The following is a 72,089-nucleotide window of genomic DNA, read 5'->3' on the forward strand; positions in this document are numbered from 1 at the left end:
TAAAGGGGGTAGCTTAGTATTTACTCCAATTTACTCTACGTGTTACCAGTAGTAGTCATGGACATGGCTTGGTGTAGCACCAGTTGGTTCAGGGACAGATTCAGTTGCAAAACTGAGACATTAACTTGCTTCTCCCCAGACTGAGCTTCAAAAATATGAGAGGCAATGCAGAAAGCTGGATTCTTTCCTACCATAGTACCCCAGGTTAGAAAATCCACAGTTCTTTTGGATTTGGAAATGGCAAAATCAGAAAGCAGAAGAAGGCCAGAAATCCATCTTGTCATAGCAGAGAACCCAAAGGTAATGGGAGGGAGGGAAGGAGGTTGCTTGGAGGGAACACAGAAGAATCCTGGTTACTTTTTTGGTAGGGAAAAATAAAACATTAACTGAAAGCACATGAAGCTTGCCAGTAACCTTTATTGAGTCTGAGAAAAAACCCTCAGTGGTTGAACTTGTAAGTATGTCTGTGCCAGATGTTCATCTCTGCTATGCTAACTCCTAGAGCTTAGAGTAAATGAGGTAGGAAGATAAATGACTTGGAATATACATTAGTCAGGAGTCCCAAGCATCTGAAGATCAAAGGAGAGCCTAGATATTACCTTGGAAGCTGAGACACAGAAAGAGAACTGGCTAGGGGAGGAGAGCGCTGTTTTCATTATTACCATTGATAGTAAATGAAAAAATGAAAATTTTTTAAATTTTAATTTTAAATAATTTTAAAATAATTTTGCTATTCTGTATTTAAACACCAATTAACAAGAGCTTTTTTTCTGCCTGCAAAGAATAGAACAAAGGGGATTATATATTAAACTGAATCTCTACCAAAACAACTGACTTCCTTTTTAAAAAATATAATGGATTTAACAAATTAGTTTCAAAACTGTCCTGCCTGTTTGTTTCCTTAGGAAGCTATCTCTATGCTGATTCACAAATCTACAATTGTAGCATCTCTCCTAACCTCTGGGCATATCTCCAACTGCCTATTAGACATCTCAAACTGGATATTCCATAGATATCTTAAACTCAATATGTGTAAACAACTTATTATCTTCCATCCATCCCTAACTCAATTCCTCACCATATTATAGTCAATGACATTACCATTCTCCCAGTCACCCAGGCTCACAACCTTGGTGTCATAACTCACACACGCCCCATGTCCAATCTGTTGGAAAGTCTTGTCAATTTTACCTTTGTAACATATTTAGTACTATTCTCTCCTCTGACGCTGCCATCACTTTAGGTCAGGCCCTCATCACCCTATGTCTGGACTGCTGCAGTGGACTGCTAGTTGGTGTTTCTGACTCAAGTGTCTAACCCTTCCGATTCTACTTCCACTCTGCTGTCAGATCAGTTTCTTGAAGTACAGTTCTGACTGCATAACCCTCTTTCTCATTCGGTAAATCCCAGCCCCTCTGTATCACTTCCAGGATCAAATATAAAATCTTCTGGCACTCAAAGCCCTTCACAACCTGGCCCCCTCCTACATTTCCTATCTTCTTCTAAACCTTATTAGTCCCTCCTACTTCATCCCACTGTGATCCAGAGACACTAGCCTCTTTGCTTTTCCTCCTACAAGACATGCTACTTTCCAACTCCCAGTTGTATGTACTTTTGTTGGTCGTCTCCATGTCTGGCGTACTCTCCCTCTCATCTCCATCTCCTGGTTCCCAGAAGTCTCAGACAAAATCACATCTGCTGTGAAAAGCCCTTCTAGGTTCCCCTTAATTAGTACTTTTCCTCAGTTTCTTATCTCCAATTTGTTTTATTTGTACATGGTTGTTTGCATATTGTCTCCTCTATTAGACTTGGAGCTCCTTGGACCAGATTGTCTTTTTTTCTTTAATCTCCTCTGCTTAGCACAGAGCCTAGCACATAGTAGGTGCTTTATAAATGTTTATGGACTGACTCTACTTTCAATATGTCTTTCCTAACCCCACCCTGCATACCTACCCTCAAATTACCTTCTACTTACTTTGTCTATATTGCCTTTATATTTACATATGAACATGCTATCTTCTCCAATAGAATGTAAGCTCCTTGGGTTTCACTTTTCTACAGCTAAATCCCAATTCATATGAATAATGGATACGATGAAGTGGTTATATTATTCAAATTAGCACTATATTACATTAAGATTGTATATAAAATATAGTCATTGATTCTAGCCCAATGGAAATATGCAATAGAAATTTTTATGTTTTAAAATGTGTTTATCATGTTGGTTGGTTGGTTGTTGTCCTTCATCTTCAAAGAGGACCAAAATGACATCACCATGATAAAGTGAAATTTCAGTGTGTCTGACTGTGGCTGATCAGACTAATACAAGCTCAGAATGCTCTACCACAGGTTGGGCACAAGATAATCTGGGTGAATATTTGGGGTGGATATCACAAATTTACTAATCCTGCATTTACTTTGTGCTGTCTCAATTCTGCTTTGCTGAAAGAGTACTGATGTGGGCACCGAGTGGTCCTGTGCCAATGTCTCCCATGTTGCACAGTCAAATCCAAAGTTCTTGAGAGAGACCTTGAGAGTGTCCTTGTATCTCTTCTTCTGGACACGATGTGATCCCCTGCCCCATACGAGTTCTCCATGAAATAGTCTTTTGGCAAGTGCGCATTTTGCGTTCAAACAATATGACCAAAGTATGGATCAATTCTCTGTTGCCTGTGCTTATTTTGGCCTAAAAATTAACACCAAGAAAACACAGCTACCACCACACCATTCGTACGTGGAACCATCAGTTACAACAAATGGAGAAGTTTGGAATGCTGTGGATAAGTGCACTTACCTTGGTAATGTACTTTCCAGGGATGTATACATTGACAATGAGGTTGATGCATGCATTGCCAGAGCTAACTTAGTGTTTGGGAGGCTCTGAAGAAAAGTTTGGGAGAGAAGAGGTATTAGATTGACTACCAAACTGAAGGTCTACAGAGCTGTTGTGCTGACCTCATTGTTATATGCTTGTGAAACATGTACAGTTAATCAGCCCCATGCCAGGAAACCGAATTGTTCCATTTGAACTGTTTTAGGAAGATTCTGAGGATCACCTAGCAGGATAAGGTACCAGACACTGAAATCCTTGTTTGAGCTGAACTGCCAAGTATTCAAACTGTGTTTCAGAGAGCGCAACTGTTTATCATATAATAAAACAGCAAAAGATAAGAAAATGTATTTCCGATTCAAGTTTATTATAAAGTAATAAAGAAAAAAATTTTGAATGAAAAATTACTGAATAACATACCTAAAGATAAACCTGCACCATTATAACTAAATCATCATTATTGTTGGATAAAATATTTTACTGGCCCATGTCGACTGAATTATCTTCTCTTTCTTTAAATCTTTGTACATACTCTCAGAGGGGTAGAGATCTTTTATCCATATCTCATAATATTTATATGCTCAGATTCTCACACAATAAAGCAAGTGTAGTAGGCATTATCTTAAATCAGTAATGCTTTAAAAGTGTCATTGTTGTCCTCGAAATATTTTTCAATAGCTGGTCTAAAATAACTTCAAAAACCAGTCTTTGAAGAGAGCCTTACTGATCTTGGCTTTCATATCCTGACCAGCAAAGAACTGCTGAAGACTATAGTTTCTCGGAGCATGAAGATTTTGAGATTTTTTTTCTTTCTCTTTGCTTTTTGTTTTTTCCAATTACATGGAAACATAGTTTTCAATAATGACTTTTCATAAAATTTTGAGTTCCAAATTGTTTCTTTCTCCCTTCCTCCCATCCCCATTATCCAAGACAGCAAGCAATCTGATATAGGTTATACATGTGCAATCATGTATACATATTTCCACATTGCTCATGTTGTGAAAGAAACAAAAGGAAAAGCCACTAAAAACAAAAACCAAGAACATAAAAGAATTGAAAATAGTATGCTTCGATCTGCATTTAAACACCACAGTTCTCTCTCTGGATGTGGATAACATTTTTCCATTGTGAGTTTTTTGGAATTATCTTGGATTATCGTGTTGCTGAGAAAAGCTAAGTCAGTCTTTGCTACAATAATCTCCTGATTTGGCTTGCTTCACTCAGCCTCAGTTCACGTACATCTTTTTAGGTTTTTCTGGAATCTACCTTCCCATCATTTCTTATAGCAAAATATTATTCCATTACCCTCATATACCACAACTTGCTCAGCCATTCTACAACTGATGGGCATCCCCTCAATTTCTAATTCTTTGCCACCACACAAAAAGGGGTATAAATATTTTTGTACATGTAGAGACCCTTTTCCCTTTTCTATGATATCTTTGGGTTACAGACCTAGAAGTGGTGCTGCTAGATCAAAGGGCATGCACAGTTTGATACCCTTTGGGCATAGTTCCAAATTGCTCTCCAGAATGCTTGGATCAGTCCACAACTCTACCAATAATACATTACTGTTTCACTTTTTCCAAATCTTCTCCAACATTTATCATTTTTCCTTTCTTTCGAATTAGCCACTCTGATAGGTGTGAGGTGCCACCTCAGAGTTGCTTTAATTGTATTTTTCTAATCAATAGTGATTTAGAGCATTTTTATATGACTGTAGATAGCTTTAATTTCTTTATTTGAAAACTGTCTGTTCATATCCTTTGACCATTCATCAGTTAGGGAATTCATTGTATTCTTATAAATTTGACTTTGTTTTCTACATATTTGAGAAATGAGGCCTTTATCAGAAACATCTGCTGTAAAAGTTGTTTCCCATCTTTCTGTTTTCCTTCTAATCTTGGTTGCATTAGTTTTGTTTGTATAAAAACTTTTAATTTAATGTACCAAAATGATCCATTTTGCATTTCATAATGTCCTTTATCTCTTGTTTGGTCATAAATTCTTCCATTCTCCATAGATCTAACAGGTAAATTGTTCCATGCTCTCCCTAATGTGCTTGTGTTATCACTCTTTATGTCTAAATTATGTAGCCATTTTGACTTATCTTCATATATGGTGTAAGATGTTGGTCTATACCTAGTTTCTGTCATACCATTTTCTAGTTTTCCTAGGATTTTTTGTTAAATATCGTATTCCAAGCCCTTCTATCCCTTAGTCTAGAAGCTGATAAATTCTGTGTTATCCTGATTGTATTTCCACAAAACTTGAATTGTTTCTTTCTGGCTGCTTGTAATATTTTCTCCTTAACCTGAGAACTCTGGGATTTGGCTACAAATATTCCTAGGAGTTTTCCTTTTGGGATCTCTTTCAGGAGGTGAGCAGTGAATTATTTCCATTTCTATTTTACCCTCTGGTTCTGGAATATCAGGGCAGTTTTCCTTGATATTTCTTGGAAGATGATGTTTAGGCTCTTGTTTTGATAATGGTTTTCAGGTAGACCAATACTTTTTAAATGATCTCTCCTGGATGTATTTTCCAGGTTGGTTGTTTTTCCTGTGCTACATTTCACATTGTCTTCTATTTTTCCATTCTTTTGACTTTGTTTTATAATTTCTTGGTTTCTCATAAAGTCATTACCTTCTATCTGCTCCATTCTAATTTTTAAAGAACTATTTTCTTCAGTGAGTTCTTGAACCTCCTTTTCCATTTGGCCAATTCTCCTTTTTAAAGCATTTTTCTTCTTATTGACTTTTTGGATCTCTTTTGCCATTTGGGTTAGTATATTTTTAAAGGGGTTATTTGCTACAGCATTTTTCAGGTCTCCTTCAGCAAGCTATTGACTTGCTTTTCAAGATTTTCTTGCATTGCTCTCATTTCTCTTCCCAATTTTTCCTCCATCTCTCTTACTTGATTTTCAAAATCCTTTTTGAACTCTTCCATGACCTGAGACCATTGCATACTGTTTTTGGAGGTATTGGATGTAGAAGCCTTGACTTTAATAACTTCCTCTGATGGTGTGCTTTGTTCTTCCTCATCTGAAAGGATGGAAGAAAATAGCTTTTCACCAAGAAAGTAACCTTCTATAGTCTTATTTTTTCTCCTTTTTTGGGGGCATTTTCCTGCCAGGTACTTGACTTTTGAGTCCTTTGTCAAAAAGTGGAGGGTGTACTACCCTAGGCTTCAGAGATTTTGTACAGTTGTTCTCTGAGATATCTCTAGGTACCTGTATGTTCTCAGTTTCTCCAAGGTGGCACAATCAAGGGAGAAGAATTTACTCCTCTCCTGGCCTGTGCTCTGGTCTGTGATTGACCACAAGCACTTCTTTCTGCCCTAGAACTATAAGCAGGGTTCCCTCTCCACAGCCATCACCAGCTTCACCATGCCAGCACTCCTCCTCATCCTAGGACTGCCTCTCAGGGCTGAGACCCAGATCAGCTGCTTCATTCCCTCAGGGTCTTCAGGCTGAGGGCTCCAAAATTGGAAGATGGTGCCTCAGTGGCTGCCACTGCCCTGGGGCCAGGGCTGGGACTGGACCTCGTTCCCCTTTCATCCAAGTGAAGGAGCTGTCTTACTGACCTTTGAAGCTATCTTTGTTGTTTGTGGGTTGAGAAATCTGGGAACAGCAGATGCTACCCTAATTCCATGCCCTGGAGCCTGCTCCAGTCCTGTCCTGGGCTGGACTGGGCTCTGCTCTGCACCCGATGTGATAGACCTTTCCTGTTGGCCTTCCAGGCTGTCTTGGGCTGGAAATCTGTTTCACTCCTTCACTTTGTGGCTTCTGCTGCTCTAAAATTTGTTTAGAGTCATTATTACAGGTATTTTATGGGCTCTGGGGGGAGATCTTCTACAGGTCCATCCTTCTACTACCAAGAATTCTTTTATAGGCTTGATTTAATGTTGTTTCTGATGGAATTCTTTCCACCATCTTGGCCCTGGCCTCCAACAAGCAATGATTTTAATTTTAAATTTTCCTTTGCATTATTTTTTAAAAAATTAGTGGAGGGAGGGGGAAAACAAAGTAAAAAGTGCTCAGTAGAGAACAAAAGAAAGTTTTTTCTTTTTTTATTTTATATATGTTTTAATATTTAATTTTATAATATATTTCTTTTTATTTTTTTATTGTGTATTTAAGTTTTAGTATTTAAGTCTAAAATTTAAAAAAGATAAAAAATGATAGTGCCTTGTATATAGTTAAATACTAAGTTAATGTTTATTGATTGTCTGATCACAAATATTGTTATTTTCATTGTACAGATAAGAACACTGAGACTTAACCAAAGTTACAGTTCATATCAGAGGTTATATTTGAACCTACATCATAACTTATTCCAAACACCAATACCCACTTCATTGAGGAATCAAGTCAGCAGGTCCAGATGAACTATATTTTAGGATACTCCAAGAACTTGGTGGATGAGGCACTGGAATTTGAATCCTGCTTCAGATATTCCCTAGTAAGACCCTTCACCTCTCAGCCCTTTACCTAGTCTGCAAAATGGGGATAAAATAACAGCACTTCACAGAATTGTTGTGAGAATCAAATAAGACAATATATGTAAAATATTTGTAAACCTTAAAGCACCGTATAAATGTTAACTATTCTAATGCTGATGATGTGATTGCTATTCCTTTTTGAAGGAACTTCGAGAAATATTACAAGAATGGAGAAAGGCAAACATTGTCCCAAATGTTTTAAGGGAAAAAATAATGGAGATTGGACACTGTAGTCCTATGAGCTTGACTTCAGTTACTAACAAAATTCAAGATTGCATAAGAGAGATAGAGGACATCTAGAAAGTGATGTAATGATTTTAGGAATTGGCGTTGCTTTATAAGAATCTCATTTCCTTTTTTGATAGTTGTAGTAGATAGGTAGATTAGGAGAATATAAAGAAGGTTGACCTAGATATTGGAAAAGCATTTGACAAATGTTTCTCTTACTATTCTGCTTGACAAGATGGCAGTGTGTAAGCTAAACAGCAATAGTAGCATTGTGGTTGTATTCAAGCTACATACTTGAAAAACTGGGCTCAAAAAATAGTTAACTTTTGATTTGACGTGAGTTTGGAAGAAGTGCTCCAGGAATATTTGCTTAGCTTTGTACTGTTCAGCACTTTATCAGTGAATTGAATAAAAGTATAGATGGTATAATAATTAAATGTGCAAATGGCACACATGCTACTACATACTGAATAATAGCCACTGAATGATGCAGAAAGATGTTGAACTGAACTGAGTAAATGAAATTTAATAGCAATGAAAGTAGTCTTACATTTGCATTAAAAAATCAGCTTCATAAGAACAAGATAACAGCAATTAATCTGAAAAAATAATTGCGGGGCATTGAGTAGATGGTGAGCTATCAGTATAATATGGAAACAAAAAAGATAATGCAATATTAGGATGAGAAGAAGCACAGAGTTCAGGGATAGGGATATAGTTCCTCTGTATTTTTACCTCAATCAGACCACACGGGCAGTATCACATTCAGTTCTGGATATCACATGTTAATGATATTCATATGTTGGAAAGCATCCAGAAGAGGGCAAATGAAGTGAAAGTCTTTGAGGGATCTACCATATAGGAGAAGGTTGAAGGAATTGGGAATATTTTCTCTTTAAAATCACCTTTTTTTCCTATTACCTTCATTTCCCAATATATCCCTTCCTTTCCCCACCTCCTAGGGAGGCCATCCCTTATTTAAAAAAAAAAAATAAAAAGAGGTGCAAAAAAACATTACATTAAGACATCAAGTAAGTCCAACTAAGTATATGTCAGTCAACTAAGTATAATCAGTGTTCCACACCCATAGTCTACCATCTATTCAAAGAAAAGGAGGGAGGTGCATTCTTATATCTCTTTTTTGAGGCCAAGTTTAGCCATTATGTTAGTGTCTGGTTTGGAATTTGTGCATTTTTTCCATTTGCATTGTTGTAGACTTTGTCTGTAGTTTTTCTGGTTCTGCATATTTCACCTTATATCAGTTTATGTCTTCTGTTATTTTGATTCTTTATTGTCATCATATCTTACAGACAGTAATACTCCATTACATCCATATACCAAAATGTGTTAAGCAGTTCCTCACGCAATAAGCATCTAGCAACTGAATATATTTGGCCTGTAGAAGTTGAAGCTTGGAGGGTGGGGTGAAAAGGAGATAGTTTCATATGATAGATCTGTCCCTAGCCATGAAGAGGTTTCATGAAGAATAAGGACTTAAATTCTGTTTGATTAGACAAAAGAAATAGGAGCAATGGGTGTAAGTTAGAAGGAAATTTAGCTTAGAATTAATCTCTTTGGCCCCAACAGGCAGACCTATGAGCCAAGAATGGAGGGTGTGTATGTAAAGTACTTTATATGAATGAATGATACAGCATTTATTAAGCCCTGGGGATACAAATACAAAAGCAAAGACAGTTCTTGCCCTGGAATTCTAACAGGGGAAACAACCCACAGGTGAAGTAAAGGCTAGGATGAGTTTAGACCACTGAAAAGTAGATTCATGTATACCACCCAAGAACAATGGAAAAGAAGATTTGATCAAAAGAAGATTTGATCATGGTTTATAATATCAGGATTGGGTGGTGGTGGTGGAGCTGAGTAGAAGAGAAAGGATTCAGGGAGAGACGATTAGTGAAGAGGTTGGGGAGGTGTCTGGAGGGAGGGAAATGAAGTGAAGCATGGTTGGAGCTTTTCTGAAATGTTTAGGGACAGGCAGTGATTAATCAGTAGACTGATATTCTAGATTGTTCATAAGCCACATAGCACCATGACATCTATTATTATTATTAATTTAAAGAGTAGCATATTTTCACCCAATAATAGATTAAAAATAACAACAAATTACTAAGGATTAAAACTATTCAAAGACTGAATGAACTACCATAATGAGTTTCCTCATCACTAAAAATCTTTAAATGAAAGCTACGTGGCCTCTTGCTGAGGATATTATATAAGGCAGTCCTATTTAAGTATATATTGGACTAAATGATTTCTGAGGTTCTTTTCAATGCTTAAATACAAATGCTTTGAAATAATTTAACTAAACAATGTGCATGAAATGAGAGAAACCTACTGTCATGCTTAAACTTAAATCCAAGGGATACAAGATAGTTTTTAAACTATTCTTTTTTATCCAAGAATTGATCATTTCTAGAAAATCACTCTAGTGGTATTTTTAGAAACTTCAGAAAATTGAAACAGCAAACTATAGAGTCAATATAATTTGACATTACATTTCAGATCACATACAATTTAGTTTAGGATCCAAGACATTCCTCTAGTAAATGTTGAGTGCTATAGCACTATGTCAACTATTATTAAGTATTAATGGAAATTATGGGAGACAAACTGAATTATTCAAATTGAAAATGGTTAACTTATTTTTGATTTGTTAAAATATCAAAGGATCCAATGATTGAGTAGTCAAAATTCAATTTGCAAATTTTCTAAAAGACAGCATCATTACCAATGTGCTAGAGCACTAGGTTTAAACACAAAAAACTATGTGGATGCACCCTCACAGTAAATACTGGTATTTAATAAACTATGTCATTGTAAGAAGAAACTGATGGGATGTGAGAGTGACAAATAAAATGTGTGGTGCAGTGCTGGACTGATAAATAGACTTATCTTTTCCAAGCTAAACATTCCCATTTAAAAAAAGTGATGGCCCCAAGGAAAGACAACTACCAGAAGACTTAATGTCAACAGATTAGAGAATATTTCCATGGATGAACAGTTTGTTACTAACTTGGAGAAAAAGCTGAACCAAAACATGATTGGAAACAGTAGAGCAGAAAATGAACGGGCAGCTTTCTGTACAGAATTGCATTTACTCATCTGGGCCAGGACACTCATGAACATCAAGATTAATTTGATGAAAATGATGGGGAAATCCAGAAACTGCTAAATGAAAAATGAGAATTCCATACGATTTACTGGCAGGAGAGTTCATCTGTCTCTAAGAAGACAGTATTTAACTCCATAAAGAGTAAAGTACAAGTGAAACTTAGATGCAGGATTCTTGTTTTAAGCTAGTAACAATAATCCAAAGCATTTTACGATGTCCTGAAGGCTATTTATGGGATCAAACACCTATGATGCATCTTAACTACTCAACACTGATACAGCCACATTGTAAAGACATGATCCTGGAGAGATGGACTGAACACTTTCATAGTATTCTCAATAGACTATCATCAACCACTGCTGAAATCACTGAACATATACCTCAAGCTGAAGTCAATCCCGTTCAAAGTGAACTTCCAACTGAAGAGTTTTGAGTGCCATTTGGCTCTTCTTGTGTGATAAAGTACTTGGAATTGATTCTATTCCAACTGAGATTTATAAGGTCCACTGCTCATATAAAAGTTGACTAAAATCTTCCAGATTATATGGCAAGGGGAGGTTATTCCCCAGGAGTTCAAAGATGTCTCCATTTTCCATCACCAAGGAAAAGGAAATACACTGTCCAGTGTCAATCACAGCGAGGTTGGGGGGGGCAGGTGAGGGAAGTACTCTCAGTAATTCCAGTAAGATTCTTGCTCCACCAACTGGAACCAACATCATCCCTACATAAAACCATAGGTTACAGCAAATGGAGAAATTTCAAATACTGTAGATAAGTTTACTTACTTTGACAGTATACTTTCCAGTGATGTATCCATAGATGATGAGGTTGATGCATGCACTGCCAGTTATCTCAGAGTTTGGGAGTCTCTGAAGGAAAGTATGGAAGAGAAGAGGTACAGGCTGCCTACCAAACTTAAAAGTCTACAGAGCTGTTGTGCTGACCTCATTGTTGTATGCTTATAAAACCTGGAAATTATATCAGCACTATGTCAAGAAACTGAATTGTTTAATTTTGAATTGTTTTAGGAAATTCTGAAGATCACCTGGCAAGATAAATAATAACACTGAGGTCCTTTCTCAAACTGAACTGCCAAGCATTCAAACTCAAATCAGAGTGCAACTCGGATGAGCTGGCCACTGTTGAAATGCAAAATGCACATTTGCCTTAAAAGATTATTTACAAAAAAAAAAAAAAATCCACAAATCAAGTGCTCACATGGAAGTAAGAAGTGACATAAGGACTCTTGGGGTCTCTCTGAAGAACTTTAGAATTCATTATGTGACATGGAAAACACTTGGACAGAGCTGTCCAGCATGACATGCCTGAGTCAAAGAAAGTACTGTATTCCATGAGCAAAACAGAATTGCAGTGACTCAAAAGAAACATGAGATTCACAAATTTAGAGACATCTCCACTCCAAATGCACATATGGACTATTTGTGCCCATCCTGTGGTAGAGCCTTTTGAACTTATATTGGTCTGATCAGCCACAGTTGGATACATTGTATCGTGACCCCAAAATGGTGATGTCATTTTGGTCATCTTCGCGTATAAAGGACAACCTTTCCATCAATGTTATATACCACAACTTGTTTAGATATTCCCAGATTGATGGGCATCCCTTCAATTTCCAATTCTTTGCCACCACTAAAAGAGTTGTTATAAATATTTTTGTACATATATATGTCCTCTTCCTTCCTTCCTTCCTCTTTTCTTTCTTTCTTTCCTTTTTTCTTTCTTTCTTTCCTTCTTTCTTCTCTCTCTCTCTCTCACTCTGTCTCTGTCTCATTTTTTGGAACATGGGCCTAGTAGTGATATTATTGGGTTAAGGCGTATGCCAAGTTTTATAATCATTTAGGGCATAGTTCCAAATTGTTCTCCAGAATTGATCAATTCACAATTCCACTAACTGCATTGGTATGCCACTTTTTCCATATACCCTCAGGCATTTGTTATTTTTCTGTCATATTAGTAAATTTGTGAGATGTGAGGTGGTGCCTCAGAGTTGTTTTTAATTTGTATTTCTCAAACCAGTAATGATTTTGAGCATTTATTCTTAGGACTATAGATAGCTGTAATTTCTCCTTCTGAAAACTGCCTGTTCATATCCTTTGGCCATTCATCAATTGGGGAATGAGTTATATTCTTATAGATTTGAATCAGTCTTTGGCATACTTGAAAAATGAGGCCTTCATCAGAGAAACTTGCTGTCAATTTTCCCCCCAGTTTCCTGGTTTCCTTCTAATCTTGACTGCATTGGTTTATTTGGGCAAAGACATTTTTAACTTAACGTAATCAAAATTATCCATTTTGTTTCCCATGATAATCTCTGCTTCTTGTTTGGTCATAAACTCTTCTCTTATCCATAGATCTGACAGGTAACATTTTCCAAGTTCTTCTTATTTGTTTAGACCCTTTAGGTCTAAATCATGCACCATTTTGACTTTACCTTGGTAAATGATGTGAGAGATTAGTATATACCAAGTTCCTGCCAAACTGCTTTTCAATGTTCCAATTTTTATCAAATAAGTTCTTCTTCTAAAAGCATAGATCTTTGAATTCATCAAACATCAAGATTACTATGATCATTTACTACTGTGTATTGTGTACCTATACTACTTCACTGATCCACCACTCTATTTCTTAGCTAATACCAGATTATTTTCATGGTTACCACTTGATAATACAATTTGAGATCTGGTACTTGTAGGTCACTTTCCTTCACAATTTTTCCCCAATGATTCCCTTGATATTCTTGACCTTTTGTTCTTTCAGATAATTTTGTTATTTTTTTCAAGTTCTACAAAATAATTTTTGGCAGTTTGATTGTCATGGCACTGAATAAGTAAATAAATTTAGGTATAATTGTCATTTTTACCATATTGGCTTATTCTACTCATGAGCAGTTAATATCTCTCCAATTGTTTAGATCTGCCTTGATTTGTGTGAAAAAAATTTTGTAGGTGTGTTCATATAGTTCCTTGGTTTTTCTTGGCAAGTAGACTCCTAAGCACTTAATATTGTTATTTTAAATGGAATTTCTCTTTCATTTCTAACTACTGGACTTTTTTGTTAATATATAGAAATGCTGATGATGTATGTGGGTTTATTTTATATCCTGCAACTTTGCTGAAGTTATTTTAACAAATTTTTTAGTTGATTCTCTAGGATTCCTTAAGTATACCACTACCCTCCAAAAACCAGCCCTTAATTTTATTATAGTTGTTGGGTTTTTTTTTTTTTTAATTTTCAGTTTGTTAATCCTCCCTTTCATTTTCAGGATTTCCAATATGATGATTGAGGATTTTAAATATGCTCTTTTTAAAAAAAATACTGAAATTCCCAATTCATTAATCTGCTCTTTCTCTGTTTTACTGATATTTAAAGACATAAATTGTCCTTTAAGTACAGTTAGTTTTGGTATGTTGTTGCATTGTTATTATTATTCATCTGAAAACTGACCTGCTCACTTCACTCAGCATCTGTTCAGGTTTTCCTTTAGTCTGCCTGCTAGTTTCTTTTTTTAAACATCTATATATATTTTGGAAATGAGAAACACTGGTTGTAAAAATTCTTTTCCAGTTTTCTGCTACCCTCCTAATCTTGGTTGCATTGGCTTTATGTATGCACAATCTTTTCTATTTAATGTAATCAGAATTTTCCATTTTGCATTTCATAATGTTCTCTATGTCTTGTTTGGTCATAAATTCTTATATTCTCCATAAATCTGACAGGTAAACTATTCCTTGCTCTTCCACTTATAGTATCAGCCTTTATGTGTGTTATGTGTGTTAATTTGTCCTTCATTACCGAAGAAGAGCATGGCCTCAGAGAATGATGCATGACTTGCACTTGGCTTTGCTTTTTGAGTGAGGGAGGGCTGTGCGGGTCACCAGCCCCAATTCTCCTCGAGTCACCTGAATTCAGCGACCAGATATTCATCAGGATGACTGGAGATGACCTAGGATGAGGCAACTGGGGATAAGTGACTTGCCCAAGGTCACACAGCTAGTGAGTGTCAAGCGTCTGAGGTGAAATTTGAACTCAGGTCCTCCTGACTCCTGCACTGGTGCTCTATCTGCTGTACCACCGGGCTGCCCTATATCTAAATTGTGAACGCTTTTTGACTTTATTTTGGTATACAGTGTAAGATATTGATCTATGCTCAGTTTCAGCCATACTAATTTCCAGATTTCCCGGCAGTTTTTGTCAAATAGTGAGTTCTTATCCCAGAAGCTGGGCTCTTTGGGTTGAACAAACCAATTTTGTTTTTTAAGGTAATACTTTTTCCCCAATATTTCTGTACCTCTTTTATCAAGCAGTTAATTCTCTTTTCCTAATTTTCTAGCATCACATTTCTTTCCTCAATTTTCCCTCTACTCTTTTAAAAAAACATTTTTGAGCTCTTCCAGATGTTCTGGGTCCAGATGTTAGGGTGGTATCCAATTCACTTTTTTTTCCTTGAAGCTTTGCTTATAGCTGTTTTGACATTATTATCTTCTTCCTTTGTGTTAATCTTCCTTGTCACCACAGTAATAGATTTTATGGTCAGGTTCTTTTTTGTTGTTTGCTCATTTTCCAGTCTATTTCTCGATTTTTAACTTTATGTTAAAATAGGTTCTGCTCCTGGGGTGAAGAAGGCACTGTTTCAAGTTTCAGGTGTTTGTGCTGTTGTTTTCTCAACTAATTCTGGGAATGTGTCATGTTTTTCTGTGCTTCCAAGATTGCATGATTCCAAGGAGATGTGTGGTCACTGCTCTTGTGGACTACGTTTGGATCTTTAACCAGTAAGGGACCTTGCTCCCCTGCAGCTTCAAGTATTCACTCTTCTCTCGGTCCTGGAACTGACTAGAGCCTCTGTTCTCTTGCAGCCGTAAGTGCTAGTGCTCCTTTTTGCCTCAGAACTGAGACCAGCACCACTTACTCTCTTATCAATGACCATAAACACTCTTCTCTGTCCTGGAACTGTGAGCAGGGTGAACTGCAGTCACAAGTATCAGTGCTCCTTTTTTGCCCTGGGACTATGTATAGGCAGTGCACCAGGGTCCTTCACCAAAGGCCAACAAAGGGTTGGTCCCCTGTAATCTCTTTCTGACCAGTTGTCTGACCCCTTGTCTCTGGACTAAGAGTTCCCAAAGCAGCTGCTGCTCCTGCAATCACCCCCAAGGCCTGCTGCTGCCATTGCTGCTGTGTGTTGTTCTGGGCTGGCTTCCACCCTGGTGTCACGGACCTCTTCCGTGAACCTCCTGAGCTGCTTTTGGAAATGTCTCATTCCTCCTTTTATTGGCTCTTCCACTCCAGAATCCAACTTTTGGAGTTATTTTACAGTAGTTTGGAGGGGAATGTTGGGAGAGTTCAGTCGAGCTGCTTCTTATACTCTCTATTTTGGCTCTGCCTCCACACTGCTCACCCATTTAACAACCCTGCAATCCGCTAAAATCCCCAAGTCTTTGTCAGATGAATTACACTATCTAACCAAACCTCTTCCATTATTTTTTTAAGTACAAGTTTAAGACTTTAGGTTTATTATCCCTACTGAATTTTATTTTATTAGATTCAATCCAAATGCATATCCACCAGGCTCTTGTCAAAAGCCTATCAGTCAGCATGTTAATTATCCTTCCTAGCCTTTGTTCATGTGCAGCTTTGTTAAATATGCTATTTGTGCTTCTAACCAAATTATCAATAAAAGTGTTTAACAACACAAAGTTGAGCAAAGATCCTTGAGGCACTTCATTTTCTGCCACATCTAGTAAAGCTACATTTAGACCTTCCACTGTAACGTTGACTATATAGTATTGACTGTAACACTGTTAAAAGAGGAAATAAGGTTAGTCTGGTATGACCTATTCTTTATCAAGTCACACATATTCTTTGTAAACACTGCCTTTTCTGGGTTCACCAAGCCACATAAAGTCCACAAAAACCCAGAAAATTTCCATGTCAAAAGAAAAGCTAAATTAAACTTACATGTTTAGGTACTTAAGGACAAATGTTCTTAAATGTAGACTAACATCCCCCCATCCCTTTCTGTTCGATAAAAGACCAACTAAATATTATTGAGGGTCCATTATGTTATATAATGATAGCTCTGAATAAACTGCTTGGATACACAGACAGCCTCCCAACAGAAATTACTATGTATTTACATTTACACTAATTTGCAAGGTAAAGTGTTTATATATTTATATGCATAAATATATAGGCATAAATGGCTTAAACTGAATTTTTTTATATTTAGATATAAAAGAATAACAGTTATTTGAACATAAGATACTAACAAATGGTTAATCTTTTCAATATAAAATAACAAAATCAAGAAAAATAATTCAAGAAAAATAAATTTAATAATGAAATTGGATTCAGATTTTTTTCACATAATTGCTGAGTTATAGAAGACTAACAAAAAGTAAGAGCTATCAATAAGTTACAATACTTACCAAGGAGATGTTACACTGCTTACTAAACTAGAAAGCAAATGTCTAATGCATATCTGAGACAATGGAACAATCATTTAATTTTTGCAACATTGTGATGAAGGCAAATAAGCTATAGTAAAAAGCAACCAAAGGCAAAGAGAACAAACAGCTGTGCAGTTCAGTTCCTCATCGCCAACATGGCATTCATGTCCCAGATGAGACTCCGTAATTGGTCCATAATTTGTTTCAGCTGTTGGTTCTTCTGTTTGAGTTTCTGGAAGAAAGAAAGAGAAAGATGATCAGAAATGTGTGATGAAACATATAACTTACAATATGAATTTATGTGGAGTGACAAGGATGACTATGATAATGATACAATGAATGCTATATGACTTATGCAGCTAGATGAAATGACATTTAATTTTTTGTGGGAGAAAATGAAACATAGAACCTGATATAATTAATGAAACTACAAGCAACCAACTACAGCCCACAATACTCCTTAAAACTAAGCATCTACTGACAGAAACGTAAAGCTGAGACACCTAACATAATGGTCATCAATTAAGAATTACTGAATGCCCTCAGTGTATATATTATCTCTACTCACATGTTTTCTCTTCTAGAAAATGAGATAAAACTAGCAGCCTTGGCTTGTACTAGGCCAATAACTTATCTCTAGAGCACTAAAGTCACTGGGCTACCTAATCAATTAAGGATTAGCCCCAAGCAAACATTTATTAAGCTGGAGTATTATCATTATAATAGTCTAGTGATTCATTGCACTGCTGTCTGTGTAAGCTGTAAGTTTTTCATTGAGCAGAGTCAACTCCTGATGAGGACATTCTACCAACTGCAGATCAGCAATTATTTTACACCTCACAGTTCTGATTCACCTGTAACTACAAAGTGAAGGAGTTTATCTTTGCCCATGGAACCAGCCAGAGGTCTGACGTAGATCTGATATTCAGAGCTTCTTGACCTCAAAGTCAGTCCTCTCTTATGCCAAACTGACACTTACACTTTCCACATTTTAAAAAAGTTTTTACTACCAATTAATACTGGTTTAAACAGCACAGGATATGAGTGACACATCAATGTTTCTTAACACCTTACTTTTAAAATACTTAGATCTATGGTTTTATTAATGTGGGTATTCCCTGCACTGGTGCTTCTTCACCCTATGGGATTATCTATATTTTTCCAATTGTCTTCCTCTTTTCCTCCTCATCTTCCACCTTCCAAGCATTCACTCAACACTCTGGAAGCCTTCTTCTTGGTCTGGAGTATTGATGGTACACATAGGTGTAATGGTGATTTAAATGGGGAGATATTTCCCATTCATTAACAAGCCCATGTGACCTGACTGGGTCATGTAGAAGCCTGAGTCACATGGAGCCTGTGGTGGGAGGAGTTTGCTGAATAATGAGTGGAATAGGAAGGGTGGAACAGGAAAAGGTAGAGTTAGAGAAAAGCTGAGAGGAAACTGGTCAGTCTAGTCAGAGCTAGAAAGGATGCAGGCAAGCAGGCAGCTGGCTAGCATGAGTGAAAGAGCTTGTTTATGACGTTGTTAAAGGGAACCTGCTTGTGAATTGTTTAAGGGAGTTGCTTCGTGGGAAGTCTAGCAGAGGGAAGGCTTGGGAATGGTGTTGTTCTCTGCATTGCTACTGTGTATAGATTTTTGTTACTATGATGGATTTAGCTTTCTGGTGTCTGAATAAATGTTTTGGTTCTGTCCTCTGTGTGAAGTGCAATCCAGAATTGTGCCAGGATATTCATAGCCCTTATTTTTACCTCATAAGGGTTTCAGATCTGGAGGCCTATTTGCATATGAAAGTGTCAGAAAGCAAAATTAAGGAACTACGAGAAAAGAGACTTTCCTATGGGTGTGTCTTTTTGTAAAATATACTTTTTATTGATAATCTTTGCTATTTATATTGCCTAAATGTTTACCTGTATCCTGCCTCCCTCATTCTCCCCCCCAAAAAGAAAAAAAAATACACACACACACACAACACATATATCTAATTTAAAGAAAATGGATTGGGAGGATATTTATTGCAAATGTGACAGAAAAAAACTAGCTTGAAAACATTCAGTATCCCATCTCTGAGCATCTAGGTTCAGTGTCTGTGACTGAAATGCTTTCTCTCCTTACCTCTGCCTCTAGGAATCTGTGGTTTCCTTCAAGACTTAAGCTGGATAGTACTTGATCAGTTTTTTTCCCTAGTCCTCCTAGATAAAGTGTTCTTCTCTCCCCCAAAGAATACCATGTGCAATGCCGGCTTAGAGTTAACGTCAATAGTAACTGTTTCTGGTAGAAACAACAACCCTGAGACTCCTGCACCTCCCAGCTTGGTTTATTTATTTTTTTCTTTTTGTATGTAATGGGGCCATCCCCTGATTACTTTTTAAAGAGGCCTATTCACTGAATGGGCATTACTTAACTAAGTGAGTACCTGAAAAGGTCTTACCCTAAAAGGCCAAGGTCTCCCAGGGCATCCTGGGCCATCTCCAGTCATCCTGATGAATATCTGGTTACTGGATTCAGATGACTCAGAAGGAGAAAGTGAGGCTGATGACTTTGCAACAGCCCTCCCTCACTCAAAAGAAAGTCAAGTGCAAGTCATGTCAACATTTCTCTGATGTCATGGTCCTCTTCAAAAACGAAGAACAAACACAAGTGCTATGAATATCACATTAGTGCTACAGCAGGTTACTCATTTGCTATCCCTCATTCATCACATCAAATGATCAACTCATCCTCTTTTCTAACAAGATTTTTCCTCTATGATGTCCCTTACATACCTTTCTGAATATAGATTATCACTGGAACTTGGCTAAAGCTTAATCTATACCTACCATATGTCTCTTTGGGGCCATCTACAACTTTTAATTCCTGAAAGACTGAGTATCTCTGAAACTACAAAGGTCTATTTGGAGAATATTTAAAAATATACATATGCATACAACATAAAACATCTTAGAAGTATGAAAAACTCTAACAACAATTCAATCCACTCTCTTTCCCTCCGTCAATTCCAGCTCTAATTCACTATCCATTTTGCACTACCTACTTCTAATGGATACATACATTGAGATACAAACTCAGTGGACTGACCATTTACCAACATAATATAATCTGATCTGTTTTTCCTGTTTAAATGATTAGGCTGATTTTCTTTTAAATAATTATCAGTCTCACGGCAAAAGCCCTGTAAAATTCTGGAACTTGATGCCATCAACACATTATCACCTACAAACAGGATTAACATGGATGATCTCATGGTGATGAACACCTTTGGTAAAAATAGGCCTCCCTGTTTTAGGCTTCATTTGATAATAAGAAACAGAGAGTCAGTGAAGTTTTGCGATTACATTTGTTGAGGAATTAATATAAACATGAGGTACTTCTTGTGGGAGGAGACCTTTTAAGGTTAGTTGTTTGTATTGCCAAATGCTTTTTTGTCATCAGTAAATAATAAACTTAGAAGAATCTTATTTTTCTCTGGAAATGTGTGGTTAAAAACCTCATCTGCTGTAGACCCATTTACAAAATTCTTTCTCCATTTGCCTATTTTTATCAACCACATTCTTGGTACACTTATAGTTAATTCTCAGAAACAGCTGCATAAAGCTAAGTAGGCAGAAACATAATCCTGACAGAGTGGAGAAGTGGAAGAACTGGGTTCAAGTCCTGACTCTGACATGAGTATAAGAAGGGAGGTTCAGCACTCATGTTCTCTTGGGGAATCAGCACTGCCCACCTAATTTATATTATTTCAACTATTGGCTGGTATCTTCTAAGATATACCACCTTGGGCATAATTATGAAAATCTAAATGTGGTTCCCTCTTATAAGGAAATATTTTTACAACTCTTGAAACAAAATCATTTTTATAACCTGAACAAGAATTCAAGTTAGAGGCATCCAGATGTATAACGTTAAATGTATAAATCCATTATGTCAACCAACTACTAAGATATGTGTTTATCTCTATATTCCAAATGATTAAAATATTTAAGGTGCTAGCTTAAAAAGTTATCATTGCTCCCAACAAACATTTTTTGATAGAGTGATCACATCAGTAGTCATAGAAGAGGGCCAGTCAATTGCTAGAAAAGGGCTGCTTTCTAAGCAAAAGAAATACACACAGTGCTATAAATGTTAGTTTTGGCTTCAGTAAAACTTGCATTGTGCTCAGAATATGATTTATCACAAAGAATTACAGCCTGTATTATACTCTATTGACGTGTTTTTAAATAAGCATAATTAAAAACCATCTCCTACGAAGAGTAAAATTCTGTTCACTCCCAAAGAAAAAGGTATTTAGATTACATTTAGGAAGACACATTAATTTTTGGCTATCATTTGCGGTGAATGAGAGTGGAAAGAGCACTGGGAGTCAGGAACTTTAGGTATTAAACCTGGTTGTGCCACTTTAGACTGAGCAAGTCACTTAAGGACTTCAAGCTTCAGTTTCTTCATCTATGAGATGGGGATAAAAATGGCTTGACCTGGCTCAGAGTTGTTACAAGGATAAAAGTTGTGAACAATTTTTTTTTCATAGAATAAAAGCACTATACAGAGTAAAACATTATCATTACAAATTAAACAAAACTTTTCATACTTACTGTCAGTTATTTTATTATTAGTCACATGATATTGCCCCTGAATCACTGGAGTACACTTCATACCTCTCACATTATATCTTATAATTCTTTGTCTGCAGATTTTATCTCCCTCTTTGGACTGTAAGTTCCAAAAGAACAAAGACTGGCTTTTTTGTATCCCCCACTGCACGCAGATTACACACAGTAGAGGCTTAATAATAAATATACAGTGAATGAATTATTAATAACATCTGACTGTAAAAAAATGCTTTACAAACCTTACTTCATTTATTCTTGAGATAAATCCTGAGAAGTATTATTTACTAGCTCATGGTCCCACAATTATTAAATGTCATTGGTAGGAATCAAGCCCATTTCAATCTTGACTTCAGGTCCCTTACTTTTAAACATGAATCCAATTGCAACATTAGCAAAGAATATATTTATTGAGCAAATGGCTCAAATTATAACTATAAGATGAATTCCTTAATTTCTTTAAGGCTCTGTTTCCTCACCTATAAAATGGGAATAATATTTGCATTGCCTACTTCATAGAATTGTGAAGGAAGGCACTTGGAAAAATAATAAGTACTAAATAAATAGATATTATTATTACTGGCTACAGATACTGAAACATATCCTAACTGTCCTATTCATGGATGTCTAAATTTAATATCACCTAATGAAAAAGGATCAGAAGCACCTAATGATATGGAAAAAAAAAACCCAACAAAAAACCTGAAGACCATATTCTCAAATAGGTGAGGGACTGGACCTGTAATGTCACTGGTATAAGTAACTCCCTGGTGAGGAAGATCCCTGTACCAATTCAGGCAGTACCTTCTCTGTAACTTCCAGTCTTACATAGTTGTCTGGGGCACTTGGAATTTAAATGACTTGCTCAGGAACACACATTCAGTATGTGTCAGAGGCAGGACTTTGACACAAGTCTTTCCTAGCTTTGAGGCCAATGATGTGTCTACTACTTCAACCTGCCTCTTTATATATAAACATATAAAGCCAAGGCTTTAACACAAGTAAGGCAAAATGACACTATCACAGAAACATGTAAATTTATTCCTTAGTTATTGACATATTTTTAAGCATATATCTTGACAGTTTAGACTTGTCAGACACACTGTCAGAAATAAAACCAAAATACTAGCATGTAGAAAAATAAACCTTACAATGAGACAGAAAAATGTAAATTTAAAATCAGATAACATGAAAGGAATCCATGAGAAAATGGTGGAATATTTTTATATTACTGTAATATAATAGCTTCTAGTATTAAAGTGAGTTTGTCTTAAAAATATCTTTCTAAAGAGCTTATTTGACAAATATTGTACAACAGCTAAGAGTTTACATACTATCCACCTGTGCCTAATCTCAGAAGTGTGAAACCTCTTTCCCCCCTCTTAAATTAATCTTTACTGTTCCTATTTTGCTCCTGTACTTACATCTTAAAGGAAGCTCCCTCCAATAAGTAAGGTCTTCGATGGTGGGCAGAGATAGTGCCATTGTAAATTCACCTTCTTCCCTATGCCAAAGAGGGACTCAATGAATCAGAATCCCTGACATTTCCCTTTCACAAGCCCCTGGAGAAGGCTTCAGGGCACACAACTTCATGCTCTCCATACTTTTCAGCTTATCACCTTGGAAACTCTACTTCAGCACCTAACAAAGAGCCATACCCACTAAACTCTTCATAAACGTTTAAGAAATGAACAACAGAGGAAATCATTTTTCAAACCAAATAAGAAGACTGCTGTTTTTTTAAAGAGTTTTTTTAAAATGTGGGACCCATGTTGTTCCCTGAATATCAGGGCTGCTTATACTTGTGCAATTTCCAGGCAGATATTTCTTCAATAAATACACATCTCCTCAATTATATGAAGGATACTTCGAAGCAGCTGAAGTATAAGAGCAATTTTAAAAATTGTCTTGAAAATTTATCTACTCTAAACTAAGCATTATATTATCCTATGAGTAGTTTTTCTAAATTTGCAGTAAATCTGAAACTCTCCAGAACAATTCAAATATTCTTCACTGATAGTTCCATCAGATTGGCTTGAAATAACCTTTTGGAAACTATGAATGAAATGAACAAAACAACTTTCCCTGTAGCTTAGGGTATTCCAGAAAACAACAAGAATAACAACAAGAAGAAACATTAGCCTCTGAGGTAAATGAGGAGAAGATAACATACAGAATCTACACTAAAACATTATGCAAATTAATATATACATGCAATACTCATTTGTAACCCTAAAGGAAAATGAGCAGCAAGCTTCACAATCTTAACTACCGATCTTCCTCAATGTGGCTTTCATGGCAATTTAATTTTCATGAAAGAAAAAAAATCTAACCCCACAATCTGACTCAGAAAGATGCACGTATCTACTTTAGTCTACCAGTACAAAGAATAAAATAGAATACAGCTCATGACAACTGCAAACACAGAGAACATAAAAATATTTTGTGGGAAAACAAAATGCCTAGTTTGAATCTTTAATTATGCTAATATATAATATGTATTTCAATTACAAAGCATAAACGAACCAAGGAGAATTAGATAAAGCATTGTCATTTATATGGAGAACTCAATTATTAATGAAGGGTCATAACAATTTATCCCCACAGAGATCTAGACTATGGAGTGACATACATGAAACCATCTTTTTTAATAAGGATCTTTTCAGGTTTTGAAACATTTAAAACATTTCAAAAACTCTACTTTGTCTTGGAGTGTCAGAGTTTTAGAGTTGTAAGATATCCCAGTGACCTTCAAGCCATACTTGAAAAAAATTCTTAGCACAACATACATGACAAATGCTTATTCAGTTTCTGCTAAAAGACCTCCACTAAAGGACAACCCACTACTTCCCAGACTAGTCCTTTCCATCTATTGTTTAAAAGTTTGTGGGGTTTTTTTTTCGGACATCGAGTCTAAATTTGCCTTGCCACAGCTTTATACATTGCTCCTAATTCTGCCTTCTGGAATAACCTAATCCCTCTTTCACAAAATAGCCCTTTAATATTTTGTTGTATTTGGAAGACACTATATCCCCACCTCAGTCTTTTCTTCTCCAGGATTTTCTAGTCAAAAGACTACTGACTATATGTAAGCAGATCATCCTATGAGCAGGCCCCCTAAATCTGCAGTAAATTAAAGCAGAAACTCAGAAGAATGCAATTAATCATTATCACAGCTTGCATTTAAATAACACTTCACTAACATTCTTACATCATGCTGGTTGCAATGGGCACTCTTTGGCCCTCAGTTCTTCCATTTGTAAAACAAGGAGGCTGAAGGACCCTTTCAACTCAATCCTAGATCCAACCCTACTATACGTTTTTCTATAGTGAAAAGAAGTACAGTGAAATTTTGGCACACATATATCATACAGACGTTGTCATGTATTAACTGTATATAATGTAAGCTAAATGCATAAATTTCTGTCTATATTAGAATTTTTTATAAGAATGATGACTGGAAATTGAACCTCAAATCCATGAAGTCTCTATTATAACAGAAACCAATAAACCAACATATCCTACAGTTATTTAGCATGACAATAAACTTTTTGATGACTATAATATAACCCAGGTAAAAACCATCAGGAAGTGCTAGTCTTTCTATTTGCTTTTTTTTCTGGTATCAAACCAGTTCAGAGTTGGTTGCCCCTCCCCACAAATCCATAGTTTACTAGTGATACATCATTCCCTTAGAAATGGATCACTCCAACAATTGTTATTCCCCTTCTCATTTTTGTAATAATTTGTATAAATTGGTAGAGTTTAAGAAAAAGTGAAGGAAAGTAGATAAGGGAACATAGCAAAAGGAGAAGGAAAAAGGGGGTAGGGGGCTAGAGATAAATAAAGATTATAGATTTCTAGGTAGAAAGGACCTTGCAGTCCTCTTGTATAGTACAACTCCCCTCATCTTCCAGATGAGGAAGCTTGAAGCCTAGAGAGGTTAACTGAATTGTCCAAGGTTACAAAGATAAGTGACCAAGCTAGGATTTGGAAGTAGGCCAACTTCTATTCAAACAAGAATCCCATCTACAATATTCCTAAAGAATGGTCATCCATTTTTTCTTTAATAACCTCAAGTTCAGAGGACTTACTACCACTCAAAGCAGCCCTTTCTATCTGTAGAGAACTCTAATTGCTAGGGAAAAAAATTTATTATATTGAGCTTAAATTTATCCCTACAATTTGCACAAATCTATGGGATTTACAGGGAGAGGTAGATTCAGAGCTGTATAGAAGAAAAAAAATTATAGGTACTATATATATATATATATAGTACCTACTACGTGTCAGGTACTATGTATACTAAGTACCTTACAGACACCATCTTATTTAATCTTCACAAAAATCCTTCAGTATAGGTGCATTTATTATCTCATCTTACAGTTGAGGGAACTGAGGCAAACAGGTTAAATAACTTCTCCAGGGTCACACAGCTAGTAAGTATCTGAGGTGGAATGGTGGAATTTGAATTCAGATCTTCCTGAAAGGTTAAGTGCTCTATCAATTGTACCACCTAGCTACTGCTGAGTTAAAGGTAAAGATGGGTTGTGTTTTGAAAAAGAAAAAAATATATATCGGCTATACAGAAATTGTGAGCTTTGGGCCAAGTTGCAAAAGCTTAGCACTGAATGGAGAAAAACCATAAAATAAATTAACATTTTAAAGTTATCATTATGTTTCCCACTAAACCCTTCCTCCTACTTTTTCTACTATATTAGAAGGCAGCACCATCCTCTCAGTCCCTGAGGTCTCCAAACTAGGAGTCATCTTGGATTTTTCACTATTTCTTACCTCCCATCTGTGTTTGTCCTTTGTTTTCGAAGAAGACCATAACATCTGAGAAATGATGATATGACTTGCACTTGACTTTGTTTTGAGTGAGGGAGGGCTGTGCAGGTCACCAGCCTCACTTCTCCTCCAGAGCTGTCTGAATCCAGTGACCAGACATTCCTCACCTCTCATATATCCAAGCCATTGCCAAGGGCTGACGTTTTCACCTTTGTAACACTGCTCAAACACACCACCTCTCCTCTGACCCTGCCATCAATCTAGTGTGTGGGGGTCCTCATCCCCTCACACCTTGATTATTGCAATAGTCTGACGGTGGGTCTACCTGCCTCAACTCTCCCCCATTTAAATCCATTCAGAAACTAAAGTGACTTTCCTGACATATCACCTCATTATTCAACAAATTCCAGTGACTTCCTACTGCCTCCAAAAACAAATACAAAATACCCTTTTTCTATGCCCTTTCCAGTCTTCTTACACTTTACTCCCCAACACACAACTCTACTCTTGGGTCACTGACCTCCTGGCTATCCAACAAACTCTCTCCGGTTGTCCTCTGTGCCTGGAATGCTCTCCCTTCTCTGCTCTATCCTCTGACCTCTCTGGCTTCCTCTAACTCCTAAAATCTCAATTCTACAAAGAGTTTAGCCCAACTCCTCTTAATTCCAGAGCTTTCCCTCTATTAATTATTTCTTATTTGTCCTGTATGTAGGCTTGTTTTGTGTATGTCTGCATGATGTCTCTTCTATTAGAGGGTAAGCTTCTTGAGGACAGGGACTGTCTTTCACCTCTTTTTGTATCCCCACTGACCATCCAGAGCCCGGTACATAGTAGGCATTTAATAAATGATGACTGAATTTAGTCCATGAATTATATACTGTTTACTTTTGCCTTAGGAATAGATGAATTTGGAAACATTTTCTCAGGAACTATCGTTTGACTTTTCTTACTATTTTCTAAGATTTTTCTTTTCTTCTTTCATTTGCCAAAATTATCTGGGAACTCTTGCTCCCCTCAGTATCTTATGAATATGGAATAATCTGGGCAACACTCTACAGAGTGTAAATCTAAATGAAAGGTACAATGATTCACACTAAAGGCACATCAAACTGTTATATTTTTACTCTGGTGCTGTTTCTACTACTTTTGGTATAAAAATATACTGCATGTCTAATAAAAGCCCTTCTATACTTTCAGAAAGAATGAAATTCTTTTAAACAAGAGTTCATTACCTTGTGTCCAATCTTTTCCAAGTTAGGTGAAACATCAAGAATCTTTCAAAATAAAACCTCTTCCCTAAAATTAGAACTCCTTTTCCAGACTTTAAAAATAAAAGTTCAAACTGAAGTCCCAAATAAGAAATGTAAAATAAATGTGAATCTTTAACTGATCATGAAGAGCAAGGGTTGGCACATAATAAAACTTTATATAAAAAATGCAAAAACTATTCTTAGTTTGTGAACTTTACAAAAGCAGACATTAAAGCAGGCAATCATGTGGAATGGATACTGATTCTGAAGTATGAGTTTTTAAGTAAAAAGACAACTTCTTGTGTGGTGCAAACTAATTCTAAAAGCAATTCCAAAAACATTTTAATAGTGGCAACGTTATCAGAATAAATAATATTGCCTTCAAAGGATATGGAATCAGTCACAAATCAGGTTTTTGTGCTAAAAGGGCCCTAAAATACGTGTGTGTTCGTCCTTCGTTGCCAAAAAAGACCACACCATCAGAGAAATAATGACATGACTTGCACTTGACTTTATTTTGAGTGAGTGTACATATGTACAGATATATGCATATAATACACACTCTGGTATATGTGAAAATACTTTTATGATTTTATACACACACATACACACACACGTTAGAAAATGTGGAATATTCTAAGTGTAGATTTGAGCATTTCACTTTCTTCAGTAAGTTCCAGTGGCTTCCTATAGTCTGCAGGATCAAATATAAACTCCTCTGTAGTTTTTATAACCCTTCATATAAATCTGATCCCTTCCTACCTTCAAGTCTCCTTATACTTTATTCCCTTCCACATACTCAGTGATCCTGGGACACCAGCTTTCTTGCTTTTCCTCAAACAGGACACCCCCTACCTTTTCACTGGTAGTCCCCAATGCCTGAAGTGCTCTCTCATTTCACCTCTGTCTCCTGGCATAAAGACTCATCACAAATCTCATCTTCTGCAAGAAGCTTTTGTTTCCTGGTCCCTCTAACTACTAATTCCTTCCCCCTGATACTACCTAAAATCAATCCTGTATACAAATGTCAAAAAGAAAAAAAAAATAAAATATATTTGTCTATGTATCTACCTATCTGTCTCTATCTGTCCAAGCAACCAACCAGTCAGTCATCCTTGTTCTTTTCCACTGGAAATGAGAGCTCTTTAGGAGAAGGGACCCTATTTTTGCCTTTCCTTATATCCCCAGCAGGGCAGCTAGGTGGTGCAGTGGATAGAGCACCAGTGCAGGAGTCAGGAGGACCTGAGTTTAAATCTCACCTCAGACACTTGACACTCACTAGCTGTGTGACCTTGGGCAAGTTACTTAATCCCAATTGCCTCATCCTAGGTCATCTCCAGTCATCCTGATGAATATCTGGTCACTGGATTCAGATGGCTCTGGAGGAGAAGTGAGGCTGGTGACCTGCACAGCTCTCCCTCACTCAAAAAACAAAGTCCAGTACAAGTCTTATCATTATTTCTCTGATGGCATGGCCTTCTTTGGCAACAAAGGATGAAACACAAATCTCCAGTATCTTTCATATAGTAAGTGCTTAATAAATGCTTGCTGTCTGATGTTATAAGGCTAAGTTTTTATAATTTGTTACTGATGATCAATTTTGCATCTCACACAGACTTATTTTCCAGGAAAACACTTAGCTCCAGTCAAGTCATACCTTGTTTTTTAAAAAGAAAGACTTATATTATCATACATTCAAAGTGTGATTCTCAAAATATAATTATGGACAGAGTGTCAAGAAATAAATTAGCATACAAGTAAAATATCAAGAGCCAAAACATGTCACAGAACTATCAAAAGTGAAACTGACAGTTATGCTTATTAGTGGTTAGAAAATGTAAATACATCTTCTTGACTATCTATGATTTAAATATACAATCTTGCCAGTGATTGATTTAACAGAGCTTGACAGTTGCTATTTTCAAAATTCATCAGCTGTGCTTAATTTGATACTTTCACAGGTGAATGTGTAAGTATAGAAAATACTTTAAAATATATGTATGCAAAGTCATGGCAAGCTACTTGATATTCACACCAAATGTGACACTCCATCCAAATGCTTTAATTCTTAAACACATATTCTCAATTACACCCCAACAAAATAAAAACTACTCACCCACCTTTTCCATCACAAATAGCAATTTAAAAAGAATTTGTAAAATAAAAACTGGCTCCATGTGTTGAAGGTTACCTTTATTTAACCTCAGATGACAAATATAGAATGGGAAGACTAGGTTAATATACCAATGGCCAAAATCCCTACCTATTTATTAAATGGGGACTACACGTTGTCTCCAGTAGATTGTGAGCTCCTCAAGGGCGAGGAGACCTTCTGTCTTTTGCCTTTCTTTTTATCTTCAGCACTTAGCACATTGCCTTACACACAGCAGACGCCTAATAAATGTTTACCAACTCACTGAAATATCTAACCTTTAAAACTCACATTTTTATATTTTCTTCCAGAGAGGACAAAGTGGGAGAACATTTGTAGCATTAGGAACTATGTAGCAGACTGTTTCAAAGTTTAATTTTCCTCTAATTTTAAATACTTAATAAATATTAAATCCAGAGATTTAAACATGATCAAACCAACAAGTATTTATTAAAAGTACTTACTATGTGACAAACATTTTGTTAGGCTCTGAGGATGCAAGAACAAATGAAACAATCCTTAACCAAGAAAGTATTCTCATGTATGTATATATGTATTTTTGTGTATGTTTAAAAGACAACAAAGGAGAAAATAAATGTATCAATAAATATGCATACGCAAAACATTTTGAGGACTAAAAAATAAATTCTAAGAAACATATAGTTTAGTTAGGAAAATTCTTCTAAGAACTTGGCAAGCCCCACCTTAGTGAAAATCTGGGCACACATGGTTTAGAAGGGCCAATGTTTGGAGACTATGCTGAAATCTCACATCTCTACATCATGAATACTTCTTCTCAACAGGAGTCAAGAGGCACTAGACACTATGAATGCCAAATAACAGAACAAAAAAAAGAAAATAATGAATAGGAAACATGTTACTAACAAAGGAGTCATTTCCAAATCAGTCATTTGTACGTAAGCAGATCACAGACACATTAGATCAAAGAAAAAATCAATACCGAATTAGGAAATGAAAAGATATGGAAAATAAATGAGACAATTCCAATATGACACTCAAATAGGCTGGTGATAGCAAAAAATGGGCAGTGGATAAAATAACAAACAGACACATTTTGCCATTTCTGAAGTCTGATTTGCTACAATAATGAGGAAAAAAATGAAAGCTTAGATATTGTCTCAGTCAACCAACTCTTAATCTCTCTGACAACTGAAGTGATGGTGGACCAAGAGCAACACAAGCTTAGAGGATAAAATCTTACAGAGCAGAATGGTAGCAGAGTATAAACAGCATTCCCTTATAAAACATGGAGAAACACTGGAGGAAAAATAAGCCTAGGAAAGCCTAGTGAGAGATCTAAGTCAAATAATTCCATGGCATTTAAGGATGAAAATAGAAGGAGGATAAAGAATGGATGAAAAATAGGAATAAAGAGGTGTGTAATGGATATGAATAGGCTCCAACATACTACTAATTAAAGATATTATCAATGATAGCTGGTGGGCTTCCTGGTTTCCACACAATGGGAAAAAAAAAAATCTAGAGCAAACTCCCAACCAGCTAGGAGGAGTCTCAATGAAGGATTTAATGAAAGAACATGAATGAATGAAAAAGCATTTATTAAGTGCTCACTATATGCCAAGCACTGTGCTAAGAGCTGAGGATACAAATGCAAAAACAAAGACAATCCTTACTCACAAGAAGTTTATATTACAATAGGGGAAGGGTGGCTAAGGAGGGGCACCTTAGACCAAAAAGTTATAGGGATGTGAGTATGACCAAGGGAGAAATCTGTCACACTCCTTCCCAATGCAATGGCAGTTTATTTGAAGATGGTTCCAAAAAAGGAGGGGAAGATGGAGGTGTGGAGATATATGTGTGGCAGCAAGGATGTCAGCTAGGTTATTTAGAAGATGCTAGGGGAACAGGTGATGAAACATGACTAGGGCTCATTTGAAATGGTGGGCCAGGTTGGGTAGTCATCAACCAAGTGAGGTCATAGGGAACTTAGAGTCTATCTTGAAATGTAACAATACTAACAATATTAATGATAATAAATAACTAAATGAATGATGGAGAAAACAAATACTATAATCATTCAGAGGAATTAGAAAGGATTATAGGTTGAAAGAGAATAACATAACCCCCTCATTTTTTATTGATAAAGACTCTGAAACTGAAAATCTTGCCCATTTAAGTACATAACTAGTAAATATCAGAGGTAAGACTGGAACTCAGACCTTCCTCATTCTAAGTCCCTCATGCTATCCATTAAAGAAGTGAAATCTGAACCAAACTTTGAAAGATCAGTAATTTGGCTGCCTAGAGAAAAAGGTGTTGGAAGACAGCAGTGTGAACAGCATGGAGGTAGGAATATACAAGGTCTGTTCTGAACCTACTTAGGAGACCAACTAGGCTACAGCAGAGGATTCCTTTTGTTGAGGGTAGTAGGAAATAAAGTTGAAAGGGTAGGTTGCGGCCAGACTGTGAATGAAAATGAATTTTGAATGCACCTAAATGCTAAATTTTGAAGGTTATGAGAGTAGGGAAATGAAAGCATTACTTTAAGATTATTTTGATGATGGCATGTGAACGGTTAAAAAAAATTACAAGGTAAGAGGTTGGAAATGGGAGGGCACAGAAACAAGATAACAGAACATGGGGCTGGAAGTTGATCTCTAAGATCAATTGATCTAATCCCCTTATTTTAGGAAATGTAAGCCATAGAACTTAAAAGTAAATTGTCCAAGACTGCATAGAGAGCAAAACATAAGATTGCACACTGGAGGAAGATGAAGTTTCCACCTCATACCATAGAACAGAGCATGTAATATATAAGCAGGTTAGAGAAAAGTAATGCCAATATGAAAATGAACCCTTACCTAGAACCCAATTTGATTATATGAAAGGACAAGAAAGCTCACTTCCTAGCCCACTGACTAAGACCCTGTACTTCTTACCAAAGGAAGGGAAACAAGAGAACGATGAGCATGTACATGCAGACCCTTCCCATTGCTCCCCTCCAACCCCACCACGCTATCACTGTCCCAGTTGATCAAGGTACATTTTTTTCTAATGGAAATGGGGACAAGGAAGGGAAGAGATCTTATTACATCTCACAAGCATTTTTAGCATGTGAAAGGCAGTGTGCAGAAAGTACACTCAACCTGAAATGCTTAGCTGTGTGTCATTGGATCTGAGTTCAAATCCTAGCTCTGCCATATGCTTGCTACCTATGAGATATTCAGCAAATCACTTAACCTGTCTAGGTCTCAGTTTCACGTACAGAATGAGGGGGTTAGATTACATAACCCATGTTTTTTACAGCTCTAGAGAGCTATGATAATTTCTGAATTTCCAACTCTAAATCTTTTGATCCTATGACCTCTTTATTACTGCTCCTGCACTTTAGGTACATTATCACCAGGGTCGCTAAAATGCCACAGGAAAAAATAATGGGTATGGCATGTTTAACACTATTAACTAGCTTCAATAAAATATCACGTTAAGTAGAACTGTCAAACCAGCTTTTACCCATCACTAATCAAACAAAGGTATTTTTCTATTTTTTTTCTTTTTTGCTCCACTTCATATATTGGGGCTCTCCAAATGAGCGGGAGAAGGAAATGGCAAGCCACAGCAGTATCTTTTCCAAGCAAACCCCAAATGGGCTCATAAAGAGTCGGACATGACTGAAAATGACAAAACAACAACAAAATATTCTTACCTACAGAAGATAGGATGCTAATTGCATTAAACCCTGGAGTAGTACAAAGTCATCTCACGGAAATTCACAATGACATTAAAGAAATCAAGCTAATACTACAGAATGAAAAAAAGTACATGAAGACTATATATATATATATATGTACAGACAGAAACACACACAGATACAGAGCTGGGTAGTACACTGGTAGAATTAGCACACCAAATGTATATAATGAACAAGTTTTGCAGACAAATAATCTGGAAACTGGGGAAGATAAGAGAGCTAAATTACACTTGGAAAACTAGTACTTTTAATGATCTTAAACTACCAACCATTACAAGACTGTCAATTTAAAAATTACCAAGCTATGTTCTATTATCAGGAGTCAGCAAAGTTTGGTCTGAAAGCCAAAACTGGTCCATGAACTGTTTCTTTTTTGTCCAGCATGCAGCTAAAAATGGTTTTTACATTTTTAAATTAATAAATCTTTATTTAAAATGTAAAGATGATTCTTAACTCATAGGCTGTACAAAAACAGGTGGAAAGTCAGATTTCTGCCTGCTGGACAGCATTTGCCAACCTACATGGCTGTGGATCTCAGAAGAAGAAAAAACAGAAAGAACTCAAAGGGCAAAGATAGGCATAAGCAAAGCATGGTATATTACCAATGTGAGCAATATGTGAGCAATAAATGGTGTAAAAACCATCAAGGCTACATAATGACCAAAACAGATCAACCTCTTACATAGAAAGAATGAGAGGTTGCAAATGTACAAGTAACTATATTTTAGTGGAACTCTCAAGACACAAAAAGCACAAGAGGAAGTCCTCCAACAAGACTGGGTTACCACTCTCTGAGAACTACATAGGATAGAAGGCTTGGAGGATTTGTATTTTCAAAGAGAAAAAGAGAGTACTCAGGTAAAATTGCAACTCAATCAATGAACAATTTCTTGAGAGTCAACTAAGTGCCAAGGACCTTGCTAAAGTTGAGGATACAAATATAGAGAATGAAACAACTGCTTCACTCAAGCAAATCTATGTTCTATAGGGAGAGACCAGTACATATATAACTATATACAGAATAAATACAAACAAATACAAAATAGTTAAGGGAAAAGGCAGTAGCCGTTGGAGACACAGAAAGGTTTTTTTTGCAGATGTAGAGCTTGAGCTGTGACTTGAAGGAAGAGAATCTATGAAGTGGAGGTAAGAAAGAGGTGAATTACAGAAATGGGTAACAGTGAAGAAGGGTTTGTGGGAAGAGGTCTATTTGGTTTAGAGGGCTGAGTGTAGGAAGGTGAACTCTCCTCATTATAGGAGAGGGCCAGAGAGGAATTTATATTTCATCCTAGAGGATAACAAACACTAGATTCTGCTGAAGAGAAGAATCATATGGTCATTTCTTCAGTTAAGCAGAGTAACAGTGACATCTTCGTGGAGAGGGGTCAGAATGGGGAAGAGGCTTAAGGTGAGGAAATCAAGCAGGAGGTCATTACAACAGTCCAGGCAAAAGGTGATGAGACCCTAAACAATAGTCAAGACTCTAAGAACAGAAAAGGACTCAAATGCAAGAAATGTTGTGGAGGTAGAAATGGCAAGGATATCAAAGATAACGCTGAGGCTGCGAACCTGGGACACTAGAAGAATGGTGGTGTCTAACAAAAATAGATATATTTAAAGGAAAGATAGCCCCCTCCTACCTTTCCAGTCCCCAATACATACTTTTCTATCCAGCGACACTGGCTTCCTGCCTGTCCAATAAGACACTCCATCTCTTGGCTCTGGGTCTTCTCTCTGGCTGTCCCTCATTCCTGGAATGCTCTTCCTCCTCCACTCTACTACTGACCTCCCTGGCTTCCTTTAAGTCCCCACTAAAATCCCACCTCCTACAGGAAGCCTTCCCTCTGTTAATTATTTCCTATTTATCCTGAATATAGCTTGCTTTGTTTGTTTGTATGTTCCCTCCCCACTAGACTGTAAGTTCTTTGAGAGCAGGGACTCCTTTTGCCTCTTTTTGTATCCTCAATGCTTAGCACTGTGCCTAGCACAGAGCAAGCACTTAATAAATGTTTACTGAATTGAAATTTCATGGGAAACATGAGTTCTTATCTGGATATGATGAATTTGAAATGCCTCCAAGATATCCACTATGTGTCCAGTAGGCAGTTGATAATGCAGGACTAAAGTTCAGAGAGACTGATGGGACTGCATCTGTAAGTCATTTGCATAAAGATGACAATTAAAAATCCATGGAAGTTAATGAGATCTTGACAAAAGGAGAGCATATAGACAAAAAAGAGAGCAGGGGTCAGGAGAGAATTTTTGGGAATACCCACAGTTACGGGAAATGACATAGATAATGATCTAGCAAAGAGGAATGAAAAAGAGTGGTCAGACAAGTTAGAAGTGAACCAGGAGAAAAGTGAAGAAAGAGTATCTGGGAGAAGAGGATGGTTAACAGTGGTAAATGCAGCAGAAAGGACTGGAAGGATTAAGATTTTAAAAAGACCATCAAATTTGACAGTTAAAAGATTGCTAGTAAATTTGGAGAAAACAGTTTCACTTGAGTGATGAGGTGTGAAGCCAGCTTTAAAAGGGTTGAGGAATGAGATGAAAGAAAGCAGTCAGTGAGAGACGACACCTTTTTCTCAGTTTGGCTAAGAAAGGAAATAATCATAGAATAATAGGAGTGAAGTTTTTGAGTAAGGAGGAGACATGGACACATCTGAAAGAAGTAGGAAAGGAACCAACAGAAAAGGTGATGTTGAAGACCACAGGAAGGGAAGTGAGTTGAGAGCAATCTGCTGGAGAAAATGGGAGGAGATGGGCCCAAGGGCACACATAGAAGGCTTGGCTTTGGCAAGGAGAAGGGCCATTTCATTATTAGAGACAAGGGGTAAGGAGGAGAGTGGGTAAAAATGCCAAGCAGTTTGGAGGGCCAGCATGGTGTAGCAGATAATGAGTTAGTCTTTGAGTCAGTAAAACCTGAGTTCAAATCTTGCCTTGGACATTGTGTGATCCTGAGCAACTCTCTAAGGGAAATGTTTGATCAATAGTATCTGTACCTAGGTAGTACTCAATTTCTTCATCTATAAAATGGGGGGAGTATGGAGGAGGAGAGTGTTAGAAGAAAAGACCTCTAAAGTACATTCTTATGGTAGTTCTATGATCTGATGAGAAAGGAAGAAGGACCTCACGATAAATGGTCTTAATTTTCTTAATCAAATAAAAGGTTCTCAGTTTAAAAGGGAGGTATGGGAGCCTGGGGGGAAGGGAAGAATGTTTAGAAGAGTTTTGTGGGGAATTAAAAAGCCAATCAATTAAGGATCCTCCTAAATAAACATTCTTTTTTAGAACTACTCAGTCTGGTTTTCCCTTAGGTACAGAACTTGTTTAGCTTCAATCTACATGTCTTATATGAAAACTCTCTTTTACCAGGGAAACATCTGAGCTGTGCCTGTAACACTAAACTCTAAAATGAACTGAAGAAAATAGGTGCACAGAAAAATAATGGAAATATACTTCTAAATCAAAATGAGCTATATCTCCAATTTTTTGTTATAATGCTTTCATAATCCTACACAATCCTCAAAGAATTCTCATGAAATTAGAAGGCAAATTATCATTTGTTGTATTAATATGGTGTTCTGTAAACAAAACTGGAAATGAAAAGATATTTTATCTATATTAAGTTAAACTATACCTAGTACACAAAGGAAAATAAAAACAGAAAAAAGTCATTGAGAATGAAACCCAGAATATTCCATGTCTAAAAAAATCTACAGACCTAACTATTTGGCAGAATAAGGTTGAAAAAATCTCAGATCACATAATCCAAAAACCTACAGTCCTAAAAACATCCCTTTTTGACTCTTGAAATGATTTTTATACACCAAAGAAGACGAATGGAGTTGATTATCTTCTCTAATAGCCTTTTAAAAAATTATGTCCAAAAATACAAGTCCTAAAAAATGAAACATACTTACACAATTTAGAATCATGGGTGTTCAGAGCCATGTTTCATATATTATTAAAGTATTATCATCATCAATAAACATTTATTAAGTGCTTCCTAATGTTGTGGTATGATATTGTAACTAAACATATACAAATAAATACAAAACAATCTCTTCCCTCTAAAGGCCCACTATTCAGTTGGGGAATATAAGACAACTGAAGTTAAGTGACTTGCCTAGGGTTACATTAGCTAATAAGTCTGAGGCCAGATCTGAACTCAGTTCCTCCTGATTCCAGGGCAGGTGCTCTATCCACTGTGCCTGCTAGCTGCCCTGACATATGACAATTTTAAGAAAAGATAAATAACCTTTGAAGGATGGGTAGAAGTTCAATAAGCACAGTGATGGGTATGGGGTATTGGGGAGGGGAGGACTGAGGAAAGGAATAAGCATTTATATAGTACCCACTATGAACCAGGCACCGTACTAAGTGCTTTATAAATGTTTTCTCATCTGATCCCCACATCAAATGAGGTAGGTATTACTATTATTCCCATTTTATAGTTGAGAAAACTGAAGCAAACAGTGATTAAGTGACTTGCTCTGGGTCACCTAGGGACCCGAGTCACCGAGGCTGGATTTAAACTTGGGTCTTCCTGACTACAGGCTAGTGCTCTATCCACTATGCCATCCAGTACTGCAGAATAAAAGGAGTGGTATGAACAAAGACACAGAGGCCGGTCAATATATATGATGAATTTAGAGAACATAATTAACAGACCAACAGTTGGGCTGACATGGATCTTCACATAGGGAGAGTGAAGGGGATAAATCAAAGGCTAGATATTGAAGGCCATAGGAACCAGGGTATAGAATTCATACTTTACAGAGAATACAAAATATTAAAGGATTTGTTTGTTTAGTTTTAATTGGGTGGAGGAAAGAGTTATAGAAGGATATGACAGACAAAAAATGTAATTTTAGGTACACTGATCTGCTTATAATATCTGATATGGATTGAAGTAGAAGACAGAAAAACCAGATAGAAAGACTACTGCAACAGTACAGACAACAAATGACAAGGATCTGCATTGGAGCAGAAGCAGAAAGGATGGCCATTTATTATAAATGAATCAAAAAAACCTACTTTTATTTTTTGCTAACTTCCTTTATTCAGCTATGGTATCAAGAGATAAAATTGCTGGGTAAATGATCTTTGGATAAGTAAGATATTCCTTCTAAGGACTCTATAATAAGATTTTGAGCTATCTTGAAATCACTTAACGATTTCTTTAATAATTCTAAAACATAAAAATGTAAATAATCACTCACTTTATTTACTTCTGCTATTTCTCTCCTCTCTTCACTGGCAAAACGAAGTTGGCCAGAAGCACTACGGTCATCATTCTTTGAGCCATCTTCTTCCACGTAAGGAATGAGTTGCTAGAAAGATATGGGGAAAAGTTAAAATGTTAAGAATATAAATAAAACTCAAAACTCAGAATAACGTTAATTATTTTGCAGCATGTAAAATAATGTTTATTTATAGCAGCACATATGTAAATTTCAATTTAGTGTCAGTTTCAAGGAAATTATATTTTCATGAGTTTAAAAATATAAGTTAAAAAATAATCATTTTTTAAAATGATCATTTTAATAAGCTACTTCTATTATCACAAAACTAGGGTTGGGAGAGACTTTGAGAAGTCATCTAGTCCAATTTCTTCATTTTATACATAAAGAAAATGAGGCCTAGAGAGGTCAGGTGACTTGTCCAAGGTCACACAGGAATAAGTGGAAGAGAGAAAATTGGAACCCAAGTCTTGAATCCAACATCCAACACTCTTTCCACCAAAAACAACGTTTTGTTTTGTCAAGCTCTGTTATAGATAACTTAAAGTTAAAACTCAGTTGAGTCAAGTATAATCAAATAGTATTAAGATTTTTCAAGAAAAGCTCTAAATATTTTCAATAAATTTCAGACCAGAATAATCTGAATATAAACTTAAAGTTTCCATTATGATTTTTTACAAGTCTCCATTTAAATGAAATCAATTTGATCAATATAGTCACCCCTAGTAGGTATTAAGTAAATGTTTACTGGAATGAAGAAGAAAATCAGGGCAGTGAGAAAATTTATTTCCTTACCTTTGGAAACAAAGGTGCAAAATGGTACAGAAAAGCTAACAAAGAGAAGTATACTCAATGTAATTGAAATACACCTTTATTACTCAACTATAGTATATATTTAAGCAAATATTTTGAAATGTAAAAAAGATAAAATGCTAATCCAAAACTCAAATCTGAATAAGTATTAATAATAAAAATCTTGAGAAAGATAATAACTAACATTTGTACAGCACTTTGAAAATTTTAAAAAACTTTTATGAAAGTCTGGCATTTTACATTTCTAAAAATATGCACAATTCTAATGCTGAACAGTTAAGATTGTGGATAAACTAGAGATAAAAAAAAATCACTTAACAATCTAAAGACTTAAGAGCTAAGATTAGATTTGGCTCAGACTCAAAATTCAGAGCATTTTATCTTGTGTACAGATCACGTGGATAAGCTGCTTGACTAATGTATTTCAACATTCTTATTAGAAATCACTGCTTATTAATTTTTTAAAAAAATACACACATTCCACAAAATGGCAACCATGTTAATATATATTTTAGTCTTCTTTCAACAAAATCAACATAGTTCAATAGCTAAGATTGTACTGAAATAATAGATAAGGAGGAATAATTACCCCTACTGCCATTTTAGTCAGAGAAAAATGTCTTACTCTCTGATTACTGCCCTCATACTCTACCACTAAAACTTACCTCTATCAGAATAGGATCCAATCCTGCACAGTTTTCATTGCATTTATCATAAACCAATCTTAGTTTCCGGAAGAGGATGGAGAGTTGACGGAGATGATCTTGAAGTTTGGCTAACCTGTCCTGGTATGTTGCAGTGTGGTAAGTGACACCATTCGGTAACTGAATGATTAGACAAAAACAAAAATAACACAATAAACACTGAGTGCATTGAAAACACAAGACTTTTTCCTCAGAAAGGGCATTAAACAGAATTACTCTGACAATCATTACATAGGATGAGAGGGCATGAAGGAATTACAATCTGCATCTGTGGAGGGAACAGCCACCCTGGAAAAATTATGGCTCTAAGAAAACTTAAAAGTCAATTTGCTCCTACAAATAAACTAGAGAGATTTTCACTAGACCTTCTGCCTGACACAAAACTTAAGTAGTTACAGTATATTTTCATTTCTGTAAATTAGCCTTAGAAGCAACAAATTTATTTGGCATGTGCTATTGTTCTTAATGCATTTATTTAGTGCTGGAATGTTGCTCTCAAGGAACTTACAGCCTAGTAAGAGACGTTGATATAAAACATTATCATGATGTCAATTCTATAATTAGTGAGCATCAAATGATACATATCTGTACCTAGTTTTGGAAAGTCTCCCCTATGTCACAGAGGCTGGAAATACAGTGGCCACTTATATGCCTAATCCCATGTTAGTCGGGATGGAAGCTTTGACCTTCTCCACTTCTGACTTGAGCTGTTTTGCCCTCCTCAGGCAGTCTAGTGGACCTTCAATCGTAAGGAATTCAATATATTGGTGCTAGCCTTACTGAGGACACTTACTTGGCTCTACCATTCTTACAACTCAGAATTTCCAAATTCAAGATCCACCATTCTTGGCCTCCCCAGTGCCAGGGTTCATGGGCATGTACCACTACACCCATAAGAACAATGATATTCTAAAATTAACTGTACTTTATTTTGTAATTTTTGCAATAAATTACAGCTTGAAAAAGTACTACTCTAATATTACAGAGTTCTCAACATACATGTAACTGCTCTACCCAGTTAAGAATTAGAATTGGAAATGTTGAAAACTTCTTGGCTTCAACTACTTAAAAAGTTAAATAATACACAACCAAAAATTACTAATTCACAAATATCTAGACAAAACTGATAAGACAATTTAGATGCTCAAGGAAGACTGTAAAATATAGTTTTCACCTTAACATTTTATTCTATTTTATCTTTAAAATAAAATTTTCTGATGAACTTTGCTACCTAAAACTTCATATGAATTTTAAGCTATGCTATATATTTATCTTAAATGTCCATTTCCAGCAAAAGAAACAAAAGGAAAAATAAAACACAGATACAGATCTTAAATAAATGGAATACTTACCATGAAAAAGGAAAAGGTATTTATATGCCAAAGAGAAGGGGAATTAAAAAGAAAAAAGAACTTTCTCACCTCAAGTTACATAAGAAAATGTAATCATCAAGGCTACTTGGTACTAGTTTAAAAAAAGATAAAAGTAGGTAAATGCAACAGACTAGATAATCAAGAACCAGAATAATCCAGTGTTCAACAAATCTGATACCACAAAATACTTGGAGAAGAACTTCCTATGTGCCAAGAACTGTTGGGTAAAACGGAATTCAACTTGGGGGAAAAAAAACAACTAAGCATCACATTAAGTTGCAAATAGATAGAGAAAATGGATGGCAATATCATTAACAACTATGATCACGGGAATTATTAACTATATAAATGCTGGAAGAGATCTCAGAAATAAAATAGACTATTATATAAAATTATATGAAAATGAAAGCTTCTGCATGTCTAAAATAAATGCAACCAGGACAAAGAATGAAAAAATGTTAATTAGAGAAAACTGCATCAAGTGTCATATAAAGGTCTAATATTCTAGATACAGAGAGTATTCAACAATCAATCAAGAGACATTACATCCCTCCTATGTGCCAGGTACTGTGTTGGTCAAGAGGATCAAGAAGAAAATGAAACAACTCCTTCTTTCAAGGTGCTGACATATTCTACTGAGGGAGACAACATGTACATATATCAGCAAATACATAACTTATACACAATAAATAAAAGAAATGGCGGAAGAGAAAAATTAACACAAATATGTGTGACCAAGAACATGCTCAAAAGTAGTGGTTCTCAAATTTTTGGTCTCAGGACCCCTTTCTTTTTAAAATTTGAAAACACTCTCCCCAGAGGCTTTATGTATATCATATTAGAAATGTAAATGCCTAAGTATTATTATGAAAGTAGTTCTGACCTCACAGGGCTCCTAAAAAGGTTTTAAGGAGTCCCAGAGTCCCTAGACCACACTTTGAGGACCACACTATTCAATGAGTAAGAGATCAAAGGACATGAAAAAAAAAAACAAAAAAACAGTTCATAGTTCTCAAAAGAGCTGCCAACTACAACCACAAGAAGATTGTTCCAAATCACCAGTAATAAGAGAAACTCAAATTTTAAAATAGTGACAACCACCACAAGACTTCACCTCATATCCAGCAAAAAATAAAAATAACGTTGAAATAACCTGCTGGTGAGGCTGTGAATGAGTCTAACCAGCCCTTAAAAGCAAACAAACAAAATGATGAATGAACGAATGTCACTGATTTTTTTTTGCTTATATTTCTCAATGTATCTCCCTGTCTGGTTATTCTTTCCAGAGAATCCTCACTTACAACAAAGTAAAAAGAAAACAAAACGGTTAAGCAAAACTAAACAACACAAGAAAAGGTCTGACATATATGCAGTTTCCATACTCATGGTCTCCCACCTCATCTCTTCTCTGGGGTCAAACTAGATCATTACAACCTCACAGCACTCAGTTTTAACTTCTATTTTTGTACCTTACATTTATATTGTTCTATTCACAGTGTAAGAGGCAGCTAGATGGTTTGGTGGCACTGGATTTGGAGTCAAGAAGACCCAAGTTCAAACCTAGCCTCAGATATTCTCTATCGGTATGACTCTGGGCAAGGTGAGCCAGACATGACTGAACAACAATGGCAAAGTCACAATGTATACTATTTTCCTGGACCTGCTTACTTCTTTACATTTATCCTTTCTTAGGACACAAAAATATTCCATTATGTTTATGTACCACAAGTTGTTTAGCCACTCCTGAAATAATGATTATCTACTTTGTTTCTAATTCTTTGCTACCACAAGAAAAAGTGCTGCTATATTTTGGTATACTCTTGAGATTTTCTATTTTTGACTTTCTTGGGATATATGTCTAGCATGGGATATTTGGGTCAAAGGATATGGACATTTTAATCACTTTCCCTGCACAATTCTGGATGATTTTCCAGTGTGGTTGGACAAATTCACTGCCCTATCAACAGCACACCAGCATGTTTCCCTTTCCATAGCCTCTCAAACATTATCTATTCCTATCTTTTATTATCTTTCCCAATATGCTGTGGCTAGAGTGAAATGCTGATTTTTAAAATCTGAATTTGACTTAGTGATGCATCAGACCAACCGTCTGTAGTTATCAACACTTTATAATTCTTTTGTGAAATGTTTGTTCATATAGTCTGTTCACTTATCCACTAGAGGAATAGCTTTTATTGTTAAATATGTTGATGTTAGTTCCCTGTCACCTTGGATATCAGATTCTTATCAGAGATGTGTGATGCAATTTTTCCCCCAAAGATGCTACTCTCCTACTTGTTACAGCTGCACTGACTTCATCAGCGTTAAAAGCTTTGCAATTTTACATTACTGTAACTGTATTATTTTTTGTGGCTGACTACATTCCTAACTTAATTAAGAAGACATCTTATAGTCTAGCCACAGCTATGAAAGATATCTCATCTAGTTGTCTTCTTAATTTTTTATATTATGATCTTTAACATGCAGGTCACATTTCAAGTTGATTACAGTATGGAGTGCACAACGTTGGCTTCAACCTAATTTCTGCCAAAAGTCTTTCCAGTTTTCCCAATAGTTCTTTTCAAATAGGGAGTGCTCCACCCAAATATACTATGTTCTCCAATTAATCAAACACTAGGATGCTGAATTCAATTGTTTCTGAACCATCATTATCTAGGTTGTTCCATTAATCTACTTTTCTATTTTCTAAAGGAATAGCAAATAGTTTTGATTATTATTGTTTTATTGTAAAAACTGAGCTCTTAAAGTGCCATTCCCCTACACTCCTACTTTCAAGTCAATATAAATTAATTATGCATTTGCCATGTGTACCAGACACCTTGCTAAGCAACGAATAAGAAATAAGAGTAAAAATAAGAAGGAAAAAAAAGGCAAAAAAAAAAAAGGTCATTGCTCTCAAGGAGCCCAGAGTCTAATGGGGAAAACAACATAAAACATATACAAATAAGATAATCAGAGAGTGAAGACAACTACATTTAGGTGGGGTGAGGAAAGAATTATTGTAGAAGGTAAGATTTTAAATGGGACTTGAAGGAAGCCTGGAAAGCCACAAGACTGAGATGAGGGCGAGAACTACAGATATGAGGAACATCCAGCAAAAATGCAGTTGGAAGTGTCCCTGCAAAGAACATCAAGGGGACCAGCATCATTGAAGTGCTGAGTATAAAGGAGATTAAGGTGTGAGAAAACTGGAAATGTAGAAAGAAGTCAGGTAATGAATGACTTTAAAAGATTTTAAAAGGCAAACAATGAGCATTTTTGGTTGTGGAGGCAAAAGGGAGCCACTGAAGTTACTGAATATAGTAGTGACAAAGGCAGAAAGATCAATTTGACAGGTGAGTGAAGAATGAACTAGAATGGGGAGTGACTTAGAAGAGACACCTAACAGCAAGCTATTTCAGTAGTTCAGACACCAGGTGATGGCGGTTTGCACCAGGACTGGGTGGGGATGGGGAGTGGGGAGGGGGGAATAGGCAAGGAGAAAACAAGAGAGTGAGTAGTTAAGGATGATGACACCTAAGCTGAGAGCCTATGTGACTGGAAGAATGGTGCTGTCCTTGACAGTAGTAACAAAGTTAGGAAGAGGTTAGGGCTTAGGAGAAACTATGAGTTCAATTTTGGACACGTTGAGTTTAAAGTGTCTACAGATCAGTGAATTTAAGATATCTAGTTGAAAGATTCAAGACGAAGTCAGGAGAGAGGTTAGGGCTCGATAAATAGATCTGAAAATCATCCGCATAAAGATAATTGAATCCATGGGAAATGATGAGATTAACAAGCAAAACAGTTTATATAGTGAGAACGGAAGACAGGATAAAGCCTTGGGGAATGAAGTTCCCCACATTTAGTGGGTATGATCTGGATGAAGACTCAGGAGCAGGGTCACACAGTTCAGAGTTCCAAGAGCAGTATGAGTATTAAGGAGATGGGGGTGGTAAGTGTCAAAGGCTGAGAAGAAAAAAGATGAGTGAGAATTGTGGAGAAAAGGCCATCAGATTTTTCATTTAAGTGATCACTGGTAACTTTGGAGGCGGCTACTGTAGGTCCTTCAATTTCAAAGAAGACCAATGACATCACATGGTGATGTCCTGACTCATTTGTGAATCGTATTTAAGTGAGACACAGCTGCACAAAGTCGTCAACATCACTCTCTCTTCCAAAGTCATCAAAATCCAGTGGCAAGAAAAAAGTTAAAATGACTGATGGCCTCAGATCCAGTGGATGACCTTGGTGACTTCAACATCTGAACAAGCTCTAAGCACTCCATAGTGCCTGCTTCAAATTTGGAACAAACTCTTCTCATCCACCCACTCTGCTAGGTGAAGTCTTCACATGCTTGGATAGATAGCCTCTAACTCACCACTAGGACTGAGGACCTCAGGTACCCTCAAATCTAGTTTAGCCCATCCATAATACAGTGTATCAGGGCTTGGCTTGGAAATACAGCTGACAACTGGGGAACAGGTAGATAGACACCAAAGGTGGAGGACCAGTCCTATAAAGGGCCTGGCAAGCTCTCACCACAGAGGTGCTAGTCCTCTGTGAACAGAAAATATATCCTATCATGAAGCAGCAATAAAATGATAAATATTTGCAGGGTAAACAAAAGTGCTGGAAAGACTCTTGGAACTAAACGAGATGACAGACGGTAACAGACACAAGAAAATAAAAACAAAGCATGGGAAAAAAAATGAAATAAATGTCATTCGAAAGCTTTATGGATGAAACAAAATCTCAGATTTTTGACGTTTTTTAGTATGTAAAGTGCTTTGATAACATATTAAATAAGAATTTACATAAACTTTAATACTACATAAACTTAATACTAGTGTCAATACCACAGGGAAAAAAACAAATATTACAACTAGAATCATTTCCACATTTCTTTTTCACTATCCCCCATGGTTGGAATGCTTTCCCTACGCCTCTCTGACCCGACTTTTTATTTTTCTGACCCCTGGTTTTCTTCAAATCTCAGATAAAACCCACCCTTCTGCAAGCCTTTCCTGGCCTCCTTTCATGCCAGGGCTTCTGAGATCACCACCAATTTCCTCTGGATGTATTGCCTACTAGACTGTGAGCTCCACGAAGGGCAAGGGCTTTGCCCCTCTCCCCCTTCCTTGGATTTCCAGCATTTAACCCAGTGCCTACTGCACAGTAAGGTAGCTGAGTAGATGGCACAGGACCGAGGGTGCTAGACTCGACCTCCCAAAGATAGGAGTTCAAATCCTACTTCACAAACTTGGTAGAGGTGCGCCTTTTCTGCCTCGGTGTCCCACCTGTACGGGCTGCACACCTTGGGACTTCTCTGAACGAGTCACTTCCGGACCCCATTCGGGGTTTCCTTGGCAGACACTGCAGGGGTCTGCCACTTCTTTCTCCAGCTCATTTTACAGAGAAGGGAACTGAGGCAAACAGGGTGAGGTGACTAGTCCAGGGTCACACGGCTCGTAAGGCTCCGCCTTTCTTTTTTTTATATTTGCACCCCCGGCCCTTGGCGCAGCGCCTGGAATACAGCAGGCGCTTAATAACAGCACCCACGTGCCCGGGTCGGTGTGGCGCGCTATGCTCGCTCCTCAGGGTCGGGGGTCGGGGGCTGAGGCCGGCCCTCCGGCCCTCCCTCACCTGCATGTTCCTCAGCAGCTGGAAGATCTCCATGGTGCGATACACGATGTCCTGCACGGTCTCCTGCCCGATGCGGCACAGGGACGCGGTGTTCACCTCGCGGGCGGCCTGGGCCTGGGCTCCCGCGAAGGCACCGGGCGGCATCCCGGCCGCGGCCAGCGGCGGGGTGGACATGCGAAGGCCGGGGAGCCCGGGCCGCGGAGGAGGCCCGGGGAGGGAGGGAGGGAGGACGGAAAGCGGCGAGGCCCACGCCTCGCCGTACGCTTCGCTTTATGAAACCGAGGCCGGCCAGGCGCGCCAGCGGCCTAGCCCGAGGGTCTCCCTCCCCTAAACGCAGGTCACTTGGGGCGCCGGACAAAGCTGCGGGGGCGTGCGCGCGGGGCTGAAGGGACGAGGGGGCGGGGCAGTTGGAACAGCCCGACGACAATTTCAAAACAGTCCCCTCGGCTTCCGCCTCTCCGGCGCGCTAACGTCCTGGTGACGTCATCACGCCGTAGCCCCTGGCCAGCGTCGCACGTGGGTAAAGAGAAACTGAAGTGGAGCCGGCAAAGCGAGGATGCGGAGGGTGAGCGCCAATGGGAGCCTTGGGGAACGGTCCCTCGGAGAAGGATCCCTCGGAGAAGGAACGGATCCTTGCGCGTTCAGTACGCGCGTTCTGTGTGCCACAGAGAGGGGGATAGGAAGAGTCGCTGAACTTGAAGACAACGGGCCACGTTCGAGCTCCAGCCTGGCCTCCCTCTGCAGAGTCAACAAGTCACACAAAATCCTGAACAGTCCTGCTGTTCTCGCTCTAATCCGAGAGCCCAACGTGTGGTCCTGCCTCAGGGTCGAGGCACCCTCCTGCCAGGGCTGGGGGCGCAGAGCCGGTGGGGGGAGCACTGCCTGAGGCCAGGCATGGCATGGTACAGACGAAGCCCCAGGCTGAGGGCAAACCCAGCTGCCAGAGCCCCCTGCCACGGACGGGGGAGCAGGGCCGGTGGGGGGAGCACTGCCTAAGGCCAGGCATGGCATGGTACAGACGAAGCCCCAGGCTGAGGGCAAACCCAGCTGCCAGAGCCTCCTGCCAGGGCTGGGGGAGCAGGGCCGGTGGGGGGAGCACTGCCTGAGGCCAGGCATGGCATGGTACAGACGAAGCCCCAGGCTGAGGGCAAACCCAGCTGCCAGAGCCCCCTGCCACGGACGGGGGAGCAGGGCCGGTGGGGGGAGCACTGCCTAAGACCAGGCATGGCATGGTACAGACGAAGCCCCAGGCTGAGGCCAAACCGGGCTGCCAGAGCCTCCTGCCAGGGACGGGGGAGCAGGGCCGGTGGGGGGAGCACTGCCTAAGACCAGGCATGGCATGGTACAGACGAAGCCCCAGGCTGAGGCCAAACCGGGCTGCCAGAGCCTCCTGCCAGGGACGGGGGAGCAGGGCCGGTGGGGGGAGCACTGCCTAAGACCAGGCATGGCATGGTACAGACGAAGCCCCAGGCTGAGGCCAAACCGGGCTGCCAGAGCCTCCTGCCAGGGACGGGGGAGCAGGGCCGGTGGGGGGAGCACTGCCTAAGACCAGGCATGGCATGGTACAGACGAAGCCCCAGGCTGAGGCCAAACCGGGCTGCCAGAGCCTCCTGCCAGGGACGGGGGAGCAGGGCTGGTGGGGGGAGCACTGCCTAAGGCCAGGCATGGCATGGTACAGACGAAGCCCCAGGCTGAGGGCAAACCCAGCTGCCAGAGCCTCCTGCCAGGGCTGGGGGCGCAGAGCCGGTGGGGGGAGCACTGCCTGAGGCCAGGCATGGCATGGTACAGACGAAGCCCCAGGCTGAGGGCAAACCCAGCTGCCAGAGCCTCCTGCCAGGGACGGGGGAGCAGGGCCGGTGGGGGGAGCACTGCCTAAGACCAGGCATGGCATGGTACAGACGAAGCCCCAGGCTGAGGCCAAACCGGGCTGCCAGAGCCTCCTGCCAGGGACGGGGGAGCAGGGCTGGTGGGGGGAGCACTGCCTAAGGCCAGGCATGGCATGGTACAGACGAAGCCCCAGGCTGAGGGCAAACCCAGCTGCCAGAGCCTCCTGCCAGGGCTGGGGGCGCAGAGCCGGTGGGGGGAGCACTGCCTGAGGCCAGGCATGGCATGGTACAGACGAAGCCCCAGGCTGAGGGCAAACCCAGCTGCCAGAGCCTCCTGCCAGGGCTGGGGGCGCAGAGCCGGTGGGGGGAGCACTGCCTGAGGCCAGGCATGGCATGGTACAGGCGAAGCCCCAGGCTGAGGCCGAAGCCAGCTGCCACAGCCTGCTGCCAGGGTGAGCTTGGCCGTGTCATCTACCATTCTGGGGCATCAGTTTTCTCATGTGTGAAGTGGAAGGGTTCTGAAACCCCTTTTACCTCTGGACCTGGGATGCTAAATTTAGAGTTGGAAGGGACCTTGAAGTCTACATGAACCAACCCCTTCTTGATGGTTTCTTATTTTGACCTTTTCAATTAAACATCTTTCCTACACCATTAAACAAACTAACAAAAACAAAACCCTTAACACAAATTTACTTATATATATGTATGTATGTATGTATAGTCAAAATAAATAAACTTCCACATTAATCGTGTCTAAAAATATATCTCTGAATCTTGAGTCCCTTTTGTCAGAAAGTGGGTAGTATGCCTCATCATCTGTCCTCTGGAATCATGGTTGGTCTTTGCGGATATGAGTTTTAAGTCTTTCAAAGTTTATCTTTCCAGTGTACTTATTGTGTAAGGTGTTCTGGTCCTGCTCACTTCACTCTGTATTAGTTCCTACAAGTCTTCTCAAGTCTCTCTGGAAGTGTCCCCTTCATCATTTCTTATAGCACAATAGTATTCTATAATATTCATATACTGCCCTTTTTCAGCCTTTTCAATGAGTACCCCTTTAATTTCCAGCTCTTTGCCTCTACAAAAAGCCTTATTATAAATTTTGTTGTACATAAGGGTCCTTTTTCCCTTTCTTTGATGTCTTTGAATACTACAAGTCCTAATAGTATTTCAGGTCAAAGGTCATGCACAATTAAATGACATTAATATGCCTCTTTTCCCACAGCCACTCCAACATCTGTCCTTTTCCTTTTTTTTGTCAACTTTGCCAATTTGATGCCAGCATCATTTACAGTTAAGTAAGCTGAGGCTTAGAGAAGTTGTGACATGCCTAAGGTCACACACATAGTGAATGGCAGAAGTGGGAATTGAAGCAACATTTAATGACCTGAAAGCAACCTTTATATCAGGCCTTACAACTTACAGAGAACTCATCTAGCAATACCTTTGTGAGTTATAAAAATAGTATTTTTACCCTGTTTTACAGATAAGAAAATTGAATCTGGAGACCAGAAGTTATTGGCCCAAAGTCATATTAATTATAATATATAATTATATAATATTTTTAAAGTTTGGAAAGCACTTGATTAATATAATATCATTTTATCCTCCTAACAACCCTGGGAGGTAGGTGTTATTTTTCACCCCCATTTAACAGATGGGGAAACTGAAGCAGCCATAAGCTGAATAGTTTTCCCAGGGCTACACAGCTAAGTAAGTGTCTGAGGTAGGATTTGAACCCAAGTGCTTGACTTCAAGAATTCAATCCACTAAGCCATGTAGCTGCCTCTCTATAGTATACTTGCACTTCTTTCTAAGGGTGTTTAACTTGTGAAGTGTTTTCTCATGAGGCTGAAGTACCTGTTGATAATAATGCACAAATGTATAAGCATACAGTTTGAATAAGGGAATTCCTCCATTTTGCAGATAATTTACATTATACTTACATTACACTTCAAGAAGTGCTTTAAAATCATCAAATTTTAAACATGAATAAAATGACTGTGAATTTAGTTATCATGCCCCAGAGTGCTAGAATAAAGAGGTAACAGATGCTACTGTTCTTTATACTTGCTCACATATCCCTTCCCCCAATGTAGGCTTCACAAGGATGTCTTCCCTTTCATTGTTTGTCCAGCACCTTGGCCAGGGCCTAGCACATAAAGAATGCTTTAAAATGTTTATTGAAAGATGACTAATGCGAAAATATGTTTAATATGAATATATATATGTATATACATATATATAGAGAGAGAGAGAGAGAGAGAGAGAGCCTATATCAGATTGCATGCTGTCTTGGGGAAGGGGCAGGGGAGGGAGGAGGAGAAAATTTAAAACTCAAAAGTTTGTGGAACTGAATGTTGAAAACTATAAATAAATTAATTAATTTTTTAAAAAATTGTTTGTTGAAAGAATGAATGAATGGATGGATACAATTTGAAGCCTGAGTAACATAAGTTTGGGAAATAGAAGTGGGACATACAATTTCAATTCAGGTGGTAACAAAAAAAAATTGCAATCATCACCCTGAGAAAAAACTTTTTTTCTTTCCTTCCTTCCTTCCTTCCTTCCTTCCTTCCTTCCTTCCTTCCTTCCTTCCTTCCTTCCTTCCTTCCTTCCTTCCTTCCTTCCTTCCTTCCTTCCTTCCTTCCTTCCTTCCTTCCTTCCTTCCTTCCTTTGTATTAGGCTAAGAAAAAAAAGCATACTTAACGCATTCCCAGAAAAGTCCCACCTGGCTCTAACTATCCTTACAAGTTTCTCTAACACTTATGTGGATTCTCAAGATCACGCTTGTTTGAGACCTGTTATTATTTGTTTTGTGCTTATGCCACATGACAATTGTATTTTCTCACAAGAGATGCGCACATATATAATCATAGAGTTAGAACTGGAGGAAGCTTAAAAGTTGATCTAGTCCAATCCCCTTATTTTACACATAATAACTTGTTAAATATTTACACAGTGGTTCCCCATTTACAAAGTGCTTTCCTCACAACAACCCTGTGAGGTAATGTAAGCATTCACATTTTATAGTTAAGCAAACTCAGTTCAGAGGAATAAGGTCAGTTATACATACAGGAGTACTGAAAGCCAGAGAAGTGGAAATGACTTAACTAAGTACGGTATTGAACACTTCACAGCTGTTCCACATCTTTCCTCAAGCTTCCTGCACTACCCCTTTCTCCTCTCTCTTAGCAGAGGAATTCAGATCCTTCACTGAGAAAACAGAGAACACCTGTCATGAATCCTTTTACCTTGCTCTTCTTACAGCCGCTTTTGATTAAACCCCATTCTCTCTTGCCCTAGTCTGATGAAGTGGTCCTTTGCTTTGCCTATTTGTACTTTTTATCCCATTCCCTTTTTCATCTTTTAGAAGGCTCACTCCTTTAATCATCTTGCTTTCACATCTTTGATATCTCCTTATCCATTGGCTCCTTTCTTGCTTCCTTCAAATATTATCAGGTCTCTTCTCTCCTTGAGAAAACAGTCATTCGACCCTTCTGTTCCCCAAGCTATTCTCACAACACTCTCCCCCATTTCTATATCTCCACCTTAATTAGCAGTCTCTTGTAATTTGGCTTCCAACATCACCAGTTGACTGAAACTGCCCTCTCCAAAGTACCAAATTCTCTCCTGACTGCTAAATCTGATGCCCTTTTCTTAATTCTAATTCTTTTAGGTTTTTGACACTGTTGACCCAACTGACTCTCCCTAACACTACATATCCAATTGATTGTCAAACCTTTGCATTTTTACCTTCCCATATCCGACTTACCACATTGCTGCCAAAATGATTTTCTTGAAGTGCAAATGTGACCATGATGCTCTCCTACTCAATAGATCCCAGTGCCTCCCTATTGTCTCTAGAATAAAATATAAACTTTTTATTTAGCTTGGCAAGTCCATCACAACCTAGCCCCAACCTATGTTTCTAGCTTTGTTATTCATTATTTGCCCTTCTTTACTCTTTGATCCAGAAAAACTAGCCTTCTCTCTGTTCCTCACACATGACATTCCATTTCCTGTTTCTGTGCTTTTCTAGTAGCTATCTCTTGTGACAGGAGTATACCCATGTCTGATCCCTGCCTCACAGAATCCCTCTCTTCCTTCAAGATTCAGCTCAAGTATCTCCAGTTCTATATGAAGCCTTTCTTGACACCCCCCACTCCCAACTTGTAGGGCCCTCTCTCCCTAATTGCTTTGTTTACTTATTTATGTACTGATATCTTTCCTGTTCAAATGTAAGTTTCTTGAGAGAAGGAATTGTTTTATTTTTTGTATTTGTTTCTCTAGTGCCTTTTACAATACCAGTTACATAATGAGGAATTAATAAATGCTTGTTAATTAACTGACTACCACCTGCTCCTGGATATTTTCTTCCCTTAAGGACATCATTGTCTCTTTGTTCTCACACCTCTCAGTCTAATCATTCATGAGTCTCATTATCTGAATCATCCTCCATCTTCCCTCTTCCAACCTAACCATAAGTGTCCCCAAAGCCTGTGCCTTCTTCTGTTCTTACTCTATACCCTCTGTCCCATTGATTAAGTTATCATCTGTGAAGGTATTCCCAAACATACGTGTCCAGCCTTTATCTTTCTTGTGAACTTCAGTCTTACATAATGATCTGGAGCCTAGAGGGCTGCTGGGATACCTCCCAGCTCGCAAATTCTGTAACTCAGTAACTAAGGCTCAGAAGGAGGCAGATAGCTCTTAACATTAACATTACCATAATTCTGTTTAGGCCAATTGACAGGGGAAAAACAAAAATTTAACCTTTAACTTGGCTGTTGAATTTGTCTTTGTTTCCCAGTTCTTATAAAATTATAGAGAACATTGGTTATAAGACAAAGAATTTCAATAAGAATGAGGGCACATTATTCTTTAGTTCTTTTTCTAAGCAGCAGTCCTTGGAGATAATTTATAAAAAGTCTTTGCTGAATTTGTGTTTAAAAATTGAAGAGTATGGAATTTTTCTTCTGTGGGATGATGGTCATAATGACAGAGAGAAAGCAGAGCTATTCAATGTCTTATGTATATACATATATAGGTAACAAAATATATATGGAATATGTTTGTATGTATGTAAATGTGTATATATACACATATCTGCATATTTGAATGGGGAAAAACAGGGGAAAATAGTTAAGAGGACAGTGAATCTGAAAGTGAGTAAGATAGAAGCATCTAGCTGTCCTCAATAAATGCAAGTTATCATATTTAAAAGAACTACATCTCATTTTACTGAGATTATAATTATAAAGTGCTTAGCACAACCTGTAACATAATAGGTATTAATGCAATTAATGCTTGATTCTTTCTTTTCTTTCCTTTATTTAAGTTCTAATAGCACCAACAGAAGGAATTCCAATAAGGAAAAAAATGGAGAATCTGTTTAAAGAGAAAAATCACTCTGTGTGTGTGTGTGTGTGTGTGTGTGTGTGTGTGTGTGTGCGTGTGTGCGTACCTAAGTTTTTTGGAGCAAAAGAGAATGAGGGAGGTGGTTCAGAATTAAAGGTAGACAAATAAGGTGTCCTGATTTTTTCAAAGGAAATAAAAGCTCATTTCTTTGAACTATAGGCCAGGAAATTGTAGTTTGATTTCTGGGGAAAATCTATACTGTGATTAAAATGATAGTTTGTGAGCCCTTAAAAAGGAAAAAGGTGATCACAAAAAGCCAGCATGGTTCATCCAAAATGGAAAATGATAAACTAACTTTACCTTTTTTGACAGTTTCTAGATCCAAGGGAATTCCATAGGAATAGCATCCCTGGATTCAATAAGGCATTTCACAATGTGAAATAGTTCCCATATTTTGTGTAGTAAAACCTTTCTGTTTTGATGACTTAAAGATTGTCACTGCTCCCTTTTTATAAGAAAATCTATAAAAATAACTTTTTTAGTGTGTATTTTATTGAAATAAAACAAAGTTGTTAGTTTTATAACAATACACAAAACATCTTAAGCATAATAAAATATGTACTATATAGACATTTGTTAAAATTATTTAGAGTTTTATGTAGAAAACAAAATAATGCCAATAAATGAATGTGCTAAGTTGTCTTACTTTTGGGTACAGAGTATCTCAAAATGTGGCATCATTGATTATATTGCAACTTGAAATTCTTTTTTGACCACTAATCAAGATGTCTCACAAAACAAGTGATATTACAAATTAAATGAAAATTTTATCACTTTTTAAACCAGAGAAATCTTTATTTGCCTATGACCAAACGTAAGATTTTCAGATTCAAACACTTGTTCCAATGTACTGTCGTAAGACAGATCTATTAATCATTCCTCTTCACATGGCCTAAGGTGACAAATGTATCTGTCCATATTTAGAAATATAAAGACACCTGATATAAAAGCAGAATTGCTTCTGTAAATCAGTCATATGGTTGATGATTTCTTTACTTTCTTCTACTTTATTTCAGGGAAGGTATTTTCTGAATTGGAAAACTTATTTTTTTCCTTAAACCCGACATTTTCATAATGTAGTCACTTTACATTTTTGTATCCAAGTATGAATCTGAAGAGCTTACTGCTCTATGCAATATACTGCTCAGTATTTCAAAATTCTCACCAAATTCTAAAATGGATTTGCATCACTGTTACTATTATTGTCAATAAAATGCTTTCTTTTAGCTCAAACATTCTTTGAAGTACTTTGACATGACAAAGTCAGCGTTTTTTTCCCAAGTATAGAAATAGCCTATGTTATTTTAATGCACTCATTTAAAAAAATAGTTTATTATCATTGTCACAAACTGAACTGTATGCAGTCCTGTACTCATATTTTTTGAAACAGATTCTTGTCTCTGAGTCATACAACGTGTCCAGATTGAATGAAGGGCCACATTTTAAAGCAATGCTTACTGATTTGAATTTCTTCCTGACATTGATTGAGTTCTGTCAGTGCAGGGTCCAATCCAATTTTCCCACAATATGTCATCTTTATTTTTAAAAAAATATGTCAATCTTATACAAAATTTCTCTTGATCTGGCATTGCCACCAATAGATTTGCCAAGTAACAGATCTCTAGGCATTGATTTTAGCATCATGTCATACATGCATAATCAGATAAGAAATTTTACACACCTGTATATTCTTTTGCTATACAAAATGAGATTTTTGTCTCTCCATTGATCAATAGGATTTTTAGACATATAAGCAATTCTCCTTTCTATTCTATTGTTTGCAAATAGAATCATGTGAAGACGCTTTGTAAATGATTAGTCAAATACTATTCCCACTATATCAGAGGCTGCAATTAGCACTAATATTTCTCTGATCTAATGAGGCTTTTTACACTTAACAATTCTGCAATGATTCAAGCCATCCTTTTGATGTCACAGATATGGTTTTTGAACAAGCTTGTTTTCATTTATTAAAAGCATTTAATTTTCTCTGGAAAAATTCTCTTATCTTGCCAACATCTTCTGAATATACACTTTCAAGATTACATTTCAGTGTATTAGGTTTTGTGCTATCTACAGATAGGGACATAGTTGAATTAGCCCCCACTAAAGTGGCATAATTCAAATCAGCCTTATTAAATTTCACAGGATTTTTCTTAAAAAGAAAAAAAAATTAAGTTCTCTTATACCTTTTAATTTTGCATTTGATACCAAATACCTCTCCAAGTGAGTGATTAATAAGAATTCAGTATTCCTGTTAATGAAAAGAAAAAAATATACCCACAAATGCATCCAAATTAGAATTATTAAAGGATATTCTTTATAGTTGATGGAATTCTTAGGATGGATTTTGGAGAGGAGGGGTGATTAGGTACTGCAAATCTCCAAAGCATTGTCAATGGCAATTTCTATAGCTATGTGGAGGGGGTAAATGGTAAGATGGAGGAGTAGCCTCAATAGTATTATCAAAGATGGTTTCCCAATTATCTCCTTTCTTCAGCAGAAGTCCCATCTCTGGTTGTGATAGTCAATTTTCCTCATTTACCAGAGATTCTAGGACAGTGATTGGTGGGGAAATGATTTTATTTGTTATATCTGTTCAGAAATCTACACTTTGGAGTGTGAGCTTTGTATTTTAAGAGATGAAAGACAATAGAAAATGTAGGGGTGGAAAAGGGGACAGGAGAGAATCTGATTCATGCTTTGGCTAAATTTGAGTGTGTCTTCATAAAGATAGAACCCATCTTCATGGCCTTGGTTGGACTTTGGAAACATCCCTAAAACCTAGGAGCTCATCCCTCAAAAAATTAGCCATTATAAAGGACTAATGACAGTACAAAGAACAAAGCACATTAAGTTTCTTTCTGGCTTGAATTTCTGATTGAATAAACCATTCTTCATTCTCTAAAGTATACAGTAGGTGCAGAAAACAGGTGAACATCTACTGTCTGCCTTTGTTTAGTATTTTATAGCAAATATCCCTGGGCTTACTCTCTGAGCAAGACTAATTAACTCTCACTTAAAATTTTAGAGATACACCTGAATGGTTGCAGTGTTTCTAATATTATCATTCCAGTATGTTCCCCACCCCTGGGAGTTGCTATTACCTAGGGTCTTAGTTCCAGTTTACCAATGAACAGTAATTAGTTATTACAAAAAGTCATTCATTTCCAGGATAAAGCAAAAACAGAAGTCTAACCCCTGTTACCCGCCTCCCCATCACTTCCCCCAAAACTTTGCAGTCATGTTCTTTTATAACACTTCAGTCCCTGAGGAACAGCAGACTCAGGCATAAGTTGTTTTTTTTTTTTTTTTTTACATGGCATTGATCCCACCAAAAGTACATCTAAATATAGCATTGCTGCTAGATGAGCCCTTGTCTCAACTATTGCTGGGCTGAATCCCAAAGGCCAAAGACTTGCTCCTTGGGTCCTCAAAGTTAGACCAATGAACTACAAACCCTGGAAACAACTCCAGGATCAGAAGAATGAGTCCACCATTATAACTTCATATTTTGGAATGTAGGGCATATATTATTTGGGCCAAAAGACAATTGCCAAGGGTTAGAATATTCCCTAACACAGTTATGCTCCTTGTCAGTTGAAATTGATAGGCCATGTTAGGCTCACTTTTGTTGACTTTGCCTTGGGTTTTGTATTCACTGCAAAGGTAATTCATTTACATGAGTTTTGTATTAGAGAATGTCTAATAATCTGTGCCCCACAGGAGGATCTTTTACCACAGAAGAGGTAGGGCAACATACTTTATCTCATGTTATTATTTTGGATAGGTTTGTATTTTGAATAGGCTGAATGACCAGACGCAAGGACCAATCATTTACTTTGCCCTCCCCAATCCATATTTCATATAGCTGCCAAATTAATATTCCTAAAACACAGGTCTGACAACGTCAGTCTTCTGTTTAATAAGCTCCACTGCATCCTTATTGCTTGGAGAATAGAATATAAATCCTTCTGTTGTCATTATATGACTCTAACCTATCTTTCTAAATTTATTACACATGATTCCGCTTAACATACTCTAAGGTCCCACCAAACTGAGCTTCTTATTCTTTGTGCACAATATTTTCTCACCTTTGCACCATTAAACAGGTAGCCCCTAAGGCTTAGAATTCACTTGCCTCTTAGAAATTCTACCTTCTTTCAAAGCTCAGCTTGAGCATCTCTTTCTAGATGAGGTACTTCTTGAGTTTATGTCCTGCCTGAGACACCTCCTAATTGTGCGTCTGTGGGCAAGTCACTTAACCTCATTTCTCCCATCTATAAAATGGGGATAAAAATATCACCTACATAACTGAGGACCAAGTGAGATCATACGTACAAAAAAGTCTTAAAGCAATATATAAATATTAGCTAATATTAACTGCAAACTCAATGCAAGGCGTAGAAGATTAACATTTTATGTGTCGTTAATGAAGACATAGACATCAGTAAACAAGACCACTGACCTGAGACAAAATGTCAATTCAGAAACAATCTTTTAGTTTGCTGATTGTTATCAGATGATGGTTTACAAGTAGGAGCCCTAGAAAAGATAATAGAACTCTGTCTCATTGCTGTGCTGGGACTGGACATATCAGTCCTAAATGTTGTGTCTTCTAGGAGTTAATTAGTCACAAAAGGTATCCAGAAAGGTGGTAGAATTAACTTGAGTATAACTTTTAAAGTGTTAAAAACATTTGTAGCTGGTGAAAATCTGAAAAAAAATATTTAGAGATTGCTATCTTTACTGTGGGAACAATAAGATATAATAACCTGATCATCACTTAATTAATTAATACCCCCTCCCTTTTTTAAAATTTTGAGTATTTTGAGTAATAGAGATCACTATTAACATTTCAATTTATACTTATTTTTGCAGTGGTTGAAGCCTGCTACTTTTAGGGTTATATGAAATAGTTGTTAATATGCTAAGAAGTATAATAAATAGAATTCAGTAGCTAAGCATGACTCACTGAGCAAAAATCCAATGTACAGCGTCTTTGGCATTTAAAGTCCTTCACAATATGGCTCAAACCCAGGAACCAGAAATAATCCTTTGCAAGTTTATTTCATATAACTTCCCTTCCTACACTTCATGTTTGAGCTAAAACGGCTTACTTGCTACTGCCCCAAGTCAGCATTCTCCCTCCTCTGTCTTAAATGCTTTTCCTCTGAGAATCTTGAGATTCCATCAAAGTACAGCTCAAGTACCTTCTGTGGGAAGTCTTTTCTGGTCCTGAGATTTGTTAGTGATCTCTGCCTTCTCAAATAATCAGTTATGGAATCATAAAAACAGTTAACACACTGTCTCATATGCATATAGCATTTTCTGTCTTGCCATAGTCTGCCTATGCCAGAACAATGGCTGTTCCTTGAGACCTAGGTCTAATTTTTGTTTTGTTTTGATATACCCTGAGAGAATCACTATGCCTTGCAGGCTAATAGGGTGTTCCGAAATGATTTGCTCCTCTGGTGTGAGGGCTTGCTGAGCTTTTTTCAGGACTTTGGCTGTCAACCTGCCTCTCACCTGAGGCTCCAAGAAGCTATAATATGGCAGAGGTCATACCTCATCCTGGTGGAGAGAATAAACTAGTATGAGGACAACTGACAGGCCTCAAACCTATTGGTGAGTTAGGGGGATGTTTACCCCAAGAATATAAAGACTTCCCTGGTGGAATGGGCAGATGAGAACAATTTGTTCCAATAGGCCATGAAGATGGCAGAAGCAGAGCTTCTGTGGAGCCCTTGGAGCTTGGTTAGATTCTGAAGATGCCAGGATCATCCACTGCATCTTTTGTCTTGCCATTTGATTTCCATGACTGGAAGAAAGAATGAGACTGACAACTAAACAACTCTGCCTCACTTAAATCCAACTCACTATAATCGTCTGCTATTTTTGCTTCAACATCAGTGATCATTGGTCTTCTTCGAAAGGAAGAATGAACAGTAGTTACTGAAAAAATGCTGTTTATGTGATTAGATTGGATTTCAGGATAACATGCTTTCCTCAGGAGGATAATAGCTGTAATGCAAGCCATGTAAGTCTTTAGGAGAGCTAAGTTTTTCTATGAAAATTAAGGGTTTTTTTTCAGGGTTTTGAAAGTGAGGACTGAGAAGGAATGGTGAAAAGAATGGGGAAGACCAAGGTGAAAGATACTGAGAAAGAAATAACCAAATCGAACATGGAGGATAGCAAACCCATTGACAATCCAAATGACAAGGTTGAAAATGAAGATTAGAAGAATAATCTTATTTAAACATTTCTTTAGGTATGTCTCTCCCCAGATGAAAATCTTCAGTGGTTCCTATACTAGATCTATGCACACAATTCAGTCTAAGGTCCTCTGTGAATGCTTTGTCTGGCCTTCTGTTATCTGCCCCTATCTCACACACCCAACCTACTTCACCACTGCTTTGTGATTGGCACTCTCTTCTAATCAGTCACCCTCCTCATGGTCCAATGAATGTGCTCAACTTGCATTCTTTATTCCCAAACCTCCATGCCTTTGCTATGAGATGTTCTGCCCTGCTATAGGGTACTCACCTCTGCCTGTTCAAATCTTACCCGTTCTTCAAGTCTCATTTCAAGTTTCACTTCTTCTGTGACACCCTTTCTCTAAGCCTTAACTCTTCTCTTGACTAGCACTTTTTTCTAGAATCATAGTTTTAAAGTACATTGAATCCAACCCTCTCATTTTATAAATGAGGAAACTGAGGCTGAGAAACGCTGCCATGAGTCACACAGCTAGTAAATATCTGAAGCAGGCCAGCACTGTTCATTGGGCCACTTAGCTGCCCCTTTCTCCTTTGAACTATTTTGGTTATAGCCTTAGGGTTTTTTAAACAATATACACTTATTTATACATTTGTAATTATAATTCAGCTTAGTGCTTAAATACATATATAATTATTTGTCTATATGTATGTTCATTCACCTATAGTTTGCAGATTTTGTTATATTTCCTTTTTTGTAAATGGGACATCATTTATTCTACAGCAAGGTGGCATAATGAATAAAGTGCTAGGCTTGGAGTCAGGAAGACCCAAACTCAAATCTAGCCTCACTTACTATCTGTGTGACTCTGGGCAAGTCACTTAATCTTGTTTGCCTTGGTTTCCTCATATGTAAAATGAGCTGCAGAAGGAAATGGCAAATAACTCCAATATCTTTGCCAAGAAAACCCCAAATGCTAGCGATGATGATGGTGATGATGGTGATGATAATGACAGACCTTGCTAAGGTGGAGAAGGTCCAGAAGAAGACAATCAGGATGACGAAAGGTCTCAAACTTTTCCTTATAAAGGTCACTGAAGGAAGAGGATGAGCCAGCAGATGAGGAGACATGACATGTGGGTGACATGAGAACTGTCTTCAAGTATATGAAGGACTACCAGGAATGTGGAAGAGGCATTAGACTTCTGATTAACTTGCAGAGGCTAGAAGTAGGAGAAATAAGTGGAAATTGCAAAGAGTAAACTGATTTAAAGAAAACTTTCTAACAGTTCTGGATGTGGGAGGTAACAAGCATGGTTTTCTTTACTAGAGATCTTCAAGTGTAAGCTAAATGAATACCTGCTCAATAGAATCATAGACAAGAGCTGGGAAGGATCAGAGAGACCATTAAGCCCAAATCTCTCGATTTACAGATGAGGAAACTGAGTCCCAAAGAAGTTAAGTGACTTGCTGACAGTCATACTGCTGGTGAGAATCTGAGGCAGAATTTGAACCCAGGCCTTTCTATTTCAAGTCCAGTGCTTTATCCACTACACCATGCTGCCTCTTTACAGGTGAGAGAAATGTTGTTCCTTTAAGGATTAGATTAGATGGCTTCTGAGATCCCATCTCTGATATTCTATTATGCTGTGACTTAAATTGCTTTTATCTGAGTGGAAATAGAGAGTAGATCAAAAGGTCCTTAAAGACAAGGATTATGGGAATCTTGTTTTCCCTAGTCCAAGTCTACACCTAGATAGACATCTCCTTGCCTTTAGGATCCTCCTCACACAAAATTATTTGTCTTATGACTGACTCTGGTCATGTCACCTACTCTTACTGCCCTAGCTCAGAACCTTTAGTGCTTCCTCATGGGTTATAGGGTAGAGTCCAACCCTCTTAGCTCTTTTAATATTCCTACCTCCAGAACTTTTCTCATGGCACTTTTCCAGCAAAAAATGCTTTTCTCACATTTTTCTTCTAAGAATTGTGCTTCCTTCAAGGCCAAGCTCAGTGCTCAACTCTTCACGAAACCTTTCTCTATATCCTAAGACCTAAGAGATCTCTTTTTTCTGGACATGCAATTCTGTATGAATTGTCTGCGCTATTCATTAGACTTATGTAAACTATATTTTAATATTATTAACTTCTTAATGCGTGATAATAGTACATGATAGAATATTGGATAGAGAACTGAACTCAAAGCCAGGAAGTCATGGATTTGCGACCTGCCACTGACACATACATATTGACTGTGTCATCCTGGGCAAGTTTACAATCTCTTATTGTACTTTTAGACAACCCTGTGAGACTATGTATTGTAGAGAATATGACAATCTGCATCGGTGGAGAGAATTTCCTCATCTGAGATTTCTCTAAACAAATAAAATCACAGATCCAGTCCCCATATCTATCCCTAAGTATGAGCTGCCCTATATCCCTAGATTTTAAGCTTCTTGAAGGAGGAAGTCGTGTCTTCAGCACCTAGGAAGGTGCTTGGTAATGATATTGTGCTTTAAAGGTTGCAAAGTATTTTATAGATTCTGTCTTTTATCACAATAGCTCAGGGAGGTCATTGTCCCAGGTCTTCCTGACTCTAAGTCCAGTATTTCTCTTCTCCTTTTCAGCTCCTTTCTTGTGTGTTGTTTCCCTCTATTAGAATGTGAGCTTGAGGACAGGGATTTGTCTTTCTTTTTTGTATCCCCAGCACTTAGCATAGTGTCTGGTACATAGTAGGCACTTAATTAATGTTTATAAACTGACTGACTAACTGACTATACCATACAGTCTCTTGTATAGGGAATGCTGAATAAAAGTTTGTAATTAGTATTGCTACTATGACTAATAGTGACTTTGGGAACTATTTTGGATGAAGAACATTTTCATAGCATCTGTCCCTAAAGCACACTCACAATCTTTCAATTGAGACCCTGTGATAAAGAGAAGACTGTGAGAGTAACTAACAAAGAATTCAATAATAAGTGCTTGGTGAATCAAATCATATAGAGTTTAATAGATTATTTAACACTTTAAATTGGGCCTCCTAGGAGACATTGGAATAACCTGAAACTAATTACCAGCTTGTTTTCTGTCCATTGATTTGAATTATCTTACAAGCATTTTTCTTTGTTTCTTTTTACAATGTTTCTTACAAACAGAGATTCTCTTCAATTCAGTTCGATAAATATCTGTATACCCAGCATTGTGCTAGGTGCTAGAGAAACAAAGGTGAAAAATAACTAGGCATTGAGGTGGCCCCATGGATTGAGTCATAGACTTGAAGTCAGGAAGACCAGAGTTTGAATTGTGCCTCAGACAATAGCCATGTGACCCTGGGTAAGTCAACCTCTTATTCTTTCTCAGTCTCGTTTCCTCACCCATAAAATGGGGATAATGAAAACACCTACCTTCCAGAGTGCTGAGGGATCAAACGAGATAACATGTAAAAAGTTTCTCAGATTAGTGGTATTTAGTCCCTCCTCTTAAGAAACTTATAGTATAGTGTATTACATAATAGTATGGTGCAAGGATAAAACAAAATATTTGCAGATATGATTATTTACAGATATGTTAGAAGGCATGTTAGCATGTGATAAAGGCATAGGAAATAGAAAACAGAAAGGCATGTGACATTGGGAAAAAATGGGTCACTTTGGTCTGGGGTCACTCAGAGAAGATTTCACAGAGACAAGTGTTAGTTAAGCTGGATCTTACAGGGAGAAGAGAATTGCAGGCAGTGACTTCAGAGAGGGAGTAAGACATGGGGAACAGTATGTATAAATGCACAAAGGCCAGAGAGAACAGGATAAGACTGAGAGATAGCTAGCAATTCAATTTGTCTGGAAAACAGAGATCTTAAATTCTAGTATTCAAAGCTGGAAGGGCAATTAGAGTTCCTTTATTATAACACTTCTCATCTAATGGATGGAGAAACTGAGGCTAAGAGAAAGAACTGTCTCAAGGTCATATAGAGACTAAGTAACAGAGTCAAGTGAGAGGGAGTAGAAATAAATCATTGATTTCTAGGTACTTTAATCAGTCTTAGTATGACATGAACTGGAGGTCCTTTGGTGTTCTGGATGCCCTACTCTGGATGTTTCCTAACTGATTAGTGTTCCTTCTAAATTGTGGTATCTAGAACTGCCCACAGTACTTCAAATGTGGTTTGACCAGGAAAAAGCATAGGGGGATTATCATCTCTCTAGCTATGGTCATTAATTGTGTCTCCCTTAAGCCAGTCGAAGATTACATTAATTATCTTGACTTCTATGTCATAAATTGTGGACTTATATTGAGCATGCTCGTAACCAAAACTTGATTTTTTTTTCACAAATATGGCATATATTTACTAGCTGTGTGAACTAGCTATTGTCTAGTCATGTCTCCTTGTTCTGGCAGTCATAAAAATGATTTTTTTGAACTCATCTATGAGACTTTACATTTATTCATATTAAATTTTGTCTTATTAGATTTGCCTCCATAAGATTTTGTTGACTCCTGATTTTTCAACCAGCATTTTAGCTATTGCCTCCCAGATATACATAATTTTCAAGTTGTATAAAAATGTCATTTTGCTGTTATTCAAGACATTGATAGACAAGTTAAAAAACACAAGGCCAAGCACAGATCCCTGGGGTACCCTGCTAAAGACCTCCATACAGGTTGTCATCAGATCACAAATGACTACTCTTGGGATCTAGTCAATCAGCAATTCTATACCTTCCTACTTATACTATTCCTCTGGTAGAACAGTATGAAAATGCTTTACTAAACATTCTCCTGATCCTATAGGAGGAGATCTCCTGATCTTCATGAAACTGTAGTCTGGCATGTCCAGTTCAAAGGAGAAGGGTTGCTAGGACACATGTAGGTTAATACTAATTGGCTGATGGTAATCAGAATCAGCCCAGGTTCCAACTCAAGCACCAGGCACTTTCATTTTAAAAAATGCAAGGGGGCAGAGCCAAGATGGTAGGGTAGAAGAAGAGACCTGCTATGTCTCTCCCCCAAAACCCCTCAAAAAACCTGTAAAAATGACTCTAAACAAATTCTAGAGCAGCAGAAGCCACAACATGACAGAATGAAGCAAATTGCCAGATGAAGACAATCTGGAAAGTTGACAGGAAAGGTCTGTCACAGCTGGATGGAAGCAGAGCATCAACTCTGGTGGGTCGCATTAGCTGGGAAAGAGCCAGAACAGGTGTTAGGGAACTGAATTGCAGGCAGCTGCTGCAGATTCCAGACTTCTCAACCTACAAACGCTAAAGACAGCTTCAAAGCTCAGTGGAAAAAGTTTCTCCCATGGCTGAGAGGGGAGTATGGTCCAGCCCCAGTCTCAGCCCTGGCCTGGCACCAGGCCCAGGGCAGCTGCAGCCACTGCTGAAGTGAGGGCTGCTTCTGGAGACCTCCACTTAACAAAGCTCAAAAGTCAAATAATTGTCTAGGAAAATGAGCAAATGGGAAAAAGAATCAGACTATAGATACTTACTTTCTTGGTGAGGAGTCATCGATGATGAGGAAGATCAAAACATAAAGCCAGAAGAAGGCCACAAAGCCAAACTCCTGCATCCAAAACCTCTTAGGAAAATATGAATTGTTCTCAGGCCATGGAAGAGCTCAAAAAAGGATTTTGGAAATCAAGTAAGAGAAGTAGAGGAAAAATTAGGAAGAGAAATGAGAGTGATGCAAAACAATCACCAAAAATATGTCAACAGCCTGCTAAAGGAATCCCCCCCAAAATACTGAAGAAAATAGCACCTTTAAAATTAGACTAATCCAAATGGCAAAAAAAGTTCAAAAAGCCAATGAAGAGAAGAATGCTTTCAAAAAGCAGAATGGGCCAAATGGAAAAAGAGGTCCAAAGGCTCACTGAAAAAAATAATTCTTGAAAAATTAGAATGGAGTAAATGGAAACTAATGACTTTAAGAGAAATCAAGAAATTATAAAACAAAACCAAAAGAATGAAGAAAATAGAAGACAATATGAAGTGTCTCACTGCAAAAACAACTGACCTGGAAAATGGATCCAGGAGAGATAATTTAAAAATTTTTGGAATACCTGAAAGCCATGATCAAAAAAAGCCTGGACATCATCTTTCAAGAAATTGTCAAGGAGAACTGCCCTGATATTCTAGAACCAGAGGGTAAAATAGAAATGGAAAGAATTTACTGATCACCTCCTGAAGGAAATTCCAAAAGGAAAACTCCTAGAAATATTGTAGCTAAATCCCAGAGTTCCCGGGTCAAGGAGAAAATATTACAAGCAGCCAGAAAGAAACAATTCAAGTATTGTGGAAACACAATCAGGATAACACAGGATTTAGCAACTTCAACATTAAGGGATCAGAGGGCTTGGAAAATAATATTCCAGAGATCAAAGGAGATAGGATTAAAACCAAAAATCACTTGCCTAGCAAAACTGAATACAATACTTCAGGGGAATAATGGAATTTCATTGAAATAAAGGTCTTTAAAACATTCTTGTTAAAAAGACCAGAGCTGAATAGAAAATTTGACTTTCAAATATGAGAATTAAGAGAAGCATGAAAAGGTAAACAGGAAAGAAAAACCATAAGGGACTTATTAAATTTGAACTGTTTATATTCCTACATGGAAAGATGATATTTGTAACTCATGAGACCTCAGTATTAAGATAGTTAGAGGGAATATACGTATGTGTGTATATATATATACATATATGTATATATATATGTTAATGTATACATATATACACACACACATGCATATAAAAAGATGTGTAATTGCCCTTCCCCTCCCAGTTTCATTTACTTACTTTTTTTCTTTTGCTCAATAAAGGGGCCATTCCCTAATTACTTCTTAAAAAAGCCTATTCACTGAATGGGCAGTACCTCACTCTAAGTGAGGCCAAGGTCTGAGTAGGATAAGGTCTCCCTTTGCATCCTTGGCCTTCTCCAGTCATCCTGATGAATGTCTGGTCACTGGATTTTGAAGACTCAGGAGAAGAAAGTGAGGCTGGTGACCTTGCACAGCCCTCCTTCACTCACAACAAAGTCAAGTGCAAATCCTGTCATCATTTCTTTGATGTCATGGTCCTCTTCAAAAATGAAGGATGAACATAGACAGTAAGTAGACCAAGCTGCTTAAGTGAGGACCCAGTTAGCTGGATAACCCAGCTCATCCTCTCCTTTCTGTCCCCCTCTCCCCTTCCTTTGGGGCTTTGGGGTTTAATGGCTAGATGTCCTTCCTCCCTCCCTTCCTTCCTCCTTTCCTTCCTCCCTTCCTTCCTTCCTTCGTTTCTTCCTTCCTTCCTTCCTTCCTTCCTTCCTTCCTTCCTTCCTTCCTTCCTTCCTTCCTTCCTTCCTTCCTTCCTTCCTTCCTTCTTTCCTTCCTACCTTCCCATTCCCAAAACCTTAAACCCAGTGCCCTCTGAAGCCCATGGGCTGGACAACAATAAGTCCCTGCCCGAGCTTCACTTAATGACTGGCTTAGAATGATTATCACTAGTAACAGTTTCTGTTGATTTGGTTATTTTTTCTTTTGTTCAATAAAAGGGACATTCCCAGACCACTTCTTAGAGGGGCCTGTTCATTCAATGGGCATTTTTTTTTTTTAAGTGAGTACCTGAAAAGGCCAGCCTAAAAAAAGGTAAAGGTCTCCCACTGCATCCTGGGCCATCTCCAGTCACCCTGATGAATATCTGGTCACTAGACCCAAATGTCTCAGGAGGAGAAAGTGAGGCTGGTGAACTTGCACAGCCCTCCCTCACTCAGAACAAAGTCAAGTGCAAGTCATGTCATTCATGGCCTTCCTTGAAAACAAAGGACAAACAGAAACAGATCAGCACCAGTGGGGAAGGGAATGTGCATAGGAAATTGACAACTCCTGAATTCTTTGGGTCACAACTTTTTGTCCCCCAGAGTCTAATTGGTGAAAGATTCTGACTCCTTGCTGAATGCTGATTGATTGATTGATTGATTTGTTGACTGGACTGCTTGCATCTGGAGTCAGAAAAATGAGTTAAAATTCTTCCTAACTATATGATACTGTGAATTAGACTTACTTTTCTCACCTGTAAAATGGGAAGGATAGCATCTCCTTCCCAGAGGGGGCAGCTAGGTGGAGCAGTAGATAGAGTGCTGTGCCCAGACTTAAGAAGACTCATCTTCATGAGTTCAAATCTGACTCAGATATTTGCTAGCCAGCTGTGTGACCTTGGGAAAGTCCCTTCTCACTTTCTAAAGTAAAGTAGAGAAGGAAATGGCAAACCATCCCAGTTGTCAAGAATACCTCAAATGGGATGATGAAGAGTTGAATATGACAGAACAACAACAAAAACCTCCCAGAATCACTGTGAAGATCAAATGAAATAAAATGTAAAACACTTTGCAAACCTTAAAGTTATCTAAAAATGCTAATTACTGTTATTATGATTATAATTCTTATTGTTGTTTTTATTATATACTACTTTGTTATTGGTAATGTTTTCTCTCTCTAGCACAGAAACATTATGAAAATGAACATTTCAAAGTCACTTGAGGGATTCTAGCTCACATGCAAATACAAATTCCTATGGATCTAACCAAAAAAAAATAAAAGAAAAGATAAAGCAGTTCATTCAATATATTTTTAGGCACACTGATTTTTGAGATGCAGAACAAAGTAATATACTAATTTGCATAGCTGATTTAGGTAGATAGGAATACAGGGAATCCTTTGAGTTAGAATACTTATAATTTGGGAGCTATTCCATGTATAGTGAATTAAAGGTTTTTGATTTTCTTTGAAGAATGTTGATTTCCATATGGTTCAAGAAAAAAACGCTGGTGTCAATCTTGCCTTTCATTCCCTGTGAAGCCTGTATGTTTTGAGGATGCTTAAAAAAATCAAAGTTCTTGTTTTTTCAATTGCCTTCATTACTAGGACTGGGGTGCCTGCTTTCTGACAGGGCCTACCCAGAAGCCCAGAAGTGGGGAAGAACTCCACGACATCAGTTCCTTTGTACTCATTTAACATTGTTGGATCCAATTGTGTGTTTAAAGGGTATTCACTACTTAACATTAATGGCATATGACAAGTTTCATGTAAAATGTGTGATGTTTTGAGATCCTAGTAAAAAAATAATCAAAGACCTTGGAATACGTGGTGTTTCTGAGGAGTGTGAGAAAAAACTATCAAGAAATATTCAGAGACAGGGAGACACATAAACCTGCCATCAAAACTAAGCCTCCAAAGCAGATAGCTTTCCCTCCTGAGCCCCAAGAATAGATTAATGAGAGAAAAAAGAAGTTTATAGTATTGTGGTGGGTTAAAAAAAACATTAAAAGCTCAGTGCCATTTGGATAAATAATAATTTTATTTATAAAAGACCCTCCAGCCATGGCACTGCACAATTACAATGATTGCAAGTCACTGAAAACTTTAATTAACTAAGCTGTGAAATGCAACGTTTCTTTAGCTATACATATAAGCATTATGTTCTAAAAACTACTTAGGAATGGAGTCCCCCAACTTAATTCTAGTAATCAAATTAATGCCTAACAGATCCATGGAGTCTTATCTTTTCCTTCACTTTATTAATGGTTTGTGCAAGAGCTCACTATGCAAAATCACCGAACAGTTTCTAAATTATAAGCTGCATTCTTAATTGAATGAGATGAAAATAAGCCACAAATGAAAGATCCATGTAGGGAGGGAATATAACTGGGGCATATACGGTCAACTGGAACAGGCTCAGGCTGAGAATTTCCTTCTCCCATCATATCTATTTTAGCTTTAACCTTTCAGAAGTTGGTCTTATGGGGGGAGAGCTAAATTAGGTAGCTAGGCTAAATTAGAATTATTAGTTAATAATTTATAATGGCTTTTAAAAATCTTTTGAATTTGATTTTCTTCTCCCTAAAACTAGGGATAGGGGGAGTGTCTGGTCCTAAGAAATTCCTAGACCACTAAGAAGTTAAGTGACCTGTCTAGGGTCACACACTTTAGATGGTACTTGAATCTAGAGTTGTATTTTTTTTCCTTTCTGGCTCTCCCCCACTCTCAATTATTTTGCCTATATTATGTGTATGTTGTCCCTTCTAGCTCTAAATCTATGGTCCTGTGATGTGATCTTTGGTGGTTCATTACAGTCAAAACTAAGAAAAATTTCTAGGTAGATTGTTGTAGACTCACAGTGTCACTTTTGGAGAGAATTCCAGATGAGGGAATGTCAAGTCAAATCAGTCAGCCAGCATTTATGAAGCCCCTAATATGTGCCAAACACTATGCAAAGCCTGAAAATACAAAGAAAGGCAAAAATATGCCTTGCCCTCAAGGAGCTCACAGATGGATGGAGGAGACAATACTCAAATAGCTACGAAGCTAGGTGGTGCAGTGGATAGAATACCAGGTCTGGAGTCAGGAAGACCTGAGTTCAAATTTGGCCTTGCATACTTATTAGCTGTGTGACCCTGGGCAAGTCACTTGACCTTTTTTGCCTCAGTTTCCTCATCTGTAAAATGATCTAGAGAAGGAAATGGCAATTCCTAAGAAAATCCCAATAGACACACAAAGAGTCAGACAGGACTGAAATGACTGAACAACCACAGCAATTGATATGTATTAACAGGATATACATGCATGATACGATGTTGAAGATAATCATGACAGGGAGCAGCATTAGCACTAAGGGGGATCAGTAAATGCTCCTTGCACAAGACGGAATTTTAGTGAAGACTTAAAAATAGCCAGGAAATTCACAACGCAGAGATGAAGAGGGAAAGAATTCCAGGCATGGGATCCAGTCAGTGAAAGCACCCTGAATCTGGAGATGGTGCATCTTGTATGGGTAACAGGGAGGAGGCCAGTGTCACTCAATTGGAGATATGTACTGGGGTGTAAGATGTAAAAAGACTGGAAAATTTAGAAGGGACAAAGTTATGAAAGGTTTTAAAAACCAACCAGAAGGTTTTATGTTTGATTCTTGAGGTAATAGGGAAGTTTAGAAAAGATACTGTGTATAGTGGGATACTGAATTGATTAGAGAGATGCAAAAGCATTGCTTTGCTGTAGTGATGGCTTAGTTAAGATTATATAACAAATTTGTTGTTGAACCAGTCAGCATAATTTCCTGAGTTTTCACCATCTTCATTCAGTAGCATATGCATAGGAATGAAAGCAGGTGATGGTAAGGATAATT

At 37.8% G+C, this 72,089-nt stretch overlaps 1 protein-coding gene across 1 annotated transcript; it reads right to left on the minus strand.

Annotated features, from left to right (window-relative positions):
- Positions 1-17,019: 17,019 nt before the first annotated feature.
- Positions 17,020-47,980, minus strand: MED30 (mediator complex subunit 30). Its single transcript, XM_072603236.1, has 4 exons — positions 47,472-47,980; positions 40,414-40,572; positions 38,915-39,025; positions 17,020-17,384 (listed from the first exon to the last, which is right to left on the minus strand). The coding sequence occupies exons 1-4, from the start codon at positions 47,643-47,645 to the stop codon at positions 17,289-17,291; spliced, it is 540 nt and encodes a 179-aa protein (XP_072459337.1). The 5' UTR covers positions 47,646-47,980; the 3' UTR covers positions 17,020-17,288.
- Between the last annotated feature and the right edge of the window lie 24,109 nt (positions 47,981-72,089).

Source organism: Notamacropus eugenii, chromosome 4 (assembly GCF_028372415.1).
Source record: "Notamacropus eugenii isolate mMacEug1 chromosome 4, mMacEug1.pri_v2, whole genome shotgun sequence".
NCBI lineage: Eukaryota > Metazoa > Chordata > Mammalia > Diprotodontia > Macropodidae > Notamacropus > Notamacropus eugenii.

What these genes read in the sequence shown, in the direction of transcription:
- MED30 (XM_072603236.1), bottom strand. Translation starts at nt 47,645, where the DNA reads ATGTCCACCCCGCCGCTGGCCGCGGCCGGGATGCCGCCCGGTGCCTTC. An exon ending in TGGATCCTATTCTGATAGAG is followed by an intron (nt 39,026 to 40,413) that starts GTAAGTTTTAGT and finishes ATATCTTTCTAG; the next exon opens with CAACTCATTCCTTACGTGGA. An exon ending in AAATAGCAGAAGTAAATAAA is followed by an intron (nt 17,385 to 38,914) that starts GTGAGTGATTAT and finishes TCTTTCTTCCAG; the next exon opens with AAACTCAAACAGAAGAACCA.